Here is a 72,089-nt window from a genome sequence, read left to right as displayed (position 1 = left end):
AGATTTTTATGTTTTTAATTTTATTTAGAATTAAAACCAAATAACACATATAATATAAATGAATTAATAATTTCAAGCTATTAGGTTTTACTCGTGGGCTAAAAAATTTAAACCATTCTAGGCTTTAAGCGGGCCAAGCTTGTGGACTTGCCCAAGTTGCTTAGCCTCCATTGCTATGTGAATTCCGTCAGCTTCCATATTTTTTTTAACTTAATTCATTGTTTAAGAAAATTTAAAACTTTTAGAAAGTGTTAAGTAGTTCAGAAGATGAAGAATTTTATCGGTTATGTCATTTTTTTTATAATTAAATGTCCTAATTATTAGAGATTGAATAATTTGAAAGGAGAATAGGAAGTCCGTTCTCTATTCTATAATTTATTATAAATATTTTGATCTCTTATATTAATCTAATCTCATGTTTTAGGTAATGGAATGCTCCACGACAATTGTCACTTGATTTAAGTTAAGAATATATTATTAGCAAATTATTAACTTGTTTGCACTTAAATATTTAATTTAATGATTAATGTATAATTTTTTTATTTAATAATAGATTCAAATCTCTTTTTCCCAAATTAAAGGAAATCATTAACCCATTTAATTAGGTTAGCTTTTTGGTATGATATTTAATGGAATAGGTAAAGAGGTGGGTGGCTAGTTCTTGTGGGGACGCAGAATTAGGACTTGGCAGCATTTATATTTATATTTATAATACAACTTCTGCAAGACATAAGTTAAATTCGATGTTTTGACCAAAGAAACAAGAGCAGGCCAAGAATTATGGCTAAGATTAAAGGTTAAGGACATTACACAGGTGGTTGTTTGTCTATATTTTATATACATAAATGGGGTAGCTCATTTTGTGATATTGCCTTTGCCAACTTCCATTTACTCCAATTTGCCTAACAAAGTTTACACATTGCTGCTATTGTTCTTTATTGACTTAGTTTGAACAACCATTCATTTTCAAATTTTAATATCATGATTTTGTTACAGTATTATTAAAGAACCAAAATAGACTCTATTCATAACATTTCTCTTCCATAAATTTTTTTTTAAAAAAAATTTAAGAATCTCGAAAAGACAGATGATTCAAATAATAAACCTTATATTTTTTAAAGGCTTGATTCATATAATGGTGAGATTAATTTCAATAAAATTGAAAAAACCGGTAATAGTGAAATTGGTAATCGTAATGGTGAGATTACAGTTATAGTAATGAGATTGAAACTAATGGTAAAAATGGCGTGTTTGGTACAAGCAATAGTAGTAGTAGTAGGAAATATGGTGAGAATGGAAAATGATTGTTAAGGATATCAACCCAAAATAATATTAATAAACATCAAACATACTAAAATCTTCAACTTTTTACTATAATTACACGTAGGTTTATAAATTTTCAAAATAAACATTCTGTTTCAAAAAATATCTTTTAATGGATACATAAGTCCTACCATTAGTCAACTGTTAATATTTTCATTAGTTTGATAACATGACAATATTTTTAAGATAATTTTGCTCTTCATTAATTTTAAAAATTACCTTTATATAAATTATAATTTTTCATTTTAATTTTTTTTTCTCTTATTCAAAAAAATCTCTCGAACTTACCATTCGTCGATCGGCCACCCTACAGCTGACGTCAATTAATGCTCTCATAAGGAGCATTGATACTCCCCTAAAGAGATTTGACCGGATCTGGCATTCCAAGGTCAGATTCAGCCATGAGATGGTCAATCGGTGTTAGGGAGCATCACCGGCCAATCTCAGTGAAAGGAAAAAAGTGTAAAAAGAAGAAGAGTATTTTAGATATTTTACGTTTAGGCATTAACGCTATTTACACAATTAGGGCGAGTTTTACATTTCTGAAACTAATGAATCTATGTGGAATTACGATCAAAAGTTGAGGATGTCATTGTATTTTATCCATATTTTTTCTTAGGCCTGTTCAAAACCACGATAAGGTGCAGTTAGGCACCTTTTTTAGTTCAATTGCATCGTGGGTTGTTGTTTGGTAAGCAACCCACGATTGTTGTTGGGGCAGGAACTTGCATTGAACCTTCAGTGAATAATGTGACTAGTGCTGACAGGGTCCAAGTCACCTTGATCGACCTAGACAATATTACCTTATCTAGTCAGTTTTTAATTCTAATTTTGTCCCTAAATGTACATTTTTAAGATGAATACTTTTTCTGGACTCAAAAATTACATCCCTTTTTGCCCATTTTATTTTTTTCACTTTTTACCCTTAAATAATTGATGATGTTCTTAAAATACCCTCTTAAATAATTTTTTGTACTTAATTTATTGATTATCATTTTAATATAAAATAATATGTGCCAATAAGTTTTATTAAATATAACTTTTAAGAATTTAAAGTTGTTATATTAAATTTACAATGCACATGAAATAATTATTAATAAGGTAAAATACATGGACATCTTCAACTTTTGACCATAATTATAAACGAGTCAGTTAGTTTTCAAAATATATAGTCCATCCTAAAAAAATATTTTACTAGATACATAAGTCCTACCATTAGTCAACTCTCAATATTTTCATTAGTTTGATGACGTGATAATATTAGACAATTTTACTTTTCATTAATTTTAAAAATTACTACTATATAAAATATATTTTTCATTTTAAAATTTTTTTCTCTTTTCAAAAAAACTCTCAACCCGACCACATTGTGGTCTGTGACGCTCCTTTGAGGAGCATCATGCCCCTAAGATTGGTGCTCCTTGTGGAACAAGATTAAGGAGAGCTTGAAATCTGGGGTGCACAGCCAAATTTTGGGCTCTTTTGGGGAGATACAGTAAGATCTAGCATTCCACGGTTAGATTTGGTTGTGGGTTGATCGACCAGTGTAAGAGAGCATCATTAGCCGACCTAAGAGAAAGAAAAAGAGTAAAAAAAATGGGCATTTTAGGTATTTCATGTTAAGGCATTAACATTGTTTACATGGCGGACTATCTATTTTCAAAACTAATGAAGCCATGTGTAATTATGGTCAAAAGTTTAGGGTGTTAGTGTATTTTATCCCCAAAAAGGTAAAATATCCCCAAATCCCTAGGATTTCATCTTAATTCATTTCAAGTTCATTAGTATTCAAAATAAATATTTCACCCTAAAATCCCAAACATTGTTAATAGATGTTGGAAAATGGTTAAACTAACCATGTGATAAAAACACCAAAATGTGTCTTTTAACCCAGATTGCATGCTTTGCTTGACTATTGCATGCTTTGCTTGACTATTAGGATTCTCTTCATCATCTCCAACATCAAACATCTAAGTTGATCCTAATAGGTTTTTTAGGGTTTCCAAAATGCTTCATCGATGAATCATGCATCCTACAACTTAAAATCCAAAAACCCAAGTGTATCTCATTACTTTAAAACCTAAATAGTATTTTTGAAACCCTAAAACACTATTTTTGAAATTGAAACTAATTAAAAGGGAAAAGCGAGGAAAAAAGGCAATATTTTTGGGTTGGATGTTGTTGTGCATCGATAAATAAAGAAAACTTTCATCAATTTAATCAGTTGTGGTAAGTGAAACCCTAGCCTTAACATTGATAGAATGTAATTTGAGGTTTTCAAACCTTAGTTAGAAAATTTTCTATTTTCAATATAAAAGTAGATTATTGTACATGCTTTATTAATGTAAAATTATTTTGTTGTAATTGCTCTCAAATTCTAATCGAATGTCATTTGGGGTTTTCAAATCCTAATTGCAAAGTTTTCTATTTTCAATGTAACAGTAAATTATTGTACATGCTTTATTAATGTAAAATTATTGTATTGTAATATAGTCAATGGCTAGCAAGATTTTGCACGACTTGATGGTTCATTGCAACAATAATTGGGTCACCATAGGGAATATTGATCTTAACAAGTATCTTTTCATTGAGTTGACAAATAACATTTTTAAAGGTATTATAAATGATTCTACTATTGGCATGGGAATGAGTATATGCACGGCTTACAAACGTCTAAGGAATTATTTGAGTTAGGAAGTGATGATGATGTGTTGAAACTGTTCGAAATGCATTAAGGTTTAAAGAAAATTCACTTGTACTTGGATCTTATACTTGTAATTCCTCTTCAAACAATGTTCAAGCCTGTAACAAGTAACTTTTCTGTTAATAATGTTAATAATGTTAATATGCCAAATATTTATATTGATGCTGTTGGAAATGGTAGTGGCAAAGGAAAAGGTAATGTAGTTGTTAGTAGTTCAACTACTAGTTTAGTGAGAGGGAATGTTGATGCAGTTAATGGTAGAGGCAAAGATAGAGTGAATGTTACGGCAGCTAATTGTAGAGGTAAAGGTAGAGGAATTGTTAATGTAACTAGTGCTACCATAGGTAGAGGCAATGTTGGTGTTGATGTTAGTAATTCATCTGTTGGTAGAGACAAAGGGATTGTTGGTGTTGATGCTAATAGTTCAATTAGTGGTAAAAGTAGAGGTAGAAGGAATATTGGTGTTGGTGTTAGTAGTTCAACTAGTAGTAGGGGTTGAAGGAATGTAGGGACAAATATAATGAGTGAAAATGATTCTAGTAGTGATTCAATGGATGATAATGAGGAAAAATGATTTGTTATGTTTAGTGAAGATGTTGATTGAATGTTTAAAATTGAGAGTGATAACCAACAAAGTCAGTCAGAAGGCAATGGTGTTAAGAATATAGAGATTGAGAATAGGGCACCTTATAGTGATGTTAATGGTTTTATCTAATCTTGAAAGTGGCGTTGAAAAGGGGAATCATGGAAGTTTTAATTTTGATAGAAAGGGTAGAGCAATTGATAGATCTATGGTAGGTATTCCTCGTACACTTGATGAGTTTGGAAAAGTGAGGCTTATAAAGAATATATTGTTTAACAAAATTGATCACTTTAGGGAAGTCCTAACTTATTATGAAATTCGAGAAAAAGAGATATTTAGAGTTAAAAAATGATAAGACTGGATATACAACATACTGTAAAGAAAATGATTGCAACTGGAAGACGGGGGAAGAGCATGCACTTGTCATGGGAAAAACCTAATAAGAAGAAATAAGGAATAAAAAGAGAAGGGAGAATCCTCACTATATCGAGCTCTACTCTTTTTAGTTTAAAATGAATTTTAATTAAAAAGTACCATGATGACCTATCATTTACTAGTTTTTAAATAAAAATAAAATCAAAGTCACGATATCAATATATATGTTATGCAGCTTAACCTTTACACCTTTTTTAAAAAGGTTATGGTACTAACATGTTACGTAAAGACTTTGGAGAGTAAGATCACCTAATGACTTTAAAAGTACTCATCAACGTCCGTCGGGCTTGGGGCCCAAAGTTTCAAGGTCCAGATTGGTATCCTATAGGGCCATTAGTGTTTTAAACCCCGTGCAATTCCAGAAATCAGACGGGAAGCCAAATCAGAGTAGGGCCATGATTTTCCTTTAGGGGCCGGCCTTTTCCCTGAAATGTAACGATCGAAAACGATAGCGCTACGGCTCAACCAAAACTGGCGTCCATTTTTTCAGCTCTTTTTCAAAACTTGAAGCAAAAATGTCCCCTCACTGCCCGGCTTCCTTTTCCATTTCAAGAAAAGTCAAAAATCCACTTTGTTCTCATTCATCAAATTAAATGAAATTTAACGTTTTTCCGCTCCGAATGACGGAAATTTCCCTCCCAATCTAAACTCCTCAAAATTGTCCTCTGGTTGGCTCCATAGAAGACATAATCAAACAGCAAAGAAGAAAAATCAAGAGGCAAAATGGAAAGCGAAGGAAACAGTGAGAAGAAAATGAGCAGCAAACCGAGGAAAGGAAGTAACATCGTATCACTCACCGGAGCTGCCGCTCTTCTCACTCTCGCTGTTAGCCTCGCTATCACCGCCATCAACAACCGAAGAAACTCCAAGAAAAAAGGTCACCCCTATTTTCTCTTCTTCAACGGATTTTTTACGGCCTTTTCTTTACTTGTTTGCTACTCGTTTAAATATGCTAATTCTAAATTACTTCGTTTCATTTTTATTTTTATTTAATTTTAGATCTTCCGGGATGTAATGTTCGAGTTAATTTGTCGGCGAGTGAGATTCTAAAGTTAGCTGACCGAATCATTGCAAAATCAAAGGAAGTTCATGATGCTGTTGCTTCAGTTCCGCTCGATAAGGTTTTTTCTTTTCAGTACCTTTTTTTGGCCTATTATGACATTTGAAATACGGAAATTCTTATCTGTTTATGTTGTTTTAAAAAATCCTCAGGTTACGTATAAGAATGTTATATTACCGCTGGCAGAATTGGAGGCACAGCAGTTTCCATTGGTGCAATCATGCGTGGTTCCAAAGTTGGTTTCTCCTTTCGATAAATTGCGTAAAGCAAGCGCTGAAGCCGAGAAGAAAATAGATGCCCAAGTCTCCTCATGCAGGTTTCATTCAATTTTGTTTATGACTTGTATTAGAATCAAGATACATTTACTTTGTAGTTACTTTCATTTAGTTGGTAACAATTTTTTGAATCTAAATTATTGATTGAACTATTGATTATGCCTTTGTAAGTGGTTGTAGATATGAAAGTTCTACTTTGCAATTTGTTTACTGAGCCTGTAATTGAATATTGTACTATATTTATGAGGTGCTGATTAGTAAGCGGGAAGATGTATACCGTGTTGCTAAAGCTTTCGCTGCAAAAGGGGAATGGATGGGTCCAGAAGCAAAACGCTATGTTCAGTGCTTGGTAAGGAAAATATTTACAATTTCTCATGGTTGTTATGTGTATTGTGACATCAGGTTCAATGTTTGTAGCTAATCCCCTGCTCAGAAGTGAAAATGGTAACTTTAGTTTTATAAGAAGGAATATCCTGATGAGGATATATAATTCAATGTTCTGTGCTTAGAAACACTAATGTTTTCAATGTTTTTGATCTTCTGAATATTTACTTTGTGGGTAAGTTGTTCAGTCCTATTATTGATTCCTTTCTGACCAGTGACAGATCAGAGACTTTGAACGGAATGGATTGAATCTTACAGCAACAAAAACAGAAGAAGTGCAACGCTTGAGAGCTCAAATTGATGAGCTAAGTTTGCAATATGTTCAGAATTTGAATGATGATACCACTTCTCTTTTGTTCCATGAGAATGAGCTAGCTGGATTATCAACAGAGTTCCTCAAGGTTCTATATATTCTTTATGTTCATTTACTCTCTTATGTTGTTGCTTCATTAGTTTATATGTGGAAATTCTGACTCTATATCTGTCTCCTTTGAACAAAAAATTCCAAATGTACATTGATTTTTGTATCTGATTTGTGCTTGTTTGCTGGTGATAAATTTTCCTATGGTGATAATTTAAAATGTACCCTATTCATATCTTGGCCATTGGGTGTAGTGGAATTCAAAGAACATATGCCTTTAAAATAAAGATTTCAAATATCAATCAATAGAAAATTGCATAATATGATTCATAGGTACTGCACCATAGAAGCCCAAAGAGCAAAGCTCTCCCATTTTTGAAACAGACCTATGTATAGTGCTGCTTACTTGCATGGATGTTCAAATTATGAACATATGTAAAGTTTTAATCCTGGAAATCCGCATCCCATCATGATGGACTTTTCTTTGAATGACTCAGCTATACATTGTTTAAAAATTTTAATATAAACTTTGTAATAAATTTTGTTTGGTTCTGCTTCTTTTGCAGACTTTAGAAAAAATGGAAAATGGGATGTTCAAAGTCACATTGAAAAGTCATCATGTTGCAGTGGTAATGGAGCTCTGCAAGGTATGATTATCCAAGTTGATTAATGTTGTACTGGCAATATTGTTGACAATGGCAGTATCCTTGCTGTTGGCAACCACTTTTGAACTAACTTATAAGATGAATTATGAGATTGTAAAACTTGTGATCAATTATGTATTTTGGAAGTGCAGAATGCTTAAGGAATCCTGATTTATTTTCTTATTACAGGTTTTAAAAGATATCTGATAATGCCGAAGTAGCATGACAATAAAATCCAGCAATTGTAAATTAAGTGCATGTTACCACCGCAATGGTGAATGTGTCAAATGCATTGCCTTATCATGTGCATGATTGTGACAGCTGCTCAACTAGGATAAATTTTGTTCTATATATTTGTCTTTGTTTTGGCTTTGGATTGGAAATCTAGTGCGGTTTTCTTTGATTTGTATTTTTGCGGTATTGCGTGAAATATGAGAATGACTATTGTGGAGTTTCCTATTTTCATTCTGAGCCTTTGCAGGTAGGAAGAACAAGAAGGACGGTAGCTATGGCATACGGAAAGAGATGTGCAAAAGTCAATCTTTCTGTCTTGGAAGATTTGGTAAATATTGCATTCCCCTGTTTTTTCTTTGAAAAATTGTTTACATAGGAAAGAGAAATCGGCACATAAAACATCCTCATTCTTAGGCTTGGAGTGAAATGATATTCCAAATTAAAACCAAGGGCTATGTTCACATAGCCTATATTCAACAATTTGGAAAGTGAATTGACTTTGTTGATCTGAAATTGTTAATACTTTTGTATAGGCATAAGTTACTAACCCTCCTTTTAACATGTCATTTATGCCCTCTAAAACCCACCCAACAAGGTAGGAGGGGGGGGCAGGGGCGGTTTTGCTGAACTTTTTCATTTGCTATAGTTATTATGTTCCATTCATAATACTTCTCTTGCTATTTATGCCATGATAGAGGGGAAACTGTCAGATCAACATATTCACGTGGGGGTTTTTGTAAATTAAGTTTTTATCAAGAGAAAATCATGTTGTTATGACATAAAAATTATAAAAATTAAAATGTTATGGCTTTTTTGGTGACAACTTCTTGGTTACTGATGTCTTGATAAACGGCTGTTTTAACTTATCAGCAACTTTAGGGTGTTCATATTATTGCAGTGTGTGTGACTTCACTAAATAAAAACTATCTTATAGACTGTAAAGAACTCTTTTATCTTTAGTTTCCATATCTGCAATGTTCTTAGTCATGTGGATCTATACACTGATTTTCAATTGAGCCTTGAGTTTGCATTGCTATCTATTTCCATTTCTTATTAAAGTGTGTTGGAGTATAAGAGAACCAATAAATTTTAACTTTTCTCTCTTCTGATAAGGTTCAAGTGCGTCATAAATTTGCTCGTTTACTTGGCTATTCAAACTACGCAGACTACGCATTGAATCTTAGAATGGCTAAGACGTCCTCGAAGGTTTGCATAGTATCTTTATTTTCTTGGGAATATTTGTATCTAATTTGCTGCATGAATGAAAAATCGTAATTTTCATGTCTTTCAGCTTTCACCTTCTTTTAATGGTTTTTTATTTATAAAAGGTATGCAGTCTTTTATGAATTAAAGTTACTGAAATATTACCACCTCTTTCCCTCTCCCATTCTCTTCTTTCTCCTTTTTCATGAACCGCAATGAACTTTTGTTGTTAGATTTCTTTTTTATTGACTAGGTTGACCCAGATGCAATTGCCTTGAGATTAATGAGAATTTGCTGGCTGCCTCTTAGCCTGTCATCTATCGTAAAGGATTTGTTGCTTTATGTGATAACTCCTGAAATTAAGATCTTAACAATTCATTTCCTGAGTGATATGAAATGAACTATGTACAACTTGCTCACTTACTTAAACAGAAATATTATGTTGTAGTGGCAGGTTTCTGCTAATTGTGAATGATCGCTACTTCCTTTCCTCTCTTTTGGATTTAAGTTTGGAAATTCAACAAGTTATCATGCATGAGTTGCCTCATTCTTGAGACATTAGAAACGTAGATAAGAATGAGTTCTGGGGTTGTGCTTTGTGGAACCTAGCAATTGTATAAAAACACCAATACAAAATGTATTTCAAAGATGCATCTAGTTTGTGTATTATTTCTCAATGCTTCATTAATGAATGTAATATTGTTCTTAGGACTTTGCAAATGTGGTCAGGTATTGGAATTCTTAGAGGACATTTCCTCCAGTTTATCAGACTTGGCCAATAAAGAGTTGGCTGTGTTGAAAGAGTTAAAGGTCAGAACATAATTTCCATTTTCTGAATCCTTTTTTTTTCTTTCAAATAGATGTTTTATTTGCTTTTGTTGTGTGATCAGAAGCAAGAGGAAGGAGAGCTTCCATTCGGAGTTGAAGATCTGTTGTACTATGTAAAGAAGGTTGAACAACAGGAATTTGATATGGACCTTGGAGCTCTCAAACAGTACTTTCCTGTCAATTTGGTTCTTTCTGGAATTTTCAAAATATTTCAAGATCTTTTTGGTAAGTCATAAAAACGTGCATATGAGTTATGCAGCCATGGTGAATGTTCATCTCTATGTGATGGCATGTATCATATGCTCTGTCCACTTCCTGCAGGTTTAAGGTTTGAGGAAATCGCAGATGCTGATGTCTGGAATGGCGATGTTCGAGTTTTTTCTGTTTTTGACTTGAGATCTGGTGAACTTTTTGGTTACTTCTACCTTGATGTGTTCACAAGGTTCACACATTACTTTGAGTTTACTTCTTTATTTGTTTTTGTATTCCTTGCTCTAGTTAGAAAGAAATGGGCTCTCATTGTGGAACAGGGAAGGGAAATATGGTCAGACTTGTGTGGTTGCTCTTCAAAATGGTTCAGTAGCATTCAGTGGTGCACGACAGGTAATTGACATGACATAATCATTGTGCTGCCAGTCTCTAAATGGCTAAACATATAAAATGTTTTCTTGCTGTCTTCTTTGAGCATCTAAGTAGAGTAAATTTGCTCAAATCTTACTGAGATATGCTATGTCCATTATCTTGAAAACCAGAGACTGATATTAGTTTTTTTTCCTTGCTTTTCTCTACCAGATTCCAGTGGCATTGCTGATTTCTCAACTTCAGAAGGACAGCAGTGGCATTCCGGGCTTGCTAAGGTTCTCTGAAGTGGTCAGTCTTTTCCATGAGTTTGGCCATGTGGTATGTTTAAATTATCTCCTTGGTTTTATCATTTATGATTTCTTTAATATATTGGCTAATAGTAAATGCTTTTGTGGTAAAATTTAAGTAGATTGTGTGTTATTTACTTTGATGTCATTGGTAGATAATATGGATTTCACTCTTTATGAGCATTTAGGTGCAACATCTATGCAATCGTGCATCATTTGCTAGATTTTCTGGGCTGCGCGTTGATCCTGACTTTGTGGAGATCCCTGCTCAAGTGCTAGAGAATTGGTAAATCATGGCTCTTACTATTTCTTATTCTTTTTGGACAGATGCAACTCCCCACTAATGGTTCTTTAACATGTAGGTGTTATGAGAGCTTTTCGTTGAAGTTGATATCTGGTTTCCATCAGGTGATACATCTTGACAAGTTCTGCATATACGTACTCAATATATGTATGTATGTGTCTGTGTGTGTCTTAGTGTTGACTTTTATTCATATATGCATAGGCTTGGACTTCTGGCTTGATTTTCTGTTTTGGGGTGTTTATGTGTGTGTGTGTGTATGTGCTTTTATAATCTATTTGGATTGTTTTTTTTTCTTTCTAAAGTGATTGAGAAAGGAAAAATTGTAGTGCTTCACAAAGACATGGTAGATGGTCCCTTTTTATTTAAAGGGTGGACCGTGTATTAAATATCTAAAAGGAAATTAAGTACTTGTGGTTATACATGTGACATTATCATTTGCAGGATATTACAAAGCCCATCAAGGATGAAATATGTAAATCGCTTAAACGATGGCGATATTCCTTTTCGGCACTTAAATTGAAGCAAGAAGTTCTTTATTGTAAGCCTCTTACTTTATCATCAATCAGTAAACTCCAATTTTATTGAATCTATTCGAGACCTTGATATTTGTACATTAAGAAAATCTGTTTTGATCTGTTAATCATTTCATTTTCTCCATTTCGATAAGATTTTGGAATTTGATCCCAATACGTGATGTATAGCCTTTTACTTTTACTTGAGTGAAGTCTAGCCTTTTGGAATGAGATCCCAATATGTGGACAGCTTTTTATCAGTTTCACCAGGATCCCCAAAATTCTATAATCCAATAAAACTTGTTGTTGAAAACTTAAAGAGGGGGCTGGGGGCATTCAATTTCAATGGGAAATTTGATATGACGTATGATCATAGGAGTTTTTGTTTTGTTCTTGGTAGCATGAGTAAAACGTCCAGCCATGTTGGGCAATGGTTCTCTGAATCTCCATGGCTCCTTGGTTCTCGAGTGCAGCCCACAGTTCGGCAAAATTACAAATGCTTTCTTCCTGTTGTTGCAACATATACAAGTTTGCTTTTTTTCCTGAATAAAAATGTGTATTGAGGTGCTTTTTGTTGATTTAAATATTATGAGTAAACTTGTGTTTCTATGGAGTCAATTCCTAGGAATTTGTTTTAGAAGAAAAATTGGCATTCTAATTTATCACATCCGCATAGATGATTGCTGTCTGCTGTAATACATATTATTTCCCTGTCTTCAGATAAGCTCTAAAGATGTTTTCAACTGTCAGGTCTTTTTGATCAAATTATACATTCTGCTGAGAATGTTGACATTGTTGAGTTATTCAAGCATCTTCATCCAAAGGTAAACAAATTTACCTGTTGTTGCTTCATTCTTCATGCATTGAGGAGGAGAATAATTAAATCTTGTTTTTTTTCCTCCTTTTCGGTATTTGTAGGTAATGTTGGGATTGCCAATGTTGGAAGGAACCAATCCAGCTTCATGCTTCCCACGTTGTGCAATTGGTTATGAAGCTGCTTGTTACAGCCGTATTTGGAGTGAGGTTTGATTCGTTCAGCCCTGTCTTTCTTGCCTGTTTTACTTTTGTCGTCTAGATTGTTATATAATGTTGTAGTTTTTAGCAATTTTGTGTGTAATGCAATATAACTGTTACTATTTTATTGTGGATGATCTATTTCTGTGTGATTGGTGCACCTTATGAAAATCATTTGTAATGCATCAAATGTATAGGTATTTGCAGCTGATATTTTTACATCGAAGTTTCGTGATGGTCTTTTGAATCAGTATGCCGGTATGCAGTTTAGGGATAAGGTAACAACTGTTAGTAAGCATTTTCTTCAATGCATTCTTTTATATGTTGCTATGCTGTTGACTGTCTTTGAAAATTTCCCTTTAAGATAGCTTTCTTAGTTTCCAAGCAGCTATCATAGAAATATTGAAAAATCTCTACCATTACTATCATGCATACTGCATATAACAATCAAAAGTTAGCATTCTCATACAGCATAGTGTAAGTATGCAAGTGTGCATCCGATAATAATACTACTAATGGTTATTACTTAAACTTCTTGGTAGGTATTGGCACCAGGGGGAGCGAAGGATCCAGTTGAAATTCTGTCTGACTTTCTTGGAAGAGAACCATCAGTTCAGACATTTATCGACAACAAAATTGAATATAGTTTGTAACACTAAAAGTTTTGGTAATTATCTTCTTCACCTTTTCGTATTGCACTGCAAGATAAGAGTTCACATAGCATCTTGTTGCATTGTAGCCTCTTGCCGTATATTCTCAGTATTACTTGTGTTTGTATAGAATAAGATTTTGAAGATACATACACCCTTGTTTTTAGAATGATGGTTGCTAAGGAGTTGATCGTTTGAGTCCGTGATATGTATTAACTTATACACTGATGAACAATAATTCGAATTTAGTAAACTTGTAAAGTAAGTAAGCTGGATTTAGACATCCAAGCGTCAGTGCTGAAATGTGGTGTGGGGTTGTAGGATAGAGGGGGGTTTGAGAGGGAACAGTATTTTCTTTGGGCTATAGAAACTTGTTATTACGACCTCTGAGTGGCCATTTGCCGTAGTTTATTAGAGAAGAAAAGGTTCAACAATGATGGCCGATGGGGCATTTTTTGAGAACGGAAGTTGGGAGAGTGTTAGTAAAATTGAACTTGGATTTTGGTTGAAGTGTCCCATGGAATTGATAAATTGTAGGATCGTGGGCCATCGAATTAGGTTTTTGATGGATGGTAATCAATGTGTTCTCCACCAATTCCCTTAAGGCTTAATTTGTCTTCCACCATTTATTATTTTATCATTATTTTCTTCATTTTTTGAAGTTTTTTAATTACCAGTTCAATTTATTTCATACTTTTTGCTCGGCTTTGCATCGTGCATTCCTATGGTTATGGGTCCTCAATCAAAGGACATTCCATTGCAAATTCCTGTGGTTTAAACGTCTTCTCCGCCTCATAAAAGGAGAAATCATCTTTTACTGTTGTTAAATTGAAAAGAATTAATTACGCACACTACATTTCACGTAGTCAGGATGATGATTCAAATTCTTTGATAAAAAATTATTATACGTCGTTTTTGTTTGTATCGATGATGATTCACAATTTTGAACGATTCAAATATTTTGATATGAAAATAATTATGCATCATTTTTAGATCGCTTGTAATTTTAAAAAAGTAATTTTTTTGAGTAATTTAAAATCTTAAAAAATTGATTTTCAAGAAAGAAACTCTTCTTACCAACATACAAATTGATTCGATACGGCAAAGACACCAGCTGTAGAGAACAAGTAATAATATGGTGTCACAATTTTTTTAAAAACAATAATTGTTGTACGGAAAGAATGTAGTAAAATCTTTATCAGAATAAAAGCATAAAACAATTAGTAATATCGCTTATCAAAAGAAATATAATAAAATAATTACAATAATTTCTAATATAATATCGCTTGCTTTCTAAACCCGTTTCAAGAAATATGATACTACTGCTACAATAATTACTAATAAAAAGAATAAATACAAGAAAAAAAATAACAAGAGAAAATATGTGTCTCGAACGACGTCGTTAGTGGTCACCGGGTTGTTGGATTTTCTGGTTACTGTTGTCGATTTGACTTTTGACTGCTAAGGAAGAAGACCCAGAAAAGAGTAGAAAAATTGAACCATAAAAGGATTGACAAGTTATCGAGGAAGAATAACTGAAATCACGAGAAATTAATAAAGAAAAAAAAATAATCATAGTCAACAAAGAACAACGAGCAAACCAAGATGGAACGTTTTTGAAAATTCTTGTCTCTGTAAGTAGTTGCAGCAGCCTCCTCTTCTTAGTTTTTGTTTATCAATTTTTAACTCTGCATTTTCTTGCATGTGTGTTTTTTTCTTTCTTTACTTAATGAAGAGAGAAGAAAAGAAAACTTTCTTAATTTCTTAGAGTGCCTTGATTGTTTTAATTCATCTTATAAATAAATTTGAAATCTGGAATGTGTTGAAATTTACTTAATTTCTTCTTTTTCTTTTCTTTAGTGGAAGAACAGAGAAGCTGGTGCTGATCTTTTGTTCTGAGTGAGTTTGTACTTCTGGGTTTTGCTTTTTATGCCTGAAGGTTTGAATTTTTGCAATTGGGTGCTGTTGTAGAGAAAGGGACTGGGCTGATTTTAAGACAAGGGGCTTGAAGCTGAAGAAGGGTTTCTGTTTTGGATGGTTGAGACTAGAAAAATCTGGAATTTTAAACTAGTTCTTTTGCTTTAGCAGTTTAGGTCTGGTTTTAACCTATGGTAGGGATTTTGGGTCCTCTTTGGGCACAAGATATTTGGTTTTGGTAGCAAGTTATTTTGAGGTAAGCCTTTTGATTTCGGCTTTTCTCTGTAGATGACATAGAATGTGGGTTTTGTTATTTGATGGATACTGATTAGTGATAACATTTTGACGAGTTCCAAGTAATTTGTGGGAATCAGCATTGTGGTATTAGGGGGGAGGTGTGAGTCATGCTCAAACAGATTCTAAGTAAGCTTCCCCGGAAGTTGTCCAAGACAGCTGATAGTCGTGAGCATGGTGGAAACCATGCTACTTATTTTAGTGTTTCTGGTGGCTCAAGGAGCAGTGATTTAGGGACTGGCAAGTCAGGAAATTTGAGTGTTTCACCTTTTCCAGCACCTAATTCTACGGAAGATGTTGGATGGAAAGGTGCAAATTTAAAGCCCAGTGGGAACCATTTGTTCTCTTTTTATGAAGCATTGCCTGCTTTCAAGGATGTTCCAGCTTCAGAGAAGCAGAACTTATTCATAAAAAAGCTTAACTTGTGTTCTGTTGTATTTGATTTTACTGACCCCACAAAGAACCTCAAAGAAAAGGAGATTAAGCGGCAGACGCTGTTAGAGCTTGTGGAGTATGTGACTTCTGCAAATGGGAAATTCTTGGATGCTGTTTTGCAAGAAATTGTTAAAATGATATCTGCAAACTTGTTTAGGAGCCTTACTCCTCAACCACGTGAGAATAAAGTTGCAGATGGCCTTGATTTGGAAGAGGAGGAACCTTCAATGGATCCTGCTTGGCCACACTTGCAAATTGTACATGAGTTTCTTTTGAGGTTTGTAGCCTCACCTGAGACTGATGCAAAATTGGCCAAAAGATATGTTGATCAATCCTTCATCATCAATTTGCTTGACTTATTTGATTCTGAAGATCCTAGAGAAAGGGAATATTTGAAAACAATTCTTCATCGCATCTATGGCAAATTCATGGTGCATCGACCATTCATTAGGAAAGCTTTAAACAACATTTTTTTCCGTTTTATTTTTGAGACTGAGAAACATAATGGGATTGCTGAACTTCTAGAAATTTTGGGCAGTATTATTAATGGCTTTGCACTGCCACTTAAAGAAGAGCATAAAGTGTTCCTTGTTCGGGCGCTAATTCCCTTGCATAAACCAAAATGCTTAGCAATGTATCATCAGCAGTTATCCTACTGCATTTCGCAGTTTGTGGAGAAAGATGGCAAGCTTGCTGATACTGTTATTAGGGGGTTATTAAAATATTGGCCCATCACAAATAGTTCAAAGGAAGTCATGTTCCTAAATGAGTTGGAGGAAGTTTTAGAGGCGACTCAGCCACCAGAATTCCAGCGATGCATGGTGCCCTTATTTCGCCGAATTGCTCATTGTTTGAACAGTTTGCACTTTCAGGTGAGAAGTTTTTGATAGTTTGTTCTGCTGTGCTTTTAGTTTCTTACTCTGTATAGATGCAAAAGACATTTTCTAAACATCTTTCAATTTGACATGGATGATGTTTATAAATCTGTTTAATTCATATGTTGGCAACCTTATTGTTGTTTACTTAATAATAAATGCATCATATTGCCAGAATGTGGATTCGGTTTGTAAGCATTTTTGTGGCATTTGTTAGACCTTTTTTCTTATTGTTTTATCCTTGCTGCCAAGGATAAGTAAAGTAAATGTTAAAGGATAATATGCAGATAAAATCTGGTATCTACATGATTGGTTGTGTGATTGGTCCAATTGGTGGTTTGAATTTGTCTAATGATGTTAGAACAGCTAAAGTTGACTATTTATGATAGAGTTATAGGTCACAAATGAAGCTTTATTTAGTATACAATCCCTTTTGCACATGTAGTGCTATACTCATTGGTGTCAGGTTTGTATTGTGGGAATATACTGTTTAGACATAGAACCTGATTGCAGACTCATAAATGGTTTGAGTGATTGCTAGAAATTTGGGATCAGTTAAAGGCCCTGTGAATTTTATTATCAATTGTATTTTCATGAGGTTCAACTGATGAAATTAACAAATAAGTGTCGTGGTATTAACAGGAATGTTAGTGTGGCTCAGATTCTAAATTGTTGCTCATCACTATTATGAATTTTGTGGATTTTAAAATGGTTTTGAAAGCAAAATCTTGTGGCTAATTGGAATAATTTTTATATCTGCATTTTCTGTTTTTGAGTGCTTTAGTGTTCAATGGTAATATTAGCAAGTTGAAATAGCTCATTAAGGTCAAATATCTATAAGTAAAACACCTTTTTCTTTGGTTGATCAAAAATCATTTTGTAGTTAGGCATAATTGTTGGTCCTACTCTTATTTTAATGTTTATTGCTGCAATAAGGTGAGGGTGCAGTGTTAGAGCTACTGCATATCTTACTATGGTTATTTACATGGCATCTTTTCTTTCTTCCTTTTTTTTTTTTTTAACTCATCTCATTTGTTGTTCATGGCTTTTGACCATAGGAAGTTTTTATGTTTCCCATCCCTCCTTAAGCTGAGCTTTGTTAAATATAAAATTCGATTGATGCTGATTTTTGCTTTTCTTTTAACTGATATTATGGATAATGCAATCTGGAATGTACTAGCATATCCATATTATATCACCTGCTATTGGTATTTCCCCTATATGGCTGTATTCAAGGCTTTGACCGACTTTATTTTATACATTTTGACATCCAGAATTTTGTTTGCTATGAAACGTTTTGAAATCTTGGAAATTTCTACTCTTCTTTAAACTTGAAACAAGTTTCATCATCAAAGTGCATTTGGTATAATTGAATCCCACAAATGAAAGGAAGAAGGACATTGTTTTGAGACGTCTGAAAATGGAGACTGAGACATTCAATTTTTTAATTGTTGGAGAGAGTTGGCTTTTATGGCTTTACCCTCTAAATTGTTGTTATTTGACTTTGTTAACATTCTATTAGCTACATGCATCATCTTTCCTGTAAGAATCCTCTACAGACCTAAAGTCACTAGGTGCTGAATTCCTCATTTTTCTTACTAATTATTTTGTTGAAGTGTTAAGATTGCGTACAAGACAAACTCTCATGTATATTTGAAGATGCAACATATGCTGATTGAACTTGTGCTTTTGTATGACGAATATAGGTGGCATACTGTTAAAGTAGTTGCTGCTATTATGTATAATAAATGGGTACAGTTAGCTGAAATATACTATGTGATGGTTTTGAAACAAACTCACAAACACCAAAAAAAATTTCTTGCTAATTGCAAACTCTATGGCCATACACATGTTCTATTCACATTGAATGGAATGGATGTAAGAAACTATGATTGAATCTTTGGAAATGATGCCAGAAAATTCTGGATTCTACTATTCTGTTAAGTCATATCATATATTTTAAACATAATTTCAGCTGTAAAAGTCTGTGAAACTAAGTAGGATAAAACCCTTATAGAATGATGCCAGTGAAGTCTGAAGTTCTGTTATGATAGCAGACATTAAGTACACTTTCAGCTGGAAATATTTTGTGAAATAAGTATGGTCCTTACGACACAGTATGATTTTATCATTTCATTTCTGATTTCTTTTTATTTTGGGATGATATTGGCTTTCCAGAGGATAGGTTCTATCCATTGTGGTTTTTTATGGAACTGATGATGTTTTCCTTGATCCCTGAATGTCATTACACAAATGTTGATTTTTCTTTTCTTTGTTTTTTGCTTTTCTCAGGTTGCTGAGCGAGCCTTGTTTTTGTGGAACAATGATCACATTGAGAACTTAATTATTCAAAACCGCAAGGTTATACTGCCCATTATTTTCCCTGCATTGGACAAAAACGCTAGAAATCACTGGAACCAGGCTGTACATAGCTTGACTTTAAATGTACGCAAAATCTTCTATGATCTTGATCCAGAGCTGTACAATGAATGCTTGCTAAAGTTTCAGGAGGACGAATCAAAGGAAGATGAGATTGAAGTGAGACGTGAAGCTAGATGGAAGCGCTTGGAAGAACTTGCTGAAAAGAAAGCTTCTGGTAGTGAAGCAGTGCTTGTTTCCCATAAAGCAAACGCTAATGGCTCATCTGGTTAGAGATGGAGAGAGATTTGTTGGTACTTAATGAGTCTCAAGATTTTCTATAGGGATGGAAGTGACAACCTTGTCTGGGTGGTGAAATATTGTCAGTTTCTTGCCTTCTACACAAAAGGAATCCGAGATTGCTGTATGGTAGGTTCCAGCTTATTAGTGATGCCTAATAAACATTTTTGTTAAATTAATCTATTTATTCTTGAACTTGTCCTATTCATATACTTCTTCTTGGTTAGCATCAAATTACATATCCATGAACACTCATTCAATGGTGAAAGGAGGAAAATCGGAAAGAAGTCGCAGTGCTAGTGTCCGTTGTTGCCCTTCTTCTCAACTTCCATATCCACATGTACTAAACAACAATTTGATAAATTTAACAAAAAGGGGAAAAAATTTCTGGTTTAATGCTGCTTAAAAGTGTATGTAACACTTTGCCTAGGAGTGTGCTTGTGCTTGGTTAATGATGTGATACAAAAGCAGCGTTATATCTCACTGACCAGTAAGAAAAGAGGGGTTAAAAAGGATTATTAACTAAATTACTTAGGTCTTAAATTGATTACTTAATCCTACTTGTATTTGTACAATGTTGTTTGTTTGGCTTCGCCTGACCATTCGACAAGAGACAGGTTTATGCTCAAGCGAAATGCAAACTGCTCCATTATGCTTATTGCATCATTTTGGACATCATTAGACACCAGCAACTGCTGCTGCTGCTGCTATTCCACAATAAAAGGTTAGCGATCATTGCCAATCATCAAAGCACCCACCTCCCATCTTTGATAAGCTTTCCGTCATTGTCAGGGAATTGAGATAAGCAAGCAGGGCCTTTTGTGGCTCTTTGCAGGGTGTTGTATGGACAGAAGAAAGGTCGTAATAAGAGTTTTTTGATTCCTGATCAGCCTGGTAGCGTCAGACATACACCAAATTGCCCCGTGGCCCCCCTGCCTCTCTCCAAGTCGCCATTGGGTTCAAGTGACATGAACATGGCTTGGATTTGGCATTTGGGCTCCGCTCCGAGTAGGTACACTCCCACCGGCAGTCCAGCAACTTTTACGAGTGCGTGGGGTGAACGCTCCAATTGCTGTTGCTGACAACCACCGCGTCAACCCCACCACGAGGGGAAAATCTCTGCCCCATGACCACTGCCAGGGCCCTATTCATATGCCTTTATTATTGTTTGCTTAATTAGTCTTTTTGACAGAAGAGAATGCCATTAAAAATCTCTTCAAAAGGATATGTTAGTATCTAAACGATTCAAATTTACGAAGTTCGGGTGTCTTTAATTCTAATGTAAATTGAGGGAAAAGGCCACAAGTTTTGGTTGATTAAGGGTTATGAGTTTGTCAACATTTTTCCTTTTGGGTATTTTAGGGCATACTTTCTACTCCTAGTGGACTTGAATTAATTAGATATTAGATGACAGCATGACACCCTTTTTCAAGTAGGTCGGTGACAAAAATAATTCAAAGTTGTTTGAGGTTTTTCAATTTGCAAAATTTATTGGGTTTTTTAGGAGGCTAAGTACTTGTCTTTTATTGACTTTCTAATAATAATAATAGTAATGATAAAGTTAACCATATTCAGACTTGGATTGTTCTCCAACTCTTAAGCAAGAGAATATATGCCATTTAAAAAATTTTGTTCGCTTCAGTTAAGAAAGCAGATTGTTTAACTTATCCTCTAAAAAACACATGAAGTCAAATGATTCTCCTAAATTGATAAGCTTGTTAGAATTTCTTTTCCCATGTCAGTTTGGTTTGTTCATTAAACAGGTACTGGAATTACAATCTATCAAAATTAACTCTTCCAAGAACCAAAGCAACCCTTTTTTCCATTTTAGATATGGAATATGTTGAACCAATGGAAAAAAAAAAAAAAAACAGACGGAAAGTTGTGAATTGGTCATGGGCCAATGCTTAAAACAGTGTGGTACTGGTACAGTTGTTGAAGGTAAGAGAATTGGAGAAAGCATATACCCAAATAAAAACATTCTACATAACATCATCTCATAAATTAGATTATCAAAGATTATGAAACAAAACCTTTGTTTATTTGCTTTTTTATTTTGTTATTATCCAAATTATTAGTACCTGAGAGAATATAGAAAAGAGAGAGAGAGAGAAACAGACTTCTTTTCTTTTTGTCAAACTTTTTATTTTTATTTTAATTTATATATTTTTTAAATATTCTCTGATGTTCCATTTACGCGCAGTGAAGTAAGGTTCTTGTATCAAAGGGCTACCTTTTGGTCACTTTGTTCTCTTTCTCTTTGTCTCCCCTCGGGCCAAAGTAAGTTCAGAAGGAAAAAAGAAAGTTAAAAAAGGGAAAGTCCAAAGCCTGTTTCTTTCTTTTGTTCAACTTCTCTATCGAGTTATTAGCTTTCTGTAAGTGTCAAAGGCTCTCTCCTCTTCTGGGTTTTCTTTTATCTTCTATTTTGTTTTTGCTTTTTATTGTTGTTGTTCTGTAATAATCTGTTTTAGTTGATCACTTTTGTAGTTTTTTCTTTCTTTGCTTCATAGTATCTTTGGTTTTTGCTAATTTGGTGTTTTTTGATCAAACCCAGATCCTGTCATCATTTGACCCAACTGACTTTGGCTGGTGATTTTACAGAGAAGAGGTAGCAGGGAACCACATAGAAACCAGGAGCTTCTTTTTATTTTTTTGGTATATTTTTAATGCTTAAAGTTTGCAGTTGGGCTTCCAGTTTAAGTGTTTCTTTTTCTTTAATTTCAGCCGAATTTAAGTCAAAAGGTGTTGTTTTTTGTTTTAGAATTGTATAGAGCAAAGAAAGTTGTCAAATTTTAGTATAGGATGATTGGCAAAAGCAAGAGTTTTTGCTTTGACAGATGCTTTTTGGGGTTGTCAAATTTTTATCCGGATAGGAATTTCTACATCTGGGATAGTTTATAGGTTGGGTCCATTTGTTTCTTGGCTTGTAATGAATTTTATGTGTATTGGTTGTCTTCCATTACTGTGAAGTTGAGGTTCCCTTCTTTTAATGGACTGGGTTCTGCTCTAAAGGAAATTGAGCACAGTTGGGTTCATTGTGGATTTTGTTATTTCGTTTGTTTTGAGATATGATCAAGCAGATACTAGGCAGGCTTCCTCGAAAGCCATCAAAGTCATCTGAGAGTCGTGAATTTGGGGGTTCGTCTGCTCCTTCTTTGAGTAATTCCTCTAACTTAAGAGGCAGTGATATTGTGGGTAATCATAGGCTGATGATCGACAGTGCACCTCTTTCTGGACCTAATTCTACTTCTAGTTTAGGATACAGCCCTAGAAGTAAACTCACCCAAGCTGTGAATCAAAAACTGAATGGGAATTCATTGACTGCTCCATTTGAAGCATTACCTGGATTTAAGGATGTTCCTAGCTCCGAGAAGCAAAACTTGTTTCTTAGAAAGCTAAGTTTGTGTTGTATTGTGTTTGATTTCACTGACCCAATGAAGAACTTGAAAGAAAAAGACATCAAGCGGCAGACGTTACTTGAACTTGTGGATTATGTTAGTTCTGCGAATGGCAAATTTGCTGAAACTGTTATGCAAGAAGCTGTAAAGATGATGTCTATCAACTTGTTTAGATCCCTTACTCCACAGCCTCGTGAAAATAAGGTGGTAGAAGCCTTTGATATGGAAGAGGAAGAGCCATTGATGGACCCTGCATGGCCTCACTTGCAAATTGTTTATGAATTCCTTCTGAGGTTTGTGGCATCTCCTGAGACAGATGCCAAGTTGGCTAAGAGGTATATCGATCATTCTTTTGTTTTCAAATTATTGGATCTCTTTGATTCTGAAGATCCTAGGGAGAGGGAGTATCTAAAAACAATTCTGCATCGTATCTATGGCAAGTTTATGGTGCATCGTCCCTTTATCAGGAAAGCTATTAACAACATCTTCTTCCATTTTATTTTTGAAACGGAGAAGCATAATGGGATTGCTGAGCTTTTAGAGGTTTTGGGAAGTATAATCAATGGGTTTGCTCTGCCACTTAAAGAAGAACACAAATTGTTCCTTGTTCGGGCACTAATACCACTTCACAAGCCAAAATGCTTGCCACTGTATCATCAGCAGCTATCATACTGCATCACTCAATTTGTTGAGAAAGACTGCAAACTAGCTGATACTGTTGTAAGGGGATTATTGAAGTACTGGCCAATTACTAATAGTTCAAAGGAAGTCATGTTCCTTGGTGAACTGGAAGAAATTTTGGAAGCTACTCAGCCTGCTGAATTTCAAAGATGTATGGTACCTTTGTTCCGCCAAATTGCACGTTGCTTGAGCAGTTCACACTTTCAGGTATAAGCCATTAACTTTTCAAATTTCTCTTCATTCCTTGTTGTGTGAAATGCCCTTGCCAAATGTTTCATCTGTCCAGTTGTTTATCTCATGGTTCTCTACTGCTAAATTCACGCGAATCCTGAAAATTGCTCATTTACTTCTTCAAAAAAATTAAATGGAGAGAAAGAGTCTTTCCTCTCTCTCTCTCTCTCTCATTTTTATTTATGTTTGGAAGAAGGTTCCACTTTGTTCATCTTTCAGTCAAAACGATGATGGTTTGCTGTTTTATTTTGATTGTAATTTGCATCAAACATCCACTCACAATCTCCCATATTAGTTGATTAAGAGGATGGGCTATATGTTAGCGAATTAGATCTCATTAATTTCTCAATGATCTTTCTCTGCTGCTCTCTATTGTACAGAAGTCTATGTTTTTGAGCTTATGAGAACTGAAGCCATTCTGATTGAGCTTTATCTAGTCTGATATGGATGAAGTTGTAAATAGAGTAAACTAAAGTTTTCTGTTTCTTGTACCTAAGCCCGAGGAGATTTTTGCTGCTGAGAAAGTCTAAATTACTTGATATATAATTCTTGTTGGTAGCAGTCATAATGGTGTTCTGATGGGTGATTTGACACTGGAATTCAAATATTAAGGTTCTAATTTCTGGTACTTTATGATAGCCAGCTCCTTATTGGCATAATTGTGTAAGATATGTGTTGAGAATTGGCAACTGATGATGGTGAGAAACTCTGCCAATAATCTTATATTGGCTTGAAGATGGAAAATGGTTGATGTCCTGGTTGTGCATCAATAGTTGATACATCTATGAACCTATATTTTGCTGTGTTCCAAACTTTTACAGGTTTGAGGCAACATTAAATTTTTTTTTCCTAGTGGTCCTTTTTGTTCTACAATTTAAATTTCCTATGTAGCTATCTCTGTTAAGGACACTTGTGAATCTTACTAGAGATTCTTACTATAGATTAGGTGGACAAAAGTAGAGGTATGATGGCATTGTTTTCAGATTTTGCATTGGGTGGGCAATCCTTTAGTTGGGATGATGGTTGAAGAACTTTGGTGTTTTGGAATAACAAGGCTGATATACTGGCAACTGAGATGGTAGCAGCATAGTAATCATGATGAATTTGGTGGTGTCTAGGTGCTAATGCAGCTGTGGTAGTGGATGTGTTGGGTAGTTGATAGTCTGCAGTTACTGCAGTGTGGTGGTTGTTCTGGTTGTTGTAGTTGGCTCTTGAATGCTGGTGGTATCATGGCAGTGAATTGTGGGATCATGGCAGTGAATGTGGTCTTGGTGACTTCTGGTGTTGATATTGCTTAAATAGTCATTGAGTATATTCATAAATTAAATACAGGTCAACTTTCATGTTTTGGCTCATTATTGCCACCCAGGTTTTAGTTCATGAGGTGAAGATTGCTGTTACTCTGGCAGGAAGGATCCGTATTGTGTGCCTGAAGTTTGTTAATACTAACGTTAAGAGGTTTAACGAGTTAGTGGGTTGTTTCTAAAACTTAGGCCGCATAATTCTTTAAGGTATTTTGGAGTTGGCTGACCAAGCTGTATGCATGTGTTTAGGTTATACATGATGTAGCACTTTAGCACTTACTAAAATGAATAATAATGTGGTGTGTTTCTTTGTTCTAGTGTTCAGTTGTGTGCATTGCTAAGATGTCCATTGACTCCAGTTCTTAAATTGTGGTGCTACCATGTAACAGCAATCATTTCAATGCATGTGGATTTCCATAAGCACTTATTCCATTTTACAAGTCATAGGTGCTGTATGACAATTTAATGTCGAAACATTGTGGTTTCCTTCATACACAGGAATTTTGTTCGTAAGGTTTTGTATAAAATTCAAGTTTCCAGTATGAGATTTGAATCTTTCAGTTGTGACATATCTTAATAGGATCTTATTTTGCCTCTGCTGAAATATTTGGCTACACATGCTGTGGTTTTCCTGAATTTACAGACCTCTGATGCTTGCTTTTACAGGTAGCGGAGAGGGCTTTGTACTTGTGGAGTAATGATCACATTGAGAACTTAATTAGACAAAACCGCAGAGTTATACTGCCCATCATATTCCCTGCCTTGGAGAAAAATGGGCACAACCACTGGAATCAAGTGGTCCAGAGCTTAACGCATAATGTTCGCAAGATTTTTTCTGATATTGATCCTGAACTATTTGAGGAGTGCTTGAACAAGTTTCGGGAAGATGAAGAAAAACTGGGAGAGATAAAAACAAAACATGAAGCCACCTGGAAGCGTTTAGAAGATATTGCTGTATCAAACACTGCTAATGGTGAAGCAGGTCTTGTTCCTCATATTGTAGCCTCCCGAATATCATGAGCACCAATGTGGAGTGACCGATGCTCTTGTCAACTGTTAATCTTTTACTGGTCCTGTGGGCACAAGGTGGTAAAATGCTTAGAGAAGTTGAATCTTACGAGTTGTCATGTTTTTGCTCCCAAAATCGTGAGTTGATTGTATCCTGATGGTTAAGAACATCATTTTGCAGCAATGAAGTCCCACATTTGTGGCACTCATATGAAGCAAATAGAAGTTAGCAGCTGCTGTGTACCTTTAGGATGGAGGGGATGTACCTAGTATTTTTGCTCTTCTTATAGTTGATGTTTTAGAGAATCATACGGAGGATCTATAGTCACAGGTAATTTGTGCTGTTCATCTTGATTTCAAATTGTTCCTCACTTGTGCACTTGCTGAACCACTTGATCTCCTTTCTTGCATGTATGTATTATCTGCTTCCCTTTTGTTCTTGCAACTGAAAAACTTTTGTTGGTGTCTCTGTTAATACAAATATTGATTAATTTGGATGGGTTTAATGGGGATTAAATGTTATTTTTATCCCTTGTAATTCTTTCTCTTTCTCTCATGTGACTAGCATAAATATTTCTGCAGTAGAATGGCATATTTGTTTAATTCTTGTAATACCAGCCTACAACAGTCAGCTGCATATCAAACCTCTGGTTGATATCTTTTTGCGTATAGAATCAAACATTGATTTCCTGAAAATTTGAATATCATTCCCGCGTTCAAGAAGATATCAAAAGCTAAAGCCTAAAGCATTATATGCCTCCTAAGAATTCCAAAACTAAAACATCAATGCATATTTTCAAAGCTTAGAGATGGATTTGAATATAAGGTGTTTATTATTGCCGATGAACATGACTATAATGATGGCAACTTGGATGTTACTTCAGGCTGAGTTTCCCCTGCTTTCCCATCTATGCAATCCCTCGTTTTGGCAATTTCTTCAGTCAACCGGACAGACTTTGTGCAACTCAAATAAACAAGTCGATAATGTCCCGAAATTCCGAACTTAGTCTAACAATTGTTTTTCCTTTTTCAGAGGAGAGTTAATCTCCAAGTTCGTGATTCCTTCTGGACTTTGTTAATATATACAACCATGCCTCCAACCCTCCCTTAAAAGGAGAAACCGGAAAAACAATTTCCCAATTTAGAACATAATGTTGCTCGTTTTCCATGGAAACGCTACTCGTTTCTCATAAGACAATGATCGTTTAACATTCTTTGAGTGAGCTCGTTTTCATCTGTTTTATGGTTGAGAAAGAGCTGGAGATGATTTCTGCTTGGAACGCTGTTGCTCTCCGTCTCCTGTCGAAGGTTCCTCACGGCTGATTGATATCATTCTTTGCGTCGTGGGGTAAGCCTAGTTGTACGGTTTTTGAGTGCAGCCTTGGCGAGATTGGTTCTTCGACGGTGGGGTTCTTGGAGTGCTTCCGATGGTTCTTTTTTTGTTTTTTTAGTTTTTCAGTTTTTTGAGAGGCTGAGCTTTTCGTTTTCTTTCTGGTAGTGATGGATTATGAGCAAACTCTCATGTTTTTATCTTTTGATGTGGGTTTAGCATTTGATGCAATGGTATGTTGCGATTCCAGAGAGGATTTTACGTGACCATGAAAGGAACCGAATAGAGAGAATGAGGAAGGATCGTGAAGAGAAGGAAGAAGGATTGAGTTAAGAAATCTGATAACTTGGCTCAACCAACCAAAAGTTTTTCATTTTAGCTTTTTATACAAATATTTGAAAAACAAATTTAGCTAGATCCAACCTCAGAGATTCTAAATCATCGAAAATATAAGATCAAGCTAAGCTGAAAACTATTGATTTCTGTGCAAGCTTAACAACCATAACAGAAGCCAATACAAGAAGAAGAACAAAACAACATCTAGACTCTGCTTGCAAGTAATAAAAGAAATGAATTTGGTTAAATGACATACAAGCATGCGTTTCAACCATTGCAACCAGTAAACTAAATTTAACAACTAAAATAGCATAGAAACACTCGTTTCAAAGTCCTAAGATTTGAGAAATATAAAATGACACCGTTTGAACATTACACCTTCAATTCTTCAGTCAACTGCTGCTTCCCTCCAAACCTGTCTCCTTTAAACACCATCTCAGCACCCTTCTATCAAATTCTAAGATTGATGATTATTTCAACACACCGACATAATCATTAATATGATGAACACCTAAACAAGAATGTAGAAATTCAAATCTCTCAATGCTTTAACTCAATCTCCTGATCTTTTACAACATCTCTCAATGAATGACATTTTGCTCTGATATGCTTAGTATGATCATGAAGCACATGATTTTTAGGTATAGCTATAGCAGATTGATTATCCACATATAGCATAGTTCCTTTCTCCTAAATAAATCCAATATCCTCCAAAATCTTTCTCTACCACTTTGCATGATTGGCAGTAGCAGCTGTTGCTATGTACTCAACTATTGTTGAAGACTAAGCTACTACCTCTTGTTTCTTTAAATAATGGAGTTCATAGTATTAACATCACTTCTAGTGATTTCAGGAAGATTGGTGATTAATTTGGGTTTAGTGAATTGATGAATTAGCTGTTTATCACATCTAGATACTCAAAAGATTAGATCTAGAGTATTGAATCACTAATTGGGTAAAATTTGAGGCTAAGGGACAAAATTGGCATAAAAGGTAAAACGGTAATTTCACATTTTTTCATTGGATGGTTATGAGGGTGTACAATATAAGGTTTGCAATTGGACAACTAATAATTAATATCAAGTATTGAATTGTTTCTTGTAATTATTGTTAATCCAAGAATGCAACCATGAATCTATGATGGAGTGATTTCATGGTTAATAAGCTTGAATTATTTTTTAGTGAGATTAAGAATAATTCTAAGTTTATTAGAGCTTCGAATATCTATGTCCAAATAGATTCCCCACTTAGCTTCATAGAATTCAATTTGTTTGAGTTGAAATGCATGTTTTATTTGATTAATTAAATTGTGTACAAAAATGACAGCTTTAACCTATTTGTCTTAATTTAGATAAGAAAATATATTTGTTTTAAATTAAGACAAGAAAAATATTTTTTGTCTTAATCTAGACAAGAAGACATATTTGTCTTAATTTAGACAAGATAAAATATTTTTGTCTTAATTAAAGACAAGAGTTGTCTTAAAATTAAGGTAATGCTATGAGGATTCTTGCAAAATGAATCTAAACATCCAGGTTGATAAAAGAAGATTTCATGTTTGACTATCACTCTTTTATTTATTATTAATTTTCTTTAAATAAAGATAGATAATAATAAAATAAGAGTTGTTATTCAATAAGGAGTTTTATTTTATCAAAAACTCTAAATGATAATTAAAGAATTAAATTATTTATTTTTTAATTTTAATTTTGATAATTATAGAGCATGTTTGATGCATCCATAACTCTAAATGGATGGTTAAGATCGATTCAAAGGTGTTTGATTTTGATTAAACCTTTGAGGCAAGAGTTTATATAAAAAGAGAAAAGATTGGAAGAAAAAAAACCGTGTTTTTTTTTTAAAAAGTTTCAGCCATCACTTCTCTCATCTTCCTCCAAACTTTGCTTTATCTTTATTCATTTCTCCCATTCTTGGCTGAATTTTATGAAAGAAAATAGCCATTAATTTTTAGGAAGAAAAGAAAGACAAAGTTAGTTGCCATCTTGTAGTCTAGCATTCCACAGCTTGTCTACTAAAGGTTCAAGTTAAAAGCGTTCTTGAAGAATAAGTGATAAACTTGTTTGGTCGAGAAATCATTCATTGGTGTGGTGGTGTCTGAAAATAAGAATATCAAAATAAAAGGTATTTTTTTTACTTAATAGATTCTTATTTTTTTATGATGTAATTATGTTACTTGCAATAAGAATAATGTGTGTTTTCGCTTGTGTAATTGAATTGCTTGCTTCCTTTATAAATTTGTTTTTTGAAATCCATGCTTTACAGAATTACATCAATTCACTAAGATCCTACTCCAACACATGCTTTTGAAAATATGGCCAGCAGCATCTACAGAACTATCATGCTTACTTAGTTTATCACTCAAAGTAAGAGGAGTGCTAACTAGTTTACATGTACTCATGTTAAACTTCTTTAATAGATCGTTTGCATATTTAAGCTAATGCAAAACAATCTGTCCTTCATTTTGTTGAACCTCCATGCCAAGGAAATAAGTCATTAATCCCAAATCTGTCATCTCACATGTAATAATCATTTGGACCTTAAATTCCTTCAAACATTCAGTATTTGGTCCTATAATTAACAAGTCATTGACATACAATGCAACCACCAACTATATTGACTCAACTGAGCCTTTTACATACAAAGTTGGTTCATGAACACTTCTTTTAAACCCTTGACAAATGAAATTTCATTAATTTTCTCATACCAAGCTCTAGGAGCATGCTTAAATCCATATAAGGCTTTGATTAATTTGCAGAGTTTGATTTCATCTCCCTACTTTATGTACCTTTCAAGTTGAGTAATGTAAATATCTTTTCTCAAAACTCCATTTAGAAAAGCTGACTTAACATCCAAATGATATATTTGCCACCTTTCTCTTGCTAATAGAGCTACTAACATCCTTATAGTATCATGCCTAGCCAGTGGTGTAAATGTTTCAAAGAAATCTGTACCATAGGTCTGTGTATATCCTTTTACCACTAATCTAGCTTTGTACTTGTTTATTGTACCATCAGGATTCAATTTTGTTATGTATATCCATTTAACGCCAATTACATGTTGATTACTTGGCTTTTCAACCAACTTCTGTGTTCCATTTTTCTAAATCATAGCTATCTCTACATCTATAACTTGTCTTTAATTAACATCTGATTGAGCTTTTGCAAAAGCTGTGGGATCTGCAATAGCCAAGCTACATATGTTATAAATGTCTTATAATGATCTTGTCCCTCAAACTGCCAAGCTTTCATCTTCTTTATCAACCTCATCAATTTCTTCATCTTCCACTTGCTCATTACTTTCAGACACCCCACTATCAGGACCACTATTTGTTTTTTTTTTTCAAGTTCCAATTCTACCATTCATCAAATTGAACACCTCTGCTTATGAAAACCTTCTTAGACTTAAGGTCATAAAACCTGTACCCTTTAGATACATCACTGTAGCTAATATGAATAGCTAACACTGACTTTGAATCAAACTTTGATATTCTTTCATATGGTATTTTGGCAAAACACACACAACCAAATATCTTGAAATGACCAACATCTGGTTTATGTTCATACCTCATTTCATTGGAGGTTTAAGAGTTATTACTCTTGTAAAGGTCATATTCAAAATATAATTAGCTGTGTTAATAGCTTCTGTCCAAAATACACTTGGCATGTCATTTTCAATAAGCATCTGGCCATCTTCACCAATATTCTATTCTTTCTTTCTAAAACTCCATTTTGATGAGAAGTATAGGTGACAGTTAACTGATGTTTTACACCCGACTGAGCCAAGAAATTTTCAAACTCAAGGGATGTATACTCTGTACCATTATCTATTTTCAAGGTTTTAACCTTCTTATCAGCTTGATTTTTAGACAAGGCTTTGAATTTGATAAATTTGACCAAAGCTCCAGACTTTTGCTCTAAAAAAATAAACCTAGCTCAATCTGGTAAAATCATCAATGAACACAATTTAATATCTACTGTGATTTAATGAAGAAATATTCATAGGTCCACACAAATAAGTATGAACAAGTTCAAGTTTACTCTTAGCACTCCAACTTCTTTGTTTAAGAAATGGTTTTCGACACTGCTTCCCAAGCTGACAAACTTTACACAATTTGTCAAATTTGTTCACAATAGGTAAACCATTAATAAGACCATCAACAAGCATTTTACTCAATGAATTATAATTGACATGACCAAACCGTTTATGCCAAAGATTAGTAACTTCATCTTCACTCATAAATTCTCTATACTCAGTTTTCATTAAGTTTAAAGGGTAGCAATTATTTTTCATCTCCACAGTTAATATCTTAGCTCCTGCTGGATCAAACACAATACATAACTCACCCTTAAACAACAAAGCATAATTTTTCTTAGCCAATTGACCAACACTCAGCAAGTTCTGATCAGCATCAGGTACTAAGAAAACATAAAAAATATACTTAATACCCGATAAAGTACTAATAGAAATTGTTCTTTTACCAACTATCTTCAAGTACACACTGTTGCCTATCTTGATTTGAGTTGTAAAACTTCTATCAAGATCTGAAAATAGCTTTTCATTTGTTGTGAGATGGTTAGAAGAACCATTACATAGCAACCAAACACTTTATTTGAATCATCCCTCAATTTAGCTATGAACAACATGTCTTCAGCTTCCTCAATCTATTCAGCCATAACAGCTTTATTCTCTTCATATTTCTTTTTAACTTTACAGACTTTTTCAACATGACCAAGTTGGTCATAGGCTCTACAATTTACATTAGGCCTGTACCAACAATATTTGGGAGTATGATTACTCTTCTTGTAATGAGGACATAGAGAACACTTGTCTTTCATTTTTTCTTACTTGTCATCACTACTTTTGCTACCTTCATACTTCTTTGAACTCTTACCCTTAGTCTTTAAGCCTTGGGTTTTGGCAACCAAAGCATTTTCTACAAGATTTTCACACCTAAGAGCTCTCTTTTGCTCTTGAGCCAATAAAGCACTAATCAATTCATTAATTGAAATCTTAGTCAAATATTTGGAGTATTCTAGAGATGAAATTGTTGCTTTAAATCTCTCTGAAATACTAACCAAAATCTTGTTCACAACTCTTTTATCACTAACTTTTTCTCCCAATTGCCTACGTTAATTTACTATCTTCAAGAGTTTGTTTGTATACTTTTGAATATTTTCATCCTCTTCAGCTCAAACTGTCTAGAAATATTCAACACTTGCATAGCCTTATTCGATTAATACCTTGATGTTCTTCTTTTAAACTATCTCACATTAATTTAAGATTTTCATAATTCATGATTTTAGCAAAAATTGACTTAGATACAACAAATTGTAACCAAATAAGAGCCTTGAACCTTTTAGCTACTTTCTTTTTGTGTTGTTTGATTTGAGCTATTATGGGATTGACATGCCTTTGCATAAGAGCCTCTTAAGTCTTAATAACATCCTAGAGATTAAAGGCTTTCAAGTCTGATTTCATCTTGACAACCTAGAAAGGGTGATTCACACTAGAGAAAATGAGAGTTAATGCAGCATTGAAACCAACAGTAGCCATACTCTTTGAAGAAGAAAATGCAACTCACAATGATGATCAAATCACAAGTCCCTTAAGAATAAAGCTCTGATACCATGTTGTGATTTCAAATAGTATTTTATAGGACCATGAGGGGAACAGAGTATAGAGAAGAAAGAAGGATCGAGTAGAAAAGGAAGAAGGATTGAGTTAAGAAATTTGATAACTTGGCTCAACCAACCAAAAGTTTTTCATTTTAGCTTTTTATACAAATATTTCAAAAACAAATTTTAACTAGATCTAATCTTGAGACTCTAAATCATCGAAAATATAGGATCAAGCTAAGCTGAAAACTATTGATTTCTGTGTAAGCCTAACAACCATAATAAAAGCCAATGCAAGAAGAGAAACAAAACGACATCTAGACTATGTACAAGTAATAAAAGAAATAAACTTAGCTAAACGAAATACAAGTATACGTTTCAATCATTACAACCAGTAGACTAAATTTAACAACTAAAATGACATAAAACAGTCATTTCAAAGCCCTAAGATTTGGGAAATATAAAATGACACCGTTTGAACATAACAACTTCAATTCTTCAGTCGACTGTTGCTTCCTTCTAGACTTTTACCTCCTTCAAACACCATCTTAGCACCTTTCAATTAGATTCTCAAATTGATGATTATTTCAACACAGTAAGTAGTTGGGTCCTTTTGACAAATGTACAAATTCCCTCACCCTCATTGTTTCATTCATGCCATTAAAGTCTTTTGCCTTTCAAGCTAGAGACTTAAAATAGCTTGTAGGTGATGGGATTAATAAAAACTATCTTAAAAAAAAAAACATTACTTCCTTCAACACAAGGTACCTCCCATCGGCTACAAATATCTATGTGCATGTTGTTTGTGATTGAGAAATTAAGAACAAGATGGCTACGGAATTGATAGTTGAAACCACCCATACAGAAACCATCAAACCTTATTCACCAACTCCCCTTAACTTGAAAATTTTCAAGCTATCACTTCTTGACCAAATGGCTCCTGTGGCTTACATACCATTAATTTTTTGGTACTCTATAGATGGTGCTGTTGATGATCATTTTACCGAGGCTAAAGAAAAATCCTAACGGTTTAAGAAATCGTTATCTGAAACCCTAACTCGGTTCTACCTTTTTATAGGGAAGATAAGCAATTACTTAATTGATTGTAACAATGAAGGGGTTGACTACATTGAAGCTCGAGTTAACTGCCTTCTCTAGGAAATCTTTAAACAACCATATGGTGAGGTGTTGAACAAATTTCTTCCTATGCAAATGGAATCCCCAGAAGTAGCAACAGGACATTTATTACTTGTAAAGGTCAACTTCTTTGAGTGTGGTGGCATATCAATTGGCATAAACATTTAGCACAAGATCATTGATTTATCCACCTTGAGCAAATTTATCAATAGTTGGGCTGCCACGACTCAGGGTTCTAGCTAGGGGTGTTTCTAAAATTTGGCTATGCTGCATCGTTGTTGCCACTTACATATTTACCATTCACAATGCTTGTCATAGAGTTCACGTGTCAAAAGGTTGCTATGAGGAGGTTAGTATTTGATGCTTCAAAGATTTCAGTGCTTAAGGTTAGAGTTGCTAATACAAGCGTGCCAAAGCCTAAGCGCATTGAAGTTGTGGTAGCACTTATTTGGAAATGTGCAATGGTTGAATCAACATCAAATCTTGGTGGTTTTATAAAGCCATCTGTGTTGCGTCAAGTTGTGAACTTGCGTGTCAGGAAATGAGCAGAAGAAAAGAACAAGACGGCGTAGCCTTGAGAAAATTTCTCAAGGTTTTTCTATGTATTCAATGCTCAATGAGCTGAAATATATATATATGTACAATGTTTAAACAGTAAAGAAAATAAGAAAAGGCATAATAATTACATTCAACTAACTTAACAGAAAATTAAAAAAAAAGGTTAATAAACCTCCTTATTGAAACGATGCGTTTCTAGCTTCATAAGTTCTGCATCCTCTTTTATTTAAACGATGAGTTTTACTTGTCTTCTTTTATTCTCTGATTTTTCATTTTTCATCCACAACTAGAGTTTTCTTATTTTTCCATTTAGTGAAGAAGGCTTAGGATTGAGCTTATTTCTCATGTTCTTTCTAATAATCCCCCTCAAGATGACATCTGAATGTTATGAACATTCATCTTGCTTAGGAGATTATAAAACTGCCTTGGTGTTAATGCCTTAGTGAACATGTCTGTGAGCTACAAATTAGTTGAGATGTACATTGGTTTAATTGTACCCTCAAGTACCTTCTCTCTGATGAAATGATAGTTTAATTCAATATGCTTGGTCTTTCCATGGTAGATTGGATTCTTGCTGATGCGTATTGCTGATTGACTGTCAGAATAAAGGATTATTGCATCTGTATGTTTTATCCTAAAATCTGAGAGTAAGTATTTTAACCAAACAACTTCACAACATGTTGATGCCATAAACCGATGCTCTGCTTCTGTTGAGTTTCAAGCTACAACAGACTGTTTCTTTGATTTCTTAGTTACTAAGGAATCCCCAATGAAAATATTATATCCAGTGATTGATCTTTTTAAATCTCGACACCCTGCCCAATCGCTATCACAATAGGCAGATAACTTTAAATTTGATTTTGACTTCTTCAAAATCCCCTGTCTTGGTGAACCTTTAAGGTATTTCAATACCCTGTGAGCTACTGTGAGATGCTTGGGCCCTAGTTTATCCATTAACTGTGATAGTATTTGCATTGCATATGAAATATCTGGTTTGCTAAATGTAAGGTACAATAACTTTCCAACTAGATGCCTGTACTCTATTGGATTAACTAATCTATCCCTATCTTGAGACTTCTGTAGTTTGTGGTTATAGTTAATAGGAGTAGATATTGCCTTAGCCCCTAGCAGACCATGTTTCTTTAAAAGATCTAAGGTATACTTCCTTTGACATATTGAAATCCCCTCAAGAGACCTTGCTATTTCTAATCCAAGAAAGTACTTGACCTTTCCCAAGTCCTTGAGTTTGAAATTTGAGCTTAGAAATTGTTTTACTTCTGCTGCAACCTGTGATAATGTGCTCCCAATCAATATGTCATTTACATATAATAATAGAGTAGTGAAATTGTCATTTTTTTTCTTGGTAAATAGGGAATGGTCTGTAGAAGACTGATGAAATCCATATTGCAGAATTAGGGAAGTAATCTTGGCATTCCATTGCTTGGAAGCTTGCTTTAGGCCATACAATGACTTATGGAGTTTGCAAACAAGTTGTGTTCCATGTGGATACTCCCCCTGGATTTCATAACCTCGTGGTAGTTCCATATACACTTCTTCTTCTTCTAGATCACCATTTAGGAAAGCATTGTCTACATCAAGTTGTGATAAATTCCAATTCAAAGTTGCTGCCAAAGTAAAAAGTACTCTAACAGTTGTATACTTGGCAACTGGGCTGAATCTTTCTTGATAGTTAAACCCTGCTAGTTGATTATAGCCCTTAGTAACTACCTGGGCTTTGTACCTTTCAACAGTACCATTTGCATTCAGCTTAACCTTATAAACCCATCTACAGCCTATGACATGAGAATTTGAAGGCCTAGGCACAATGCTCCAAGTCTTATTATCCTGCAAAGCTTTTAGTTAAACTGCCATTGCATTTCTCCAATGTGAATGGTTGGCAGCTTGATGGTAAGTATGAGGTTCATATTAATTAGATAATGATGTGGTGAAGGTTTTATGTACAGGTGAAAGATGCTCAGTTGATAAGTGTTTTGTGATTAGGTGAGCTGTGACAGTGTTTAATTGTGAAGGCATATCAACAAGATAAGCATCTAGGTGCCTAAGGGCATGCCTAGTTCTTGTACTCTTTCTAATTGGTAAGTTAGTAGATGCATGTTCTGAATTTTGATTATTTTGACTGTTATATGCATCATTTTCATTGCTAGCTGCAGTAAGCAGAATAACAAGGCTAGGTGAATTTGGTGATGAATCACTTGAACTTCAGGTTTCAGGTATTTCTAAAGCTGAAATGGATTGATTTTGGCTTGACTTAGCAGGTGTGAGTTCATGGGATGGATAATTTTGAAAATTGATATCAAGATCATCTACATATCTGGCATGCACTTTAGGTGTTTGATAAAATGGGTCTGTTAGTGTGTCACACTGCTTATGTTGAAATGGAAATGTTGATTCATGAAAGACTACATTTCTTGAAATTAGAACTCTTTGTGCACAAAGATCATATACTCTATAGCCCTTAACATTACTAGGATGTCCTAAAAACACACATTTGATGGCTTTTTTATCCAATTTCTTTTTGTTTTGTGACAGTGTAGACACATAGCATAGACTCCCAAACACTTTTAAATGGTCATAAGAAGGTAGCTTCCCATATAATAACTCAAATGGGGATTTGTTTTGCAGTAATTTGGTAGGTACTCTGTTAATCATATGGACTGCTATTAAAATTTCATTTCCCCAAAAATGCATAGGAATATTGGACTGAAACATTAGTGTCCAAGCTACCATAAGGATATGTTGATGCTTTCTCTCAACAATTCCATTTTTTTTAGGAGTCAACACATGATAAATGATGTATGATTCTAGTTTTATGAAAAAAAATCTGTCATCTTTAGTTCTAGTGCATTATCTAACCTGATACATTTAATTAAAGAACCATATTGCCTTTAAACATAGTTATTGAAAGAAGGAATTATTGATAGAATATCTGACTTGTTTCTCATAAAAAAAATCCATGTAAAACGTGTGAAGTCATCCACTATAGTGAGAAAGAATCTCTGATTAGATGATGTTGGTGTCTTATATGCCCAAACATCCACATGTATTAATTCAAAAGCTGTTTTTGTGTTTTGAATATGTATAAGAAAGGGAAGTTTTCTTTGCTTTGCAAGTGGACACATTTCACAGATCAAATCATCTGAAAACTCACTGACTAGAAATTGTTTTTGTATAACATTCATTCTTTCCAAAGGCACATGTTCTAGTCTAAAGTGCCAAAGGTCAAAACATTTGTTTTTTGCTTTACAAGCTTTAACAGAAAAAATAAAAGAAAATTTGATAAGTTTGTCAAAAAGAAACTTGCAGAGATCTTGATCATCTAAATTTTCTTGCATCAAGTACAGTCTTGAGAAGACCCTAGCAACCTCAATCATTATCCATGATCGTATGTCCTGAATAAGACAATGCATATCAGTAAAGGGAATAGAGGTTTTCTTATTTTTGGTAAGTTAACCTATTGAAATAAGATTGTATTTTAACTTAGGTTCACAGAAGACATTCTCAAGGATTAGTTTTGGACCTAGCTTGATGATTTTATATAAGAAACTACTGCCTTTTTATTATTAGGCAATTGCACATAGCAATCTTTGACTAGTTTTGCATAAATGAAGTTCTTAAGGGAATATGACACATGATTAGTGGCACCAGAGTCTAAAATTCAATGAGTTTGTCTAATCACATCAACATTTGCATTTCCAAGACTAGAAGGTAAGTTATTGAATGTATTGAAACAAAGATGACTTAAGACAATACTTGCAAAGGCTGAGTTGATAAGTGAGTGGTTTGCTTGTTAAGTATTTTGTGAAGAAACCTTACCATCAGTGCTGCATATACCATTTTCATTCAAGAGCTCCATCAGCTTGTTGACCTGTTGCTTTATGATAGATAATTGAGACATGGAGCCTGTTATTGCCATCTCTTCTGCTTGTTCTGCTTTAATGTAATTTGTCAAGTCATTTACTATTGCTACATTGTTCATAATTGTCTTATCCTTCTTAAGACCTGGTTTTCCCTTCTTCCCATAGTGATTACATGAGATGTCCTTTCTCATTTTCTTCTTGATATCTACAGCAACCATCATAGTAGAAGATTCAAGGACTGGTTGTGCTTGAATTAGCAGATTCCTTTATGTCTTCTCTCTCAAAACTAAGCTATATACTTTGTCCAGAGTTAGGATAAGATCCATCATGACAATTTGAGACTTAACAGTTGAGAAAGATTCATTGAGTCCATTTAGAAATCTAAAGACCATGTTTTTCTGATATTGATTCATGTATTTCTTGAAATAGTTGGGATCACATTTTCCACATTGATAGTGTGGTAGAGGCCTGCAACTTCTCAATTCCTCTGAAATTCCCTTCAGCTTAATAAAATATGCATCTACAATTTTTGTACCTTGAGTAATGTTTCACAATGTATATTGTAGGTTGCAGACCCTAGTGTCATTAGGTTGGGCAAATTTCTGCCTTAAAGTACTCCATATTTCAGTTATTGAGTCCATGAAGAAAATGGTTGAAGCTATTGGTTGTGTAATCGAATCAAGCAACCAAGCTACCAGTAAATTTTTACAACGAGTCCAAGATAGGTAAAGAGGACTCGTAACCTAAGGTGTAGGTATGGAACCATTTAGGAAACTAGTTTTGTTCTTAATGGACATTGCTAGTAAGAAAGACCTATTCTATGGTATGTAATTGTTGCTGGTAAGTTTGGGGCTAATAACAACTAAACTAGGACTATTAGTGTGATGTAGGTAATAGAGGGACTAAGGATTTGGTATAGGTGAGATTTGGGTGATTTGAGTATTGATTTGTGTACTAGTCTGTGTACCAGACTGATTTCCAAATTCAATGTTTTCAGCCATGATTTCTCAAATGATAATAAAGTACTCTTAAAAACTAAACACTGATGAGTAAATATTAATAAAATAGTTAGATGAACTTGAGTGATGATGCAATAGCAAGAAACTAAATACAAGTGCCGAATAGGTAACAAATTTGTCCTCTATTGATGAAATAGTCCTTTTGCTACTGTAAAAGCATGCTGACAGCCAACTAGATTCCAAGCTGCTCTGATACCATGTCAGGAAATGAGCTAAAGAAAAGAACTAGACGACGCAACCTTGAGAAAATTTCTTAGGGGTTTTCTATGTATTCAATGCTCAATGAGCTGAAATATATATATAATGTTTAAATAGTAAAGTAAAGAAAAAAAGGCGTAAGAATTACATTTAACTAACTTAACAGAAAATTAAAAAAAAAAGTTAATAAACCTCCTTAGCGATGCATCCTCTTTTATTTAAATGGTGAGTTTTACTTGTCTTCTTTTGTTCTCTGGTTTTTCATTCTTCATCCACAACCAGAATGTTCTTATTCTGCCATTTAGTGAAAAAGGCTTAGGATTGAGCTTATTCTTCATGATCCTTCTAATATTGCGTAAAAGAATGAAGCCTTCGTTGCTTGAAAACTCTATTGGGTATCTTCTATCTTACTTCACTGTACAGACGCAAGATAGTGCATCAGATTTGCAGGGCCTGGTTAAAAAAATTAAAGAATGGAATCAAAGAATTCAGTGAAAACTATGTGATGAAACTTCATGGGAGTGATGGAATCTCAATAATACTTAAGGCTGCCAAAGAAGTATGTAACTTGTCAAAAAGAGATGATATTGACTTCTATAACAACCTCAGTTGGTGCAGATTCGATTTATATAAAGTTGATTTTGGATGGGGAAAACCAATTTGGGTCAGCATTGCCGGTGCTGCAACCTTAAATATTTACTCATTGTTGGATACAAGGGACGATAAAGGAATAGAAGCATGGGTGCGGTTGAGTGAAGCGATAATGGGCTTCTTTGAACGGAATGAAGAGCTGCTTGAATTTGCTTTTATAATTCTAAGTGCATAATGACAATTTACTGGCTCAGTTGTTGCTAGTTTACAGTCTTAACCAGTAACGATGCCTAGTAAACAAGGAATTTCTTGTAAGATTGTGTTGGAAAGCTTTTTAATTTTCTTTTTTTTAAAATAGAGCTTTTAATTTATTCAAAATAATTATCAAATAATACTTATCGGTCAAATGAAATTTGAAAATCTATTAATTTGAAATCACTACTTACATCCAGTAAATAATGAAATAAATTATATGTTCTATAATTGTTTGTAGACACCTTTTTTTTATGGTAATATAAAAATAAAAATAAATAAAAAATAAAATTAAAAATTAAAAAGAAGAGAAAACATAGAGAGGCTGGAAGAATGCTTGCTTCCATTGTCAACAATATACAAAGCATTGGATGCTCCCTCTGGCAGCCAAGATTTGGGTGCTCATTTTCGATGGATTTGCTTTGACTTTAAGGTTTGTGATTGTCCAAAATTTTGGACAATCAAACTCTGAAACATTTTGAAACTCATGCATAAAAGGAAAGTCGAATTGAAAACCAAGGGGAAGAGGATTTGAAAGAGTAGAAAACGTTTTTTTTTTTTTTTTAAATCTCATCTTCTTCAAACACAGATCTTCAAAAACAAAAAAAAAAATCCTAAGTTCTACCAACCAAAAACACCTAACCACAAGCACTAAAAAATAACCAAAATCACAACAAAAGAAAGGCACAAAAAAAAAAAGAAAAAAAGGGAGAAAGCCAAAGAAGGGGCCTTGGAGACCCAGATCTGGTTGGTGGAGAAGAAAGCACACCGACGGGGAGAAAAAGGGAGAGAAGCCGAGAGAGTGAGGGAAGGAAAGAGAGAGAGGGAAGGAAGGAGAGAGAAGCCGAGAAAGAGAGGGAGAGAAGCCGAGGAAGAAAGAGGAAGAGAGAAAAAGAAAGAAGGAAAAGAAAAAAGAAAAAAAGGAAGAAAGATCGGGAAGAGAGAGAAGGAAGAAATAAAAAGAAAACAAAGAAAGTGATTGGAAGAGAAAAAGGAAGAAGAAAAGTAAAAAAAAAAAAAAAGGAAGGAGAGGCTTTTCCTTTTGGGCCTCCCACGGTGCAGTAGCAGCAGACCTTTTGGACCCAGACCGGACTGGAGGCAGTCTTTGAAGACTAGTGGAGCTTGAACCCATTTGGAACAGTGGGTTAATTTCAACCGAGTAGGTAATGGATCTGTTTATTAAACAATAGATTGGGTTTGAAATGTTGGAGTTGTGATATATTAATTTCTCGTTTATTAGTTACATTAATGTTATTATTTCTTGAAATGGTTTGAAATTTATATATAAGAAAAGAAATATATGAAACAAAAAAAATGAGAAAAACAAAATAAATATCTGGCAATGAAAAATAAAACTAAAATAGTAAAATAGTAGTTAGTCATGAAGAAATTCAAATTAATTTAGGAAAGGAGATATATAAAAATACACACACACACACACATAGATATTTACACACATAAAAGATATTTAGTAATGGAGAAGATAGCTTAAGTAAGGACTAAAAATAGTATTAAAATGGATCATCATATCAAAATGAGTTAAGTAAATAAAAGAAAAGAATATCTTAATAATAATAATAAGTTAAGTATGTGATAGCAATAGAATATTTAATTTCTCAAATTTATATACATATAGGTACATGTAGAAAATAAAAGAGTGTAATGTAGTAAAAATTATAATATATAAATATATAATAGTTGTTTTGGGGATTAATATCGATGATGGGATGTCCATTCAGAGTGTGAGAAGTCGCAATTTCGAGTGAATTTCTTCAAGTTAGGAATTTCGGTTAAGACTCCACCAGTACGATGGGAGGGTCTTAATTTAGAATGCAGATGTTCCTAATCTCAAATAAGTAAAAAAAAATACATATTTAATCACCAATTAATCAAAATCTACGAATAAAAAAATAAAAAATTAATGATAACAATAAATTTGTTAATTGTAATAATACAAAAATGGATAAAACACATAACCATAAATAATAATAGTTATGGATAATAAAAATACTTGGTCTAAAAATATGGTTCTAAACAATTTTATATAGTAAGATAAATAGGTACTTATATAGCAAAATGCATAACGAAGCAAAAACAATAAGTAAATGTAAAATATTTGTTCATAATAAATACGCACACAAAGAAAAGTAGTAAATTTTATGAAAGATAAGAAACGAATATTGAGTGTACGAGTGCATCACGTATCATGGTTGCATTGTTAAATGTCATGGCATATAGATATATATTGTATACGGGTATAAACTCTGATGATGGGACTTCCCGAGGAAGCTTGGAAAGGCGAATTTCTCCAGTAAACTCCATAGGTGAAAAGATACCTCCGGATCCCACCATTATGATAGGAGGGTTAGGAGAAATATCTTTAATAAAAGACTTTTACCCCGAATTATGATTTGCATTCATGAAACACTATTTTTTTTTTCACTGGCAAATGACTATCTCGATGATGGGATCTATCTAGTAAACTTATGAAGGCGAGTTTCTAAGGTATTTTTCTAGGTGAGAGAATACTCCCAGATCGTACCAGTATGATGGGCGGATTCAGAAAGTACGCTCAATAAAAGATTTTCGTTTGACATTATCCCGATTTTATGCCATGCATTTCACAATTACATCGCGTGTACGCCAAACCCGTAAAATATTTTGATTTGATTAATGGAATAAGAGATAAATTAAATAAATAATAATTAAGGAAACGTAAGAATAAGGTTAATGGGTTAGGATAATATATGATTAAATGGCATCGTTCGTAGAATGGGCGTCACGGGGGTACTAATTCTTTCTCGTGCTAACCGTACTTCTGAATCCAAATCTTAAAGATATGTAGACCAATTTATCGTTCTAGACGGACTTAAAATTAATTTAGGATTTCGTCGAGTATGACAAAATAGAGTGGCCAATCACACCTAAAAAAAAAAAGATTGATGCCGACTCCCTAATTTTCTCACGTCTAACGATCGGGTTCCAGTACCCGGTAATAACATTGTAGAGTGTAATGCATTCTAATTGCATTGGTTTTAGACTGCAATCATATTATATCCATTGACTGTAATATGATTTATTGCAATCTTACATTACAATGATTTGTTATAAAACAAATACCGCAATATAATTTAATTGATTACATATACCTTAGGAAAACTATATATGAATCCATCAGTTCTTTCTTTTTCTTTTTTTTTTTTCCATCTTGCCATGCTTGCAAATGGATACTAAAGTTATGTCAATGGATATATTTAAGTTCTCTTAAATTGTTATTTTATTACTTAATATTTTTTTATTAAGTTCTCTTAAATTGTTATTTCTTTTTACTTAATATAAGGAATCAAGCAAGGAAGCCCTTCGAGGCTTCCTTAAAATATAGTTATAGATTTTGGTTTAGTCTTTATTAGATAACTTACTGAGAATTCCCTTGGTCTCTTACACAAAAAATGGTTTAGTGGGAAGTCTAAAAGTGAATTTATGATTGGACAAATGCTGTTGCTAGGGAGATATCAAGCATTTTCCACCAAATTAATAAAGGTCCATTGGTCTTCTCTGTGAGGTGTTAGTGTGCTCTGTTTGAATCTAGCTATCAGTGAGCAAAGGAAATAAATAGTAATTTAAAGGGCGTTGCAAAAATTCTATTCCAATAAAAAAAAATGGTACAAACTTACCACTATAATATTCTTGAAAACATGGAATGAAGGGTGATGTACATATATAAATACCCTAAAGGTTTTTTGTTTTGACTTTTCATTTCTTTTGTCTAAATTACCTAATTTTGCCCACCCTCATAATTCCTCACCATTGATGTGCATAATTTGGATCTAGATATAAAAGAGGTGAATTTGCAATTAGTATATAAATTTGTACAATATTGTTAATGGGAATTCATCATTTCATCATCATTTGTAAAACCTTTTATTGACAATTATCCTATTTTCCATGATTCACACAGTTTATAATTATTGGTTCGCAAACATCAATAACTGATTAAAGAAAATATTATTTGAAAAATATGGATCTGCCTCTTGGGAAAGTTGAGAGTCTCTATGAATCAAGGGAGTTTTAGGTAGGGTTCATATATGTATATGGACTTGTATTCTTTCATAAAAACCATGATGTTGATGAAAAACTTCCTGCTAAAAGTAGTCACTCATTCACACCATTTTTTCAAATTATCTTTTATAAGATTTACAAAATTAGATGTGATATCTCATCTAGATATTATCTTTTTGGATATATACATATGTGCAAAGTCGTAGACTTTAGACTACATGTATGGTGGTACCTCCTCATTTCACAATCTACTCTCCCTTTCTCAAGATTCAAATCTAGAAACTTCAAAATGAAATCTTAAATTATAAATACAAAAGTTAACGAAATAAATTCAAGTTGTTGAGCGTCAACTACTTAAGCTTATCCTTTTGAGATTCAATGATTTTAGGCCACAAAAGTATCGTTGGGGCAATTATTCTTGAGTTGGATGTTTCATTTTGTACATTTTCTATGGACTACTATTGGTTTTGGACGCTTTCTCTTGAAATTATGTTTGTCAAATTTAATCTAGATTCCTTAAATGCGGTGACAAGCAAAATATCGAATATTATTATAATTGAACTATTGTCATCATTTTTGACAATTTTTAGTCTATCATCGCGTGTAGACTTAGAACACTTCACCAGGAAAAAAATTGACAAACGGCCCAACGCCATCGCCATTGCCATCGTGGTTTAGGTCACATCCAGAAGTAATCTCTACCCAATCATGTCCCAAGCTCTCCTTCATCGTCGACAGGCTTTGCTTACCATCACATATTTACACTTGTACATACTTATTATATCGCTTGTGAAGTATAAAATTTTACTCTGATATTGAAATAATGTCGTGTGTATGTGATATGTGATGTTTAGAGAGTTGAAAACACCTTAAGAAATTGTGAAAAACATCTTTTTCAATGTAAAAGGTTTTAGATACAATAGAATTAATAGGCAGTGAAAGAATTGGGGTATAATATTTGAAAACGTTCTTAAACTATTTAAAAAAATTTAATAAGTTTTTTTTATTACATTTAATTAAATTTTTATATTTTTTATTTTAAGTCAAATAAATCTTTATGACTAAAAGTTGACCAATTATCATTAGTTAAAATATTATTTATCATTTTATACCCATGTGATGTTGACATTGGAGAGTAGAAAATATCACATAATTATATCATTATGTCATATTAGTACTCACGTTATTACCTATTATAACATATTAACATGATATTGTATAAAATAATAAGTGATATTTTAATTATACAATAACAATTAGTTAACCATTAGTTATAAAAACTTATTTAATTTTAAATAAAGATATAAAAATTTGATTGAATGCAAAAAAAGAATTAATGATTGTAATTTGAAAGTTAGTGAGCGAAAATTTTCCATTATTAAAAAAATTTTGTGTTATTTATATTTTGTTATTAACTTTTGCTTGCATTATATTGGGTGTTTGTCATAAGAAAGATCATTCAAGTTGGCTAATGTAACTAATGGACAGAATTGGATTGTCAATGTTGAACATCCATTGCCTAAGCTTAGTTGAGCGTATATTATGGTGAATTTGGAAAACTTGAGTGAAAACTCCAAGCCCAATTGAAGAATGTATTTAACCGTTCAGATTAGCTATTGAAAATCTATACGTAACGCTAAATCAGCCTTACGTACACTGAGAAGTGCAGCGTTAGTGTTTGATTTTGAACTACCGTTGACTTAAATTGTTACTAACATGTGTTTCTAGACCTAACAAGTTGAGAGCAAAACTCCAAATCCGAACGTGACTTATCACCATTACCGTATTACATCCTCTAATAGCTACATAATATATATTCGAATAGACCAACGAGAATATCTAAGCATGATTAAAATGAAGGTCGAAATTACCTCTCGACAAACCATTAAGCCATCCTCTCCAACACCTTATCACCTTAAAAACTTCAGGCTCTCCCTTTTGGATCAGCTTTTGCCATCTTTTTATGGCCTTATAGTCTTCTTCTATGCTTCAACGCCAAGCACCCACCACCAAAATGAGGACTGCAGGAGCAAAAGCTGCGACAGATCTCATATCCTCAAGAGTTCACTTTCGAAAGTCCTCACTCACTTCTATCCAATGGCAGGACGGCTGAAAGATGCTACCTCCATCGATTGCAACGATGAAGGTGCTTATTTCGTCGAAGCTCGTATTGACTGCCAACTTTCAGACTTTCTAAAACAACCTGACATGGAAGCATTGAATGGTTTTCTTCCTACCACTGATCCTGAGACATCCAAAGCAGCTTCAGGTTGCAATCTGCTTGTTCAACTGACAACATTTGAGTGTGGAGGGACAGCTATCAGCATCTGTCTATTGCATAAGAACACTGACGTTTCCTCACTGGCAACGTTCCTCCAAAGCTGGACAGCCATCGCTCGTGACTCTGGTGAAGCAGTGTCCCCTGAATTCGTCGGAGCATCTTTGCTTCCACCTGGAGACCTATCTTTCATGCCCCCGGTAAATAACCCGTCCGGAAATTTTGTTACAAAGAGGTTCAAGTTTGAAGCATCAAAAATTGCTAGTCTCAAGGCCAAAGCTGCTGGCCAATTTGTCCCATCTCGTGTGGAAGTGGTCTTAGCACTAATCTTAAAATGTTCTGTGGCAGCTTCTCGTGCGAAATCAGGGTTAGCAAGGCCAATAGTTTTGTTCCAAGCAGTGAACTTGCGCAAGAGAATAGTCCCACCGCTGCCCGAAAACTCCATAGGAAATCTCATTTGGACAGTGCCCGTGTTTCTTGGAGACGGTGAGATGGAGTTAAACGAGTTGGTCACTGTGATGAGAAGAGAGATGACCCAATTTTGCAATGAAAAGGCAAAAAAATTCAAAGGTGATGATGGATTTTTATTGATTACTGAGTCTCTCAAGGAGAGGAGAGAGCTCTGCAAGGATGCTGCAGTTTACAGGTGCACAAGTTGGTGCAGATTTCCATTATATGAAATGGACTATGGGTGGGGGAAGCCGGTATGGGTGAGTAGTGCAAGCCTATCATTCAGGAACATTGTAGTTTTGATAGACACCAAAAATGGGGATGGAATTGAAGCTTGGGTGACTTTGGAGGAACAAGAAATGTCCATATTTGAATGTGATAAGGAGCTCCTTGGATCGGCTCTCTTGAACCCTAGCATCTTCATATGATTTCATCGTCGAGCCATGCGATTGGCCTTTCATAGAATTGAATTGTGGTTAATTTGATTGTTCTGTATTTGAATGTTAGGACTACTCTACACTCTTTCCTTTTGTTAAGGTTAATGTGTTTATAAACATGGTTAGCATAACAGCAGCATAACCTTGTTTAGGCTGATGTAAACTCTAGTTATATTTTGTGTTAAGCAATTAATTTGGCATGGCTAGGAGATCAACTGCTTGTAATTTTATTGCTAGATTATCACGTATGTACTATTACGAAGATTTTGAATTGTTCAAGGTTGAATGAAAAAGTATGCCAGTATTACGTTAGCTCCTCTGCTCAGAGTTTTGTTCTAGTTTGTCCCTGTTTCTGCAGGAAAGAGCAACACCTACTTGCAGCTGTGATTTACCATTTTTGTCAATTCGTCAGAATCGGCCAACAATTTCCAATCAAAATCAAAATTTTGACTTTCACGGAATAAGAGTCAAGTTTTCGCTTTTTATGGTTTCATAGCGTGTTTATAGTTTGTTTGCTAGCTAAATTTTTGAGCTTGAGTCTGAACGAGCTCTAACCCATTCTCTGCTCGATCTGCTGCAGTTTTTCAGAGATATGTGCAAGTGTGATCTAAATTTATTTTGTTTACTGCACAAGATAGCATATAAAGATAAAAGCAATGAAATATTGAACGGCTTTACACCGTGAAACAAATATAAAATCTGTGCATGGACGCAATAAAGACTGCCTCAAAGATTTTTCGAACCAAGCTGCCCAAACCCCAAACAACCTCCATACTTAAACAGAGCCCGATACCTCGAGTCAAGATCAAACCCTTTGGAAGAACATAAAAAGGTCGGACACGATTGGGAAAGAAGCTAAACCTTGAAGCCAATGAGCCATGAGGAGCACATCAGAAGACACCAAAAATCTGAAATGCCATGGAAAAGTTTGCCATCAATCCTCTACCACCACTATACAACCATGACATAAGCTCCAAATGACAAAAATTGAGCAACAACCGGCTGATGGATCAAAAAGAAAAAAAATTTAAATACATCAAACTAAACGAAAACACCCAAAGAGATTTCACTAGCAATACCAATAAGATCGGGACTAATCCTCCATCTCACAAGATAGAAAGGAAAAGAATGTTGGACAGCTAAAACTTAGGGTTCGTTTGTTTTGTAGTAAAATATTTTTTGAAAAATGTTTTCAAGACTTATGCTTGTTTGTCAGACGAAAAATTAATTCTAAATGTAAAATATTTTACGAGTCATCAAAGTTAACCACGGAAAAGACGTAAAACATTTTCCAGATAACAACAAAAACACTTTTATACTAAGTTTATGAGTATAAATTTGATGAATATTAATATTTAACTTAAAATATTAAAAAAATAAAAATATTAATATTTAATGTTAAAATAATTAATTTAAAATATTAATATTTAAATTACTATTAAAATTAAACAACATTATTTTAATGAAACCATTCAATACAATTAAATTTTTTATTTATAAATGGAATAAATCTTACTAATAATTATAATAAAAAATATTTCAATAATTATTATTTGATAAATACATATTTATAAGTATAGGTTTTGGATATCTTACACAATTAATGAATATTTATATTTTTATAGATATTACAAAAAAGTGATAAGATGAATTTTTTTTTGAAAATTAGAGTTTATTTTCATTACAGATTTGTGATTAAATATTTTGGAAAATATCATTATTGATTTTATCCATTTTCATTTCCATTCCTAATTTTGATACCAAATTAGTGAAAATAAAATATCAATATTGTTTTATACTCAACTCCTATTTATTATTTTAACACCTAAATAACTTCATCATGATGAAAAATATTTTCCATAAAATGATCCCAACAATAGAAAATGTTTTTGATAGTTTACTAAAACAACAAAAAACATTAAATTTTTCTGCAAAACATTTTACACAGAAAAAATTTTCCTCTAACAAGTCATTTTCCAGTTACCAAACAGACCTTTACAAGAAAACATCAATTGAAACTACAGGAACTAATCAACTTCAACAGTTTTTTAAGGTAATGAATCCAAGCAATTCCTTGTCACAATCAAATTTTGCCATGTCTTCCTCTTTTAGGTTAATCCAAGCCTCTATCCCATCACTAGAAATGATGTCTTGGAAAATAACTCCATGCATGGAAGCTAGAGTAGCAGAACCTACCCAAATGGGTTTCCCCCAACCAAAATCAGCTTCATATAAGGGAAACTTGCATAAACTACTGAAACTAAAGTAAATTGTCTCCCCTCTGATGAGTTTCCCAACCATCTCTTTGATGTAGTCTAAGTGATCTTGTGCATCTTGGACCTTCTTCACGTACTCTTTGTCAAGTTTTCTTATGGAGTCTTTTATTTGACTAAGGAGATTATGACAAATTTCTCCTTCGTCCATGGATGGAACTGTCATTGAAAAGCTATAAAGAGTCCCAGAAGAATAGTCTGGCAGAGGCAGCTCCATTTTTGTACGTAAATTTACCAAGTGAAAAATTGCACAAAACGTAACAGGTCTTGATCTTACCTTAGTAGCAGCTACAAACCAGCTCCATATGAAAGCTGATAAGGCCTCAATGTGAATTGGGCATTCTAGGTTTTCTGAGCTAGAATTATCGACATATTTTCCTCTGATTTCCTCTATTTTAGAGGCTGTAAACACAAACCTCTTTGTTATAATTTTTACTTTGGTTTGGTGAATGTTTGGGTTATACCCTGATAGTTGTTGGTGGAGTGATTTTGAGAACTAATGGCTACTGTAAATAACTCTTTTATGCAACAATAAAACAGAGATGAACAGATGGTATAAAGCTCACACACTTCATTCATTAAAGAAAGCTAATATATACTACATACAACTAAAAACCAAAGATAAAAGAACATAACCACCTGCTGAAATGTGGTTTACAAATATTAGTTAACAAACTAAACATAAAACATCCACGATCCTATAACTTAGTTACGATTTTGAAAACCACTAGACACACACTACGAACTACATATATATCCAAACTAATAAAAAAAAACATGTCACTTGGTCAAGCATTATCTTCAACACCCTTCCTTAATGCTTGCATCTTTAGGCATCAACATTCCTCAGTTGATTTCAAATTTTGCTTCGTGAAGTGCCTTGGTCAAGATATCTACAACTTGCTCACTTGAGCAGCAATATTAAACTAAGATTTCACCTTTTTCTGTGCATCTCTCAAGGCATGATATTTCACGTGAATGTGTTTAGTTATTCTATGAAAAATAGGATTTTGAGAGATGGATATAGCTAACTTATTATCCACGAACAGCTTGGTTGGTTTAGTCTGAGGTATACCAAGATCAATCAACACCTTTTTTAACCAAAGAACTTGATTACTCAGCTTTAGTTGAGGATTGGGCTACAGATTCTTGCTTGTGTGAACTCCATGAGAAAACACCATTACCAAGAGTGAATATGTACCCAGAAGTACTCTTGGCATCATCAATACAACCTCCCCAATTGCTATTTAAGAATGGTACAAGATCAACAACATCGGATCGTGTAAACTTGACACCATAGCTTGAATTGCCTTTTAGATACCTTAGTAATCTTTTTGTAGCAGTGAAGTGTGACTCACATGGCTGTTGCATAAACCTTGACAAATAATTAATAGAGAACATGATCCCAGGTTTAGTTGAACATATATACAAAAGGTAGCCAATAAAGCTTCTATATTCACCAGGATTACTAAGTTTATTACCTGCATTAGTAGGTAATTTTTCATTGGCGACAAGAGGAGTAGTTATTGCCTTGCAGTTGTTCATTTTAAATCTTTTCTAGACATCAAGAATATATTTTTGTTGTGTTAAATGAATACCATTGTTGGTCTGTGATACTTGAAGTCCCAAAAAATACCTCATCAACCCGAAATCGGACATATCAAACTCCTTCTGCAAATTGGCTTTGAGTTTTTCAACTTCTTGACAATAAACACCAGTTATCAGAATATCATTTACATATAATGATACAATTAAAGAGACACCATTACCTCCTGTTAAGACATACAAAATTGTATCATTCAAGCTTTTTTGAAATCCTTGACTTTGCAGATAAGAGTCAATTTTAGCATTCCAGGCACGTGGTGCTTCCTTTAAATCGTATAAGGCTTTATGAAGCCTATACACTTTGTTTTTACCAGCTTCAACTTCAAACCCCATAGGTTGTTCAACATAAATCTCCTTAGTTAGTCTACCATTTAAGAAGGTAGACTTAATATCGAGATGGAATACTGTCCAACCAAATGCTGCAGAAAGTGTTATGAGTAGCCTAATTGTGTCTAGCCTTACCACGGGAGCGAAGGTATCAAACTAATCCACTCCTGGCAATTGATAAAACTCCTTAGCAATAAGCCTCGCTTTATATTTATTCAAAGATCCATCAAAATTTATTTTTTTTCTTGAAGACCCATTTGACTCCTATCACTTGCCTATGTTTCGGTCTGTCTACAAGTGTCCATGTCTTGTTCTTCTCGATCAAAATAATCTCTTCCTTCATAGCAGCTTTCCATTCATCATAGAGTACAACTTCAACAAAAGAGTCAAGTTCAGCAATAGTAATTTGACACCTATCATATATATCTTGAATAACATGTGTACCTCTCACTGGTGCTTCATCAATAATCTGGTCAAAATCAAGTTCACTGGGGACAGCATTTTGGTCGTTAGATTTTTCACTTGGGATAGCATTTTGGTCATTAGATTTTTCACTTGGGATAGCATTTTGGTCATCCGATTTTTTTTGTTATGGTTATTTCCAATCCCACTTGTGATCTTCATCAAAAATAACTTTTCTGCTTATGGAAATCTTACCAGAATTGATCATATAAACTTGTAGGCTTTTGACTCCAAGCTATAGCCTACAAATATTCTTTTTTGTGCTTTAAGCTGCAATTTATTTCTCAGTTCAGCAAGAACATGTACATAACACAAACATCCAAAAATAAGCAAGTGACTTATTGATGGCCTATTCTCGAACCAAGCTTCATATGGAGTCACATATTTCAAGGTTTTTGTAGGAAGAAAATTTAGAAGGTACACAGCAGTGTTAGTTGCTTCTACCCAAAAGTTCTTGGGTAGTCCCTTCTCCATCAAGAAACACTTGGTCATTTCCATTATGGTTCGATTTTTCTTCTCACTAACTCCATTTGTTGAGGGGAGTATGGGGTAGTGAGCTGATCTTGGATGCCTTCCTTTTCAAGATATTTAGAAAAAGCCAAAGACTTGTATTCTTCACCTTTGTTTGATCTAAGAATTTTAATTCTTTTTCCTAATTCTTTTTCAACTCTGGCCTTAAATTTCAAAAAACAGTCGAACACTTCTGATTTATTTTTGAGAAAAAAATCTACCACATTTTGGTGACATCATCAATAAATAGCAAGAAAAATTTACTTCCACTGATTGATAATTCACTCATAGGTCATGCAATGTTCGTATGAACCAGACTTAGCTTCTCAATGGCTCTGCTTGAACTAGTTGTAGGAAATGAATTTTTAGTTGACTTCCTAAACTGACAGAAGCCACAGAATTTATTTGATTCAGTCAAAGATGTTAGATTTTCCATTAAGCTTAACTTGCTGGCATGAATCAATGAAGAGAAATTACAGTGTCTTAAACATTTATGCCACAGGGAGGTCGAGTTCAAACCCATCTTAGATGCTTGACAGTACATATCATTCCAATTCAAAGGAAAACACATTCTTTTCATAAGAACAGTCGTAACAAACTCTCTTATGGGATCAAATATATTGCAGGATTTGTCTTTAAATAATAAGACATAACCATCATCAACAATTTGCCCAACGCTAAGCAAATTTTGGGAAATTTCAAGCACAAGTAGAACTCTTGAAACAAACTTATTGCCCGATGTAGTTTGAATACCTATAGTACCTTTCCCTATTGCATGAAGAAAATCCCTATTACCTATTTCAACATTTGATCTATGTTGATGATCAATTTCAGTGAAGAGTTTTGCATTTGGAGTCATATGGCTTGAACATCCACTGTCTAACAACCACTGGCTTGGATCAACAACCTTGGTCTTGCTCAATGCCATAAACAATTGTTTTTCTGCCACCTTAGCCTTTTCAATTTTTTGGGGTGAGTTGTCTCACTTTTTTGATTTGTTTTTACAAACCTTCTCAATGACCTTACTGACTGCAAGCATGACATCTTACACTTGGTTTGAACCAACATTATGCCTCTGTATGGTTTCTTTTTTGCAATGTGGACATATTGGAAATTCGCTCTTTTGTTAGGTGTTTTGTTGTGACGAGTGCCTCCTTTTTCTTTTGACTGGTTATGTTCATTCTTTCAAGTATCTATGATTATCTTTCCCTTGAACTTAGCTACCAAAGCATGCTCAGTATTATCATCCAAACGTATTACCCTCCTATGTTCTGAAGCTTGGAAAGCATTTACAAGTTCTATAAGAAAGAGTTTGGACAAATCCTTGGACTTTTCCAAGGAAGAAATCTTTGATTCAAAGCATTCAGGATACTGACCAAAACTTTCTCAATCACTCGTTTGTCAGGCATGGTTTCACTTAACAACCTCAATTGATTAACCACCTTCATTACCCTATCAAAATAGTCTTTGACAGAGTCAGCATCTTTCATCTTTAAAACCTTAAATTCTTTTAGTAAATTGAGAACTTGCATCTGTCTGGTACAATCAGACCCTTGAAACTCTTCCTTCACCTTGCTCCATACTTCTTTTGCCGTGTCACAGGCCATGATCTTGGTAAACACTACTTCTATTACAGCAGAATGTAGATATGACAAAGCTTTGTAATGTTTTGCCACCTCTTCATTATGCTGTTTGATTTGAGCCAGTGTAGTATTTTCTCTTAACTGTGGCGGTAAAGTACTATTCTAAACAACATCCCACAAATTATTAGTCCTCAAATAGGCCTTCATTTTGATGGCTTAAATGGGACCCATCAAATATAAGTGGTGTTTGGTGGGAGAAAGAACTTGTAGCCATCTCAATGGTGTTAGGCAACAAGAAGAAAATTTATCAGTTTACAGGATGATGAAGCCTTATCGTGATCGCTTAAGATCTTAATGAAGCTTTGATACCATGTTAGTGGAGTGATTTCGAGAACTAATGGCTACTGTAAATAACTCTGTTATGCAACAATAAAATAGAGATGAACAGAGGATATAAAGCTCACACACTTCATTCATTAAAGAAAACTAATATATATTACATGCAACTAAGAACCAAAAACAAAAGAACATCACCACTTGTTGAAACGTGGTTTACAAATATTAGTTAACAAACTAAACATAAAACATCCACGATCCCATGACTTAGTTATAGTTTTGAAAACCATCAAACACACACTAAAAACTACATATATATCCAAACTGATAAAAAAAAACATGTCACTTGCTTAAGTATTATCTTCAACAATAATGATATGCTCTATGGTGGGAAAAGCGAGGTTAACGCAAATTCTGGGGCCGCTAATTTCTTCTCCCAGGAGCAATGGTTGCCCACATGTTCACAAACGCAAAAAATGAAAGGGCATCCCTAACTTTGTGAGAAATGCACATGCCAACACCTATTCCTCCACAATCAAAAATATTGAATTGGATTCTTGGGGGCAATTCTTCTGCATCATATAGTTCAAATGGAAGTAATATGTTAAGTTTGCCAGGGACAAGGTTTCGTATGACATCTGAAAGTTGGCACTTCACTAGGGTTTCTAGAAAGGGAATGCCCTCGTCATTGCAGTCTACAAACAGGTTGTCTCTGTTATGAAAATTGCCCAAGAAACAATAAAGATAAAACCTAGAGAAATTAAGCAAATAGAAAAACACAAGAATTTACGTGGTTAGGCCTCTTGCCTGCTTCCTCGGAATGAAACTGTTCTTCAATTATTGAGAAATTAAAGTATAATAAATTGACCTCTATGGTTCCCCAAACCAACCCAAAATCCCTTGCACACTCTTTTTCAATAATCTCCCAAGAACACTCACCTAAACCACTTTAGCTCCACATAGAGCAAAAGATAGAGTTAAAAGGTGTCCCTTCTCTAGAGCTCTCAAAGCACTACTTATAATTCTAAAGCCTAGAGATCTACTTTTATAATATAAAAGTCCAAAGTAGAATGTGATTAGGACTCGATGTGGAATAAGAAGTTTAAAACTTTACAACTACTCAATGTTGTACATAAATAAGAATCCTAATCAAATAAGATCTAGAATTATAGTCAACCTAAAACTCAACAAATCTCCACCTTTGACTTGAATTCAAACTCCTTAAACCTCTTCCACCAGTCGCACCTAATTATAACTTCCTAACTCCCCCTATTTTTTGACACTTTTGAACAACTCTCCAAGCATAAGACTTCTAAATCATTGGCTTTTATAATTACCACGACTACACATATCGAATCAAGCATGGTTCAACACTCGATTCCATAAAATGGCCAATGCACCTATGTAGCCATCAAGTCAATGGCACTAATTGACTTCGAAAAGGGACCTCGACGACCTTTTGATTCAGTACTGACAAGATTTTTTATCTTTTCACCATTGTTTACACCATGGGAATCTTTCATCATCTCCTCGGCAAATGAAATCTCACTTTGGTAGCTACCATATCTTGTGCACTGTTCCAATCCCTTTGAGGCCTCACATTCTAGATGATACAAGCCATCATACAAATTCTCCCTCATTAGAACCATGTCACCTTGTGTGACTTTTACCACTCCATCACAAGTAAAATATCCATACCCTTTGGAGTTTAATAGGCTCAATGATATTAGATTCTTATGTAGCTTTGGGACACAAGCCACACCACTCAAAGAACGCAAAACCTTATCAAACATTTTGATTTTCACCACTTCAAGACCCATGACCTTCACTATTGACTTATTACCCAAAGTCAAATTCCTAGCCACCCCTTCTTGAAGTAAATCAAAACAATCTTTTTGATAACATACGTGAGTGGCAGAAGCAGAATCTAAATATCAATAAGAATTTGCATCCATATTTTATGAGATTGCGAGGCAATCACAATCATCATCTTAAGCAATGAAAGCACACTATCCTTTATTCTTATTACTTTTATCCTCTTTTGTAGGCCAATCCCTTTTAATATGTCTATACCCTTTGCATTGAAAACACTGAATATTGTTGGATCTAGACTTGCCACCCTTAGATCCCATACTAGTTGACTTCTTCTTACGAACCTCAATTACCAATGCCAAGCCACTCGAATCTCTATCATTTTCCTTACTTTTCTTTCAGGCTTCATAAGACATTAACATTACTTGTGCTTGTTCTAATGTTATTGTATCTATCCCACATATTAGAGATTCCATAAATACTTCATAGGAGTCTGGGAGCGAAGCTAGGAACAACAGTGCCTTTTTCTCTTCCTCCACCTTCACATCAACCTTCTTTAACTGATCAATGATCCCATTAAATTCATTCATATGCTTCATGAGGTCTCCACTCTCTTCCATCTTTAAACGATACAACTTTCACCTAAGTTGCAACTTATTGGAAAGACTTTGAGCCAAGTAAATCTTTTATAACTTTGCCCACTACCTTAAAGCAGAATCCTCATCAATAACATGGTTAAACACGTTATCTCCAATGCAAAGCCGAATAATACTCACACACCTTTGCTCTAACTCTACCCATTCAACATCCTTTATGTCATCTGGTTACTTTTCCTTATTTCCTAGCAAAGGGCGCATTAAGACTTACTGCACAAGGAGATCTTTCATTCTTCTTTGTCATTGCGTAAAACTAGTCTTCCCATCAAGCTTCTTAATTTAAAAATTCGTAGAACTAGTAATTTTCTACATCCTTGTTGAATCTTGAATTTACCAAACCTAAAGTTCTGATACCAGTTTGTTATGAAAATTGTCCAAGAAACAACAACGATAAAACCCAGAGAAATTAAGCAAACAGAAAACACAAGAATTTACATTGTTCGGCCTCTTGCCTACGTCCACAGAATGAAACTGTTATTCTATTATTGAGAAATTAAAGTACAATAAATTGACCTCTATGGTTCCCCAAGCTAACCCAAGATCCCTTGCACACTCTTTCTTAATAATCTCCGAAGAACACTCACCTAAACCATTCTAGCTCCACTTAGAGCAAAAGACAAAGTTACAAAGCGTCCTCTCTCTAGAGCTCTCAAAGTATTCCTTACAATTCTAAGGCCTAGAGATCCACTTTTATAATATAAAAGTCTAAAGTAGCATGCGAATAGGACTCGATTTAGAATAAGAAGTTTAAAACCATACAACTACTCAATGTTGTACACAAACAAGAATCCTATTCAATTAAAATCTAGAATTCTAGTCAATCTAAAACTCAACAGTCTCTAATGCATTCGGCTAGAGGGTAGAAATAAGTAAGGGCATTAGAAATGTACTGCTTAAGCTGGTCGAAAGTCTCGATTTTGCTGGTTTGGGTATCGCATATTTTCGAGTAGAACAGGACCAAAGGGTTAAAAACTGGGGGAGTTATTTGATCAAGGAAAGAGAGTTGATAGCGGAGAAGCCCACTGAGGGATGAAGAAGATGGCTGGATAATCTCTTTGCATATCACTTCAACATCAAGCTTCATGTTGTACGTAAAGCTTGAATGTAAATGGCTAATTACTGAGTGTCAATGATGCTAGATTTTGCCCATCATAATTTAACTTTTATAAAGCTGCTAGTGGCGGGCAAGGACTAGAAGGACCAGACCTCAAACGTCAGAAGTTTTACAATTTATCATCGTCATCTAGTAGAAACATAATTTTTGTGACTTTTGAAGAACTTTTACAAGCCAGGTGGATACAGGATATTTAGCAGAGATTAAAAGAGGTTATATATTATGTACAACCCTGCATGGAATTGAATGGATTTTATTCTACCAGTAGGGGATTGAAAGAGAACAAATGAGCAATTGATTTTATGTCTTTTTCTTCTTGTTTCTTATATACATCTAATGATGTTATGTTTTCTTTTTCTTTTAGAATTTGAGAATGTTGAAAGATTCAAGCTTGTCCATTCATTTCATGAAAAAGTTCATACCGTATACCATATACACTAATAAGGTTAAAGGTAATGAAATTCAAGACATACTCAAAACTTAGCTTTACAAATTACACCCTTAAAATGTAGAGGAATAACATGTCAAAGAACCTTATTAAGCCTTCGGGCATATTCAAAATGACTAAAAATTATGTAGTGATCACTGATCAATTAAGTATACGAGAGCGGAAAGCCTTGGTGCTTGTGTTGACCGGCAGTAAATAATTTTTTTAAAAAAAGGAAAAACAAAGGTGTCAAAACTTTCAATTAAGGATTTGGCAGAGCAATTTTAATATTAGTTAAATAATTATTTTAGGAAATAATTTTTTAATACATTTTTGTCATCAAGTTTGAAACTATATAATATATTAATTACAAAATTATTTTCATAAATATCACTCAAATTAACCAATATCTATAAGGCTTCGTTAACGTTTTCCTTTCAATAAAGCTCCTCATGAATTGGGCCAAACCTTTTGAGTTTTTAGAACTAAGCTCAATTTGGCTAGGAATTTTGATTTAATTATAAAAGTAATAAAAAATATATATTGATATCTAAAATCATTTTAAAATAAGATTTCATTAACTGTTAATTAAAATTTTTTTGGAAAAAAATATTTTTTCATTTAATGCATTATTTTTGTCAAATTCAAGAAGAGATAATAGATTAAGTAGATATTTTTTTGTAAATATAATTTTAACAAGTATTTATAAACTGTTTAACATTGTTAGAAATGTTAGCTCAATAATAATGTGGAAAAACCCAAGAAAGAGATGAATTAGATTTCTAAAAATTTTATTTCTTTAAATTAAATATTCAATGAAGGCAATCTAAAAGCTTTTTCAATGAAGAAAAATTAAAATCAATTTTATCAATTTGTGTTTTTCAATCAAATTGTGTCAAGAATGCGTAAATAATATGAAAACTAATTTTGCAAACTCTTTAAAGTAAAGTAGATTCCTCAAATGTGAAGAGTGAGAAGTACGAGAGGAATATACAAGTTGTAAGCAAATCAAGTTTGCACACAAATCAAGTTGCCACAAATTCAACTTTTCATGAAGTCAAGTTTGAATATAAGTTTTTCAATTTTGTTTTTGACTTTAAAACATGTCAAAAGTAATTTGATAAACAAAATAATGAATAAGCAAGTTGTAAACAAATTTTCAAACTTTTTAAAGTAAAAGGCACAAGTTCAAAGAGTAAAAAGTGAAGAGAAAAGACATAAAAAATTCATAGAGGTTTGGCTCTCTCCATAGGTGCCTACATTCTCTTCCTTAGCCAGCTAAGGAGTTTCAAATCCACTATGAAGAATACTTGTTCAAAGCTCAAGCATGACCTTTACAATGCCTTTTCAAAGAATCAAGCACAACTTGCACAATGCCTTATCAAGGATCAAGCACAACCTCTCTACATTTTACTTAGGCTAAGGTAAAAGCTTTATGCCTTTTCAAGGATATGGCACAATCTTACAACACTACCTTTTGAAGGCTAAGGTATAATTTTTTTTCTCTTACAATTTTGAATAGCAAGGATACCTTTAGAAAGTGGATTTTACTATGTAAGTATAAAGTTGGAAAAACATGATAGTGATAAAGATGATTACAAAAGATGGGAATGAAGGCACAAAAAAAATTATAGCACAAGAGAGCTTAAAAGCTTGGTGGAAGAATTGAATTTTGCTTGCTCTAGCTTGTTTTCTATCTCTTTTTCTTCTTTTTCTTCATATCGTTTGATTCTTGATCAAATGATTTTTTTTCCACTCTTCTAACCTTTAAAATGTGTTGGAAAAATCCATTTTATGCTTGGAAAAAGTTTGGAGCTGTTGGAGATGATTTGGTAAAAAAACTAGCCATTTTTCTTGGATTTTTCATATCTAATGGCTACTTTTGGAGTTTTAATATCGAGCTTGGTGTTTTAGGGTGTCGATCATGGCTTGAAATTTTTTTTCAATTTACACTTGTAGGATCGAGATTTTAAATGGCGATGTCGATCCTAGAAGCTTTCAATGCCCTTCTTACATTTTGCCTTAGGATCAAGCTTTATGGTATGGGATGTCGATCCTTAGGTGTTGATCTTGGAAGCTTGGATGTTGATCCCTGCAGTTTAAATTATTCAAAGTGCTTCTTTCTAAACTTGTTTGGTGCCAAACCGTTAGACATTTCAAAACAAATGCATGGGGGTTTTTGAACATGAATAATTAAAGTTCAAAACTCACTTAAACAAGTTCAAAAATCATTTAAACAAAATAAAAACTCATTCAAGCAAATTTAAAACTCATGTAAGCAATTTTGAAACTTTCACACAGAAACACTTAAGAACTTCAAAGCTTATTTAAAGCAAATTTAAAAAGTATTTGAACAAGTTCAAATACTTATTCAAAAATTATTCAAACAAGTTCAAGGATCACTTAAAGATCTTCAAAGATCATTTGAGAAATTTTGATCATTTTTGTCATTTCAAAACTATAATTATTTTAAAGCTAATAGTCTCCTTCTTTTTGATATGATAAAAACTTTGAGCAAAATTTGCTTGTAAAAATGATCCATTTTGATTTGAAATGTTAAGCTTTTATAAAACTATGAGAAATGATAAAGTATTGAAAGATTTGGAAACTCCTTCTCAATAGTTGCAAGGTTCAAATCTTGATTAAAGCTACAAGGTTAAATATTCCTTTTTGAAGATGCAAATTTTTTTATTATCTTTCCTTCTTTTTGTTATATCAAAAAGGAAGATAAAAACAGAATAAGCATAATTTGTAAAACATAATAAGCTCATAAGAAACATACTAATTGTTAGAAAAAGATATTCAATAAGCACATTAATCACTATACCATTAATATTAAACACCAATATCAATTGTTAAAGATTAATACCAATTGATAAATATAAGTAAAAGCTCTCTTTTTGTAAAAGGAAATAAGCGCAAAATCAATTGTAAGCGATAGAATCATGTCACTACAAAAAAGATAGTTTTACCAATGGAATGCTGACGGAGTTGTATCCTAAGTATTACTAATGAAACACCAACAGAATACTGATGAAACTAACTTTGTTGGTATTCCGTCTGTAATACAATGGCGCAAAATCACTCAAAGTCACACAAAGTTTATCGACCACAAAATTTCGTTGGTGAAAGAGTTACCAAAGGAATGTATCGACCAAAATTGTTGATAGTATGTCCAGTCGATAAAGATATTAAAATGTTGATGAAATTAAAAATGAAATTTTTGTTGGTAAATAATTTCAAATTATTAGAAGCCTTAACTTGTCGACAAAAATTTCGTCGGTAGCTTTAATGTTAAAGACAAAAATTTAGTCATTATTAAATCTAAATTGTAATCACCTCGCATTTTTCTTTTTTTGGGTACTGCTTCGCATCCGAGTTGCCTTTTACCCTTTGCACCTTCGACCATCCACCTAGCCCAAATCCAACCCTCCATCGATTGAAGAAGCTCACCTTTTGCAGCTCCAGTCGCCCTTGAGTCGTTCGCACCTCCAAGCCGAGCCGCCCTTGCCCAGTTCGCACCTCCAACTGAGCCGCCTTTACCCTTTTTCGTAGCTCTAATTAGGCGTACCTTTGAGTTGAGTTGCTTGAAGCTCCCTACGCACCTCCGATAGGCCACCATTTGGTCCTACTCGAATTCCACCCTTATCCCCTTTGCAGCTGTAGCCGATGGTACATTCCCAGACGATAAGCCCTAAATTTGGCCTTAGCTCTTTCGCAGCCCCAAATCTATTGTTGAACAATGTGTTTGAATGTTGTTTATAAATATGTTGTTTGAGGTTTGGCTGTTGTTGAATAATATTGTTGAATGTTGTTGAATTATATGTGGTTCAATAATTTGTTGTTGAATTTTGTTGAGTAATCTGTTGTTTAATAATCTGTTGTTGAATAATGTTGAATTATCAGTCCATACCTAGGTTGCTTTGAGTTGGGATCCTATTCTAGATTAGTTAGTTTAGTGAAATTAGTAAGTTTATTAAAATTTAAAATTATTTAAATTAGTTAAGGTATTATCTAGAGAAAATTATGAGAAATGGACCTCGTGATAAGGTGATTTCAGAAATAACCACTCATATAAAGTTATCTGTTTCTAGCCAAAAAGAAGTATGAGTAGACCAAAATGCCCTTAAAAATATCGTTTCAAATTAGGTTCTCGATATCTCCCTCTCGCTAAAGAGAAAATAGAAAAAAATAAATGCTCAGGTGTTTAAGCTCGGTCATTTTTCTCTCTCAACTGTCTAAACTGTCTCAAATCTGCCAACTCTCTGTTGAGCACCATCGTCATCAGCTTTCTCAGCTCTCTGAACTGTATAAGCTCTGTCAACTCTTTGTTGAGCATTATCATCATCTGGCTGTGGTCTATCTCTCGGCATCTAACCATGTTGTCGTATATGAACAGATCCTATAGTAGAGATGACATCAAGGTATGTTATTAGGTTTGGGTTTATTGCCGCAACACTTAAATTTCTGAAACATTTGGTGTAAATTAGAACATGGATTAGAAACATTGCCCAGAGTTGTTACACGCCATGCATCTATAACATGTGTTAGCATTATTTTAGCGTGTCACGACATTGGTTATTTTAGGACACTTCGTGTAACGAGTCAATAATTACACTGATTGGCGTGTCACATGCCATGGGTATTTTAGGCCAGTTAGTGTAAGGACACATTAATTATACTCATTGGCGTGTTACAACATTTTACGTTATATGCATGATGTGTTACCATATTTTATGTTATATGCATGGCGTGTTAGCACATTATACGTTATACGCATGACGTGTTACCACATTATATGTTATATGCATGGCGTGTTACAACATGACTGACAAATTCTAGAACACGGCATGTCATGTAATGTGTTAAATGATTGACAAATTATTGTTGTTTTCAAAATTTCAGTGGGGTTCCAATTGTGTGACTTGATATAGACACGGTGGTCAGTGGGTCGATAGCATTTACAAGGGTGGTGAGTCACGAATGCGGGGGGTTAGGAGTGATTTATTGTTTGTGGGATTGATGAAGCTGGTTGAATATGTTGTTGGGGTAAATTCATAAATTGACGAGATTGAGTTACATGCATTGATCAGTACACCTGGAGAGCTATCACAGCTAATTATCAAGGACGATGAGAATGTTGCATTAATTCTACTGGAACAGAGGAATGTTCCGGCTATGTATGTCAGCATTAAGGGACGCCAAATAAATGTTATGTCACATGAAGAAGCTGAACAACATGGTAATCAGCTTAATCAAAATGAGATATACAATGCTTCACATATACCATAGCATTCAGTCTGTAACCCACAACAATGGCAATTGACGTATGCACAAGAGTTTGTGCAGCCTGGTAGACACACGACATTCACAGATTAGTTGGTTGCACAATTTCGATCAGGATGTGTATTGAACCAATTAGTTACTTCTGTCTAACAAATGCAACGATCGGGTGAAACTGTACAGGATGTAATGGCATTTTCAAATGAGAATGTGACATTTGAGTACAACACTGTGACGTTAGAGGTGACACTACGATGCTCGAGGATAATACTGCATGTGATGGGGGAAATGAGGATTTGTTCCTTGTCGGTGAAGATAGATTTTATGACAATTCGGATGATGGGCCTGATGAATGGCACGATGAGAGTTCAGACGAGGATTGGCTTTATGACAGTGACATTCCAATTTGCAATAATGTTAAAGGTGAAATGGAACCTGTTGGAGGTGTTAATGTAGGAGATGTTCAGTGTGATGACCCCATATACAATAACCCCATCGCTGATGAGAACGAGATTCATTCCCCTAGTACATTGCTCCATGACAGTTATCAGGAAAGGGGAAATGTAGGGATATCTCGTACGTGGGTAATTCCAGAAAAGTTCTCCTTCCAAACAATTACAAGTGAAGAGTCGACATGTGCCGATGATCGCTTATACAAAGAAAGAATATTTTCCTCGAACGCTGAGTTGAAACGAGCTTTGAACATGTTGGCTCTAAAAGAGCAATTTGGGATAAGAGTAAAAAGGTAATGTAAAGCTCATTATGAGGTTGGTTGCAAGGACAAGGCATGCAAGTTCAATGTGCATGCAACGAAGTTATCTGAATGAGGAGAAATTGGCAAGTTCGGACATTCCACAAAGTACACACGTGTACTGTCGTTAGTTTGCAAGGGCGATTTGCAACCGCGAGTGTGAAGATAATTGGTGAACTTATGTCACACAAGCTTCAGGCTAATAGTGTAGCATTGGGACCTAAGGACATAATTGTTGAGATGAGGGTTCAGGGGGGATTGGAATGCCTCTATGGTAAGGCTTGGTAAGTGAAGGAGTATGCGAGGCTTGTTTTTGGTCCCCCGGAGGAGTCATTTCAACTACTACCCTCGTATTTTTATATGTTGGAACAAGAAAATCCTAGCACAGTCACTGTAGTGGCTACTGATAAGGTAGAAAAATTCATATATTGTTTCTGGGCATATGGGGCTTGTATTCGAGGGTTTAAGGATGTAATGCGTCCTACGGTTGCAATTGATGAGACACATCTGAAAGGCAAGTTCAAGGGTGTTATGTTTGTCGCTGTGTGCAAAGATGCGAACGAGTGCGTATATCCAGTTGCGTTTGGCATCGGCCATGTTGAGGACGAAGACTTTTGGACGTGGTTTCTTAGCAAGCTGCGTGATGCAGTTGGTTGTCTTGAAAATACTATGTTCATTTATGATCAGCATATCGACATTAAGAAAGCAATCCAAAATGCATACTCAGAAGTGCACCATGGTTTATGCGGGTACCATTTGAAGAAAAACTTTAAAAACAAGTTCAAGCGTGACGACGTTTTTATGATTTTCACCTTTGCTCGAGATTGCTATAAGGTTTTTGATTTCAACAGACATATGAACCAGCTCAAGCAGATTCACGAGGGAGCCCACGCTGACCTTATGAGAATAGCCCTTAGAGATGGGCACATGCCTGTTCACTGGCAAGGCGATATCAAATGATGACATCCAACGTTGCGAAATGTGTTAACTCATGCTTGAAGCATGCAAGACAAATGCCAATCACTGTTTTGATCGAGTTCATCAGAGACTTGTTCCAACGTTGGTTACATGACCGGTATAAGGAGGCCATCAAGGTGACCATGCCCCTCAGCCCTTAGGTTGCCAGGCAGTTGAGTAAACAGTTCAATGATGCACATCGCTTTGTGGTTAAACCTATCAATCGAGTGGAGTTCGAAGTTCAATGATGGACGGACTTGTAAACCTATCCACAAAGACATGTTCATGTTGTGAGTTCCAAACAGATTTACTGCCATACAGCCATGCCATTGCAGCAATAAGGTCAGAATATCTTTATTTCTTATTTGATTAGATGATCCATTGAATTTTGCGTTGACTACTACAAGACAACCGTTTTAGTGAAGGGTTACGTTGGGTCCATTTGCCCGGTAGGCCATCCTAGTGAGTGGGACATCCCCCCTGACGTGAAACAAATTGTCGTCTTGCCACCACCTTGGCGAGGCCAAGCGGGAAGACCTAGGAGGAGAAGGATTCCATTGGCCGGTGAAGGCAGTCGAGTACAGAGATGTTCGCAATGCAAGAGGTACGGCTATAACAATCAGAATTGCCCATCACCATTTATAGTTCCATCCATAAATCCGGCACCATCTCCAAGTCAATTGGCTCCTCCACGAGTGCGCAGACCAAAAGCATGTTCAAGTTGCAGACAAATCGGTCACACACGAACAACTGTCCAATACGAAGGACAATGTCTAAAAACGTAGGGTGTCTTGTGGATGAAGACAGCTTGTCTGCCTAACTAAATGTGTAACCCATGTGCAATACCTTTGTCACAATTTGCTCTTGCAGTATTTTACATTCATTCATATTTGGATTTTGTGCTTGTTAGTTTCCTATTGTAGATGAGTCTTTATTTTTTTTTTTAATTTTGTAGATATATTATTTGATTATTTATTTCATTTTGTCCATAGTTTTGAACACTTAATAGACTTGCGAAGTCCCTATACTATTACCTCCATATAAAACTTTAAGCCAATCAATTAACAAAATAATAATAATAATATTGTACTAAGGAGTTTACTTCAAACGATGCAAGTCTAGAAAGAGAAAATTTTGGACTAACTAAAAAAATATGATATGAAATTTAAGATTAAAACACATGACTTGACCAAACAAATTTAAAAAATTTATGGATCATCTAATCAAATTTGATCTATGAATCATAATAATTAATTTTTATTAAATTAAAATATTTTAAAAATAAAATTAAAATATAAGAATGAAAATTCTTGAAAAATATATTATGCTAAGCTGACACGCTGAGTGCATGCAAATTTCTGTGGTGACACGCTGACTTCTTGCAGTATTGTTAGGTGACACGGCATGCCCCATATTGTGGTGACACGCTGAGTGAAACCAGATTGTTGGCATGACACGTTGAGGGCATGCAAATTTTTGTGGTGACACGTTGACTTCTTACAGTATTGTGGGGTGACATCTTGTGGTGACACGCTGAGTGGAACTAGATACTTGGCGTGACACGCTAAATGCATGCAGATTTCTGTGGTGACACGTTGATTTCTTGAAATATTGTGGGGTGACACGGTATGCCTTATCCCCATCTTGTGCAGACACGCTGAGTGGAACTAGATACTTGGCGTGACATGCTAAGTGCATGCAGATTTCTATGGTGATCCGCTGACTTCTTGCTGTATTGTGAGGTGACACGGCATCCCCCAATTGTGGTGACACGCTGAATGGAACCAGATACTTGGCGTGACACGTTGACTTGTTCCAGTTTTCAGGGGTGACACGCCATGCTCGAATTGTGTGACATGCCACGTGGTTACAGTATTAAAATTTAAAGGCACTGTGTTTGAATTGAGAAAGAAAAAGTAATGTATGAAATGAACGAATATTAAAATTGATAAAATTAATTGTATATACAAAAAATGTACAGACAAGGGCCAATATGTTCAATGTTCACTCTCACAACTATTGAAAAAAATTTTTAGAGCGTATTAGTGATGCATATTTGCAATCATATTTTACTTAACTTTGATCGATTCTAATTGCAATATATCGTCAATGTACCCTATCATGAACATACCGCAACTAACACTATCATCCTGCCGATGCACTTTAGTTTTTGGCAAATAAATGTACAATGGCATCGGTGTCAAATCTCGTGTCTTTCGACGTGTTTTGTTCAAATAACCAGCTTGGTGGCAGATGATTGGCATAAAACTTGTAAGGGGTGTCATCTGAGCCACTCGCATTCCGTTATCCTTAGCATTTGAAGTTCTTGTGGAATCCACCACCTTGATCGTCCACCTCACCAAGTCGATCTTCGCTACCACTTAATGCCCACCAACATTGCACGGTGCAAGGATGAAATCGACATCTTCCCATTTTTTCCTGTATGTCAGCTTCTCACCCTTCATGTACGCCCTTAACTCATCAGGAATTACCATAGTCGACCGGGCATCTTCAGTTGGAAATGAGGTGTGTAGCATATGGATGGTGTCCTGTGAAGCATGCATACATTAGCTTACACTTAATGCAATAAAAAACTTAGTATTTTCAGAATTGAAAAATTTTCAAATAAATTTATGAAGAATATCGTGTCAACCACGCATGCACAGGTAGTGAATAACTTCGACTTCGGCCCTGTCATCCGCATATAAAGTACATTGAGGCATGCGTCTATATGTTCACTACTCATTTCTTCCTTGGGATCCTCTAAAGTTGTGAAAAAGTCAGCCCCTTAATTTCTTAAGATCCTGACGTTACGCTTGCATATGTAACAGAATGAGTTTCAAAAGCCTTGGTGGATTAATGTTTCATTAAAAAACAATATTTGCAATGTTATTTATGAGCTTACCTCGCACACTCGTCTTTCTTGAAAGCTTTGTACGCTTCAACCGTTGTGCTCTTTACATCCCGATGGGTCACTGAGGGGTTGACGTATGGGGTTGCCTTATATTTGCTGGCCATTTTCACCCGAGCCCGCTTAATTGGATCTGAAATTTTTGTTGCACCATGATGGACATCAGATGACTCTGGTGACGACAACAGTGAGCTGCTAGCTTCATGAGTGCTTTGAGGAAGATGGTCCCCTCCTGCTACTGGCTCCACTAATGCATCGACCTGAGGAAGATCCTCTCCTTCCGTCACAATTGAGTGAAGGTCCCCCTCCCTTCCCGTAGATGCATCGATAACCGGATCGACCTCAGGAACAAGGTCTAACTCAACACCAACAACGTCATTGTGAATGAGCACACTAGGGTCATCATCATGCCTATCATCTGCATAAACGTGGTTCTCACCAGCACCGTCAGATGAATGACCGCCTTACATAACGAGACAAATGGGAAAATCTGTTAACTCATATAATACCACAAACCATAAACTGAGAACAAAAAATAGAACTACACCTACTAAACGTAAACGACCAATATATGAGCGAAGATAGAATAACGTACTTGTGATTTCAAGCCGTCTAGAATCTGAGCAATGACACGGTCCTCAAATGTTTGCATCGTCATAGTCAACGACTGAATTGAAGCCTTCAACTGTGACATGTCTTTTTCATATTGGTGCATGATCCGTCGCAGCTGACACTTCGTGACTACTTCGTCATTGACTCTTGTCGACTGGGTGAACTGCAATAACATATATTATTGTGTTATTCAATAATCATATATGGAATTGTTAAACATTACCCATTAGAACTTTAATATCTTTACCGGTGTTTTATTACCACTTTGCGGTTGAGCAGGACCGATTGGTGGTTGAGGAGCTGTCGTCGTATCGTCTAACTGCAAACACAGATACAGATATGTTATTCGATAATCACATATGGAATTGTTGAACACAAATCATTATAAGCATCCTTACCGGCTCCTCATTAACACTGTGAGTTTGAGGAGGATCTATTAGTGGTTGTGGAGCTGTCGTCGTATGGTACAACTGTAAACACAGATATGTTATTTGATAATCACACATATGAAATTGTTGAACACAAACCTTTACAACTGTGAGACCTTGACCTTTATAGACTCGCAGATAGAAATATACGCGATATCCTTAATTAGGGGTAATTTCGTCATTTTCTCAATAAGCCCATAAAAGTAAGTTTTAAATAATATTATGGCTTAAGTAGGCATAAAGCATAAATGAATGATGAAAATATGGGTGAAATGACAAGAAAATAAAAATTTTGATGATTTTCATGTTATAGGGGTAAAATGGTAATTTTGTCACCCGAGGATAAAATGGAAATTTTTGGAATTTTACATCACCTGACACTTGTCATGCCCATGGATTTCAGCCATTAACACTTTACATTGTGGATAATTGAAACATTTTATGTGGTGGAGAGAGATTGCTTAATGGATAAGTATTACACATGGACCAATGGAAACATGCCATGTGTCAAGCTTGGATTATTCTAGAATTTCCTTGTAAAATCTATTTAAAACTCTTTTAGTCTCACCCATATGGCTGGCCAAAGCATGAAGTGAAGAGGAAAGGAAAGAACACAAACCCTAGGTGGGAAAATTGAAGAAAAAGTGTGGGATTTCAAGGATTATGCTAATTTGTGGAGGGGCATTTTAGTAATTTCTAAGGGAGTGGATAAGCTTGGGCCATAAATATCCTCTCCTTCTAGCAACTTCTTGGGATTTTCAGTAGCTTCTTCTTCTTGTTCTCTTCCCTCTCACATTTTTTCAATTCTTCCATGGAAGCTTGATGTGAAGCTTTTATAACTTTCTCTCTTTAGTTCTAATTTTCATACCTTGGTACCCTTTTGACTAGAACCCTTGTATTCTTCCACTCTCTCACTTTAAAACCCTTGAAAATGATGAAAATCTTGTTTCCATAATCTCTCACTAGTTAGGTGTTTTAAGGAGAGAAAGAGAAAGCTTTATTAATAGCTTGAGAGCTTTTGGAAAGAAGTTCAAAGTTACAAAGCTATCAAGGTGAGTAGTAAACTAGTATTGGGTTTTAAGTGTTGAGAATGACTAGAGATTTGATTTGTGAATATTTTGTAGTTGAGATTGTTAATTCACTTTAGAGTGATAGGAAAGTGAAAATGGATGGCCATTTAAATGGCAATTGAAAGCTAGCTAAAAGATAGCTTTTAGGGTTTATAGTATGTAAATTGACATTATGGAAATGTTAATTTCATGGTAGGTGCTAATGAAGCCCCATCACCCCAATTGGATCATTAGGGGAATTAAGAGTCGGCTAAAGGCTCAACGAATACCGGTGAGTGGACTTGTATTTCAAACTTGTTTTGGGGAATATGAAAGATTCTATCCAACTTGTCTTAAAAAATGTACCTTGGGAACAAACTTTTAGTAAAATGATTTTATATTGTAAAAATGTGCTATACAATGGTTTATGTGTTATCACAATATGATAAAATGCACGATATGCATTGGATGCTTCTTTGCATGTTGATGTGGACCAGGCTATGTGCGAGTAGAAGTGCACATAAGCCGTTGCTAACCCGGCTATGTGCGAGTGGGAGTGCACATAAGCCGTTGCTGACTCGGTTATGTGTGAGTGGGAGTGCACATAAGCCATTGCTGACCCGGCTATGTGCGAATGGGAGTGCACATAA

The 72,089-nt window shown here is 34.5% G+C and overlaps 4 protein-coding genes and 2 pseudogenes across 7 annotated transcripts; 5 read left to right on the top strand and 1 right to left on the bottom strand.

The window, feature by feature from the left end:
- Positions 1–5,530: 5,530 nt before the first annotated feature.
- LOC18609680 (Zincin-like metalloproteases family protein) lies at positions 5,531–13,648 on the top strand. Of its 2 annotated transcripts, none has more exons than XM_088804100.1 (20): positions 5,531–5,922; positions 6,045–6,166; positions 6,258–6,421; positions 6,639–6,729; positions 6,986–7,165; positions 7,692–7,772; positions 8,251–8,331; positions 9,117–9,209; positions 9,936–10,016; positions 10,097–10,259; positions 10,356–10,436; positions 10,537–10,637; positions 10,827–10,934; positions 11,092–11,189; positions 11,266–11,311; positions 11,649–11,745; positions 12,470–12,543; positions 12,638–12,742; positions 12,931–13,011; positions 13,276–13,648. In XM_088804100.1, exons 1-20 carry the CDS (start codon positions 5,769–5,771, stop codon positions 13,384–13,386), a joined length of 2,112 nt encoding a protein of 703 aa, XP_088660226.1. In that variant the 5' UTR covers positions 5,531–5,768; the 3' UTR covers positions 13,387–13,648. The 2 variants fall into 2 exon arrangements, with proteins under 2 accessions (XP_088660226.1, XP_007044976.2); XM_007044914.3 differs by having other exon boundaries at positions 10,356–10,476; positions 10,565–10,637.
- Positions 13,649–14,854: 1,206 nt separating this feature from the next.
- On the top strand, positions 14,855–19,839 carry LOC18609679 (serine/threonine protein phosphatase 2A 59 kDa regulatory subunit B' eta isoform-like). The gene is made up of 3 exons (XM_007044913.3): positions 14,855–15,017; positions 15,244–16,901; positions 19,197–19,839. Exons 2-3 carry the CDS (start codon positions 15,705–15,707, stop codon positions 19,554–19,556), a joined length of 1,557 nt encoding a protein of 518 aa, XP_007044975.2. The 5' UTR covers positions 14,855–15,017; positions 15,244–15,704; the 3' UTR covers positions 19,557–19,839.
- A 1,520-nt stretch (positions 19,840–21,359) lies between these two features.
- LOC18609677 (serine/threonine protein phosphatase 2A 57 kDa regulatory subunit B' theta isoform-like) lies at positions 21,360–26,722 on the top strand. Of its 3 annotated transcripts, none has more exons than XM_088803479.1 (4): positions 21,360–21,503; positions 21,766–21,937; positions 22,117–23,848; positions 25,843–26,722. In XM_088803479.1, exons 3-4 carry the CDS (start codon positions 22,631–22,633, stop codon positions 26,194–26,196), a joined length of 1,572 nt encoding a protein of 523 aa, XP_088659605.1. In that variant the 5' UTR covers positions 21,360–21,503; positions 21,766–21,937; positions 22,117–22,630; the 3' UTR covers positions 26,197–26,722. The 3 variants fall into 3 exon arrangements, 2 of the variants coding, with proteins under 2 accessions (XP_088659605.1, XP_017971669.1); XR_001926775.2 differs by lacking the exon at positions 21,360–21,503 and having other exon boundaries at positions 21,634–21,937; positions 25,843–26,262; positions 26,366–26,722; XM_018116180.2 differs by lacking the exon at positions 21,360–21,503 and having other exon boundaries at positions 21,636–21,937.
- A 7,592-nt stretch (positions 26,723–34,314) lies between these two features.
- Positions 34,315–41,102, top strand: LOC148764315 (17,18-epoxy-17-hydroxycur-19-ene N-malonyltransferase-like; annotated as a pseudogene).
- Positions 41,103–47,009: 5,907 nt separating this feature from the next.
- Positions 47,010–48,655, top strand: LOC18609675 (cocaine synthase). Its single transcript, XM_007044908.3, has one exon. The coding sequence runs from the start codon at positions 47,024–47,026 to the stop codon at positions 48,332–48,334; it is 1,311 nt and encodes a 436-aa protein (XP_007044970.2). The 5' UTR covers positions 47,010–47,023; the 3' UTR covers positions 48,335–48,655.
- A 1,725-nt stretch (positions 48,656–50,380) lies between these two features.
- Positions 50,381–58,991, bottom strand: LOC18609674 (stemmadenine O-acetyltransferase-like; annotated as a pseudogene).
- Positions 58,992–72,089: the final 13,098 nt, after the last annotated feature.

Source organism: Theobroma cacao, chromosome 2 (genome assembly GCF_053813885.1).
Source record: "Theobroma cacao isolate CCN51 chromosome 2, ASM5381388v1, whole genome shotgun sequence".
Lineage (NCBI taxonomy): Eukaryota > Viridiplantae > Streptophyta > Magnoliopsida > Malvales > Malvaceae > Theobroma > Theobroma cacao.
This window is presented reverse-complemented; position numbering and strand designations above follow the sequence as displayed.

What these genes read in the sequence shown, in the direction of transcription:
- LOC18609680 (XM_007044914.3), top strand. Translation starts at nt 5,769, where the DNA reads ATGGAAAGCGAAGGAAACAGTGAGAAGAAAATGAGCAGCAAACCGAGG. An exon ending in AAGAAACTCCAAGAAAAAAG is followed by an intron (nt 5,923 to 6,044) that starts GTCACCCCTATT and finishes ATTTAATTTTAG; the next exon opens with ATCTTCCGGGATGTAATGTT. An exon ending in TCAAGCATCTTCATCCAAAG is followed by an intron (nt 12,544 to 12,637) that starts GTAAACAAATTT and finishes CGGTATTTGTAG; the next exon opens with GTAATGTTGGGATTGCCAAT.
- LOC18609679 (XM_007044913.3), top strand. Translation starts at nt 15,705, where the DNA reads ATGCTCAAACAGATTCTAAGTAAGCTTCCCCGGAAGTTGTCCAAGACA. An exon ending in TGAACAGTTTGCACTTTCAG is followed by an intron (nt 16,902 to 19,196) that starts GTGAGAAGTTTT and finishes TGCTTTTCTCAG; the next exon opens with GTTGCTGAGCGAGCCTTGTT.
- LOC18609677 (XM_088803479.1), top strand. Translation starts at nt 22,631, where the DNA reads ATGATCAAGCAGATACTAGGCAGGCTTCCTCGAAAGCCATCAAAGTCA. An exon ending in TGAGCAGTTCACACTTTCAG is followed by an intron (nt 23,849 to 25,842) that starts GTATAAGCCATT and finishes TTGCTTTTACAG; the next exon opens with GTAGCGGAGAGGGCTTTGTA.
- LOC18609675 (XM_007044908.3), top strand. Translation starts at nt 47,024, where the DNA reads ATGATTAAAATGAAGGTCGAAATTACCTCTCGACAAACCATTAAGCCA.